The 72,089-nt window shown below is 39.5% G+C and overlaps 1 protein-coding gene across 1 annotated transcript; it reads left to right on the forward strand.

Annotated features, from left to right (window-relative positions):
• Positions 1 to 1,278: 1,278 nt before the first annotated feature.
• On the forward strand, positions 1,279 to 23,929 carry LOC126188890 (epidermal growth factor receptor). Its single transcript, XM_049930573.1, has 17 exons — positions 1,279 to 1,610; positions 3,365 to 3,690; positions 6,524 to 6,721; positions 6,870 to 7,171; positions 7,328 to 7,563; positions 8,243 to 8,375; positions 9,430 to 9,706; positions 10,026 to 10,190; positions 11,382 to 11,558; positions 11,898 to 12,031; positions 12,117 to 12,390; positions 12,681 to 12,966; positions 14,323 to 14,553; positions 15,404 to 15,690; positions 17,990 to 18,275; positions 20,382 to 20,552; positions 22,154 to 23,929. Exons 1-17 carry the CDS (start codon positions 1,409 to 1,411, stop codon positions 22,453 to 22,455), a joined length of 3,987 nt encoding a protein of 1,328 aa, XP_049786530.1. The 5' UTR covers positions 1,279 to 1,408; the 3' UTR covers positions 22,456 to 23,929.
• The last annotated feature ends 48,160 nt before the right edge of the window (positions 23,930 to 72,089 follow it).

Raw genomic sequence — 72,089 nt, forward strand, 5'->3', positions numbered from 1 at the left:
CGTTCTAACGCACGGCTTTCAGGAGCGGGAAGGAGCGCCTGGTCCACGGCACGAATCCGCCCGGCGGACTTGCGTCGGGGTCCGGTGAGCCGGCCAGTCTGTGGATGGTTTTTAGGCGGTTTTCCATCTGCCTCGGCGAATGCGGGCTGGTTCCCCTTATTCCGCCTCAGATACACTATGTCGGTGATTGCTGCGTAAACAAGTTCTCCACGTACCGGTATGCGTACACCACCGTTATTCTACCACGCAAACATAGGGGTTACACTCGTCTGGTGTGAGACTTTCGCTGGGAGGGTCCACTGGGGGCCGAACCGCACAATAACCCTGGGTTCGGTGTGGGGGCCGCGCGGGATTAGCCGAACGGTCTTGGGTGCTGCAGTCGTGGACTGTGCAGGTAGTCCCGGCGGAGGTTCGAGTCCTCCCTCGGGCATGGGTGTGTGTGTTTGTCCTCAGAATAATTTAGGTTAAGTAGTGTGTAAGCTTAGGGACTGATGTCCTTAGCAGTTAAGTCCCGTAAGATTTCACACACATTCGGTGTGGGGCGGCGGAGGGGTGAAGTGGACTGGCCGGCCCGAGTGGCCGAGCGGTTCTAGGCGCTACAGTCTGGAACCGCGCGACCGCTACGGTCGCAGGTTCGAATCCTGCCTCGGGCATGGATGTGTGTGATGTCCTTAGGTTAGTTAGGTTTAAGTAGTTCTAAGTTCTAGGGGACTTATGACCTCAGCAGTTGAGTCCCATAGTGCTCAGAGCCATTTGAATCATTTTGAAGTGGACTGCGGCAGTCGTGGTGTTGTGGACCACTGCGGCTGAGGCGGGGACGGAGCCTCTCCATCGTTTCTAGGTCCCCGGTTAACATACAACATACATACAACCCTCTGCCATGCACGCACAGTGGTTATCAGAGTACGTATGGAGACGCAGATTGGTTTGGATGAAAAAACGGTACATGACTTTCAGTATTATCTGTACCTCGTTTGCTTTTCCGTAGACATCGAAATGTCGCCCTGTATAAGACAGCCAGATTCCTTCATTTACCTTCGGGCTGATGGAATTTGATTCCTACGTACCTAGAAAGACGAGAACCTTTTGATACACTCCTATATGGGAGGATCTTCCATAAATCCTGCCGTTAATTAATGACGATGTATCCATTGTAGCTTTACAGGCTCGAAGGAATGCTGCTCCCCCAAGCTACGGGGCTATTGCCGCTGACTGCTACGTCGCTGTCGTTCGCCGGAGAATAACACGGCGTTTTGTTTGTGTGTGCCCCGCAGTCTGCATCGGCACCAACGGGCGTCTGTCGGTGCCGTCGAACCGCGAGCACCACTACCGCAACCTTCGCGAGCGGTACACCAACTGCACGTACGTGGACGGCAACCTGGAACTGACGTGGGTGCAGGACGAGGGCATGGACCTGAGCTTCCTCAGCAGCATCCGCGAGGTCACCGGCTACGTGCTCATCTCGCACGTCGACGTGCGCCGCATCGTCCTGCCCGAGCTGCAGATCATCCGCGGCCGCTCGCTCTTCCAGGTCAATGTGCACCAGGAGCAGTTCGCCCTCATGGTCGTCCTCTCCAAGATGCACTCGCTCGAGATGCCTGCGCTCAGAGGTAAGCCTGCCCTCTCTGGCAGACATTTTCTGTACATCTTCTTTCTCACTAGGGAGCGTAAGACACGAGACGCGCCTACGGAACGACTTTTGAAATCCCCGTGCGGTCACCCGGATTTACATCATCCACGGTTTCCCCAAATCGCTATGGCAAATGTCAGGTTCCCTGGCAACGGCCTTGCCGCAGTGGATACACCGGTTCCTGTGAGATCACCATGCGCTGTTGCCATTTTTCGGGGTGCACTCAGCCTCGTGATGCCAATTGAGCAGCTACTCGACCGAATAGTAGCGGCTTCGGTCAAGAATACCACCATATCGCCCGGGAGAGCGTTGTGCTGACCACACGCCCCTCCTATCCGCAACCTCCTTGAGGATGACACGGCGGTCGGATGGTCCCGGTAGGCTGCTCGTGCCCTGAAGACGGAATGCTTTTAAATGTCAGGGTGACTCCTTTGAGAAAGGTGCTGTACATTTCCTCCCCCAATCTGAGCTTGCTGTCTGTCTCTAATTACCCTGTCCTCTTCCTTCCACTTTGCCTTTTGCTTTCCCAACCACCCCTCCCCCTTTTCTTCTTTTAAGAGGTAAACCTCTCACAAAAATTTTCTTTAGCCTTTTGCTGTCTTCAAGTCGAACAATGTGCCCAACTGTTGTTAAGTCGAGGGATTTTATTTCCTCTGCACTTGTGTTCTCCATCACCACTATTTTTTTGTCTCCTTGTTTGTGATTTTCGAAAGTGACAACCCAGCACGTTCCCTCATCAAAAACAAGAGGACTACCGAACATTATTTGTTAACCGTACATTTTTTCCACGTTTCTGATGCCTGTGTTATTATACATTGTTCAGTATTCCGTCGATGCTTTTCTTTCTCTGTTCGTATGTTAGCTTTCACTTATTACTCTATTAGAATCTGCACTCATCAGCATTACTCCTAAGTAAAGGTGTTCTAATATCAACATTAAAAAGGGAACCTCCCCCTGATGCTTCACTGAAAAAAACACTGCCGATTACTTCTATTTTTTCGGGCACAGATTGTGTCCTGATGATTTCTCTATAATCCAGGAAATTAGCATAAGAGTGGCCGCGCGGGATTAGCCGAGCGGTCTCAGGCACTGCAGTCATGGACTGTGCGGGTCGTCCCGGCGGAGGTTCGAGTCCTCCCTCGGGCATGGGTGTGTGTGTTTGTCCTTAGGATAATTTAGATTAAGCAGTGTGTAAGCTTAGGGACTGATGACCTTAGCAGTTAAGTCACATAAGATTTCACACATATTAACATAAGAGAAGTAGTTGAAATTAAAAGGAATTTAATTTTTCAGTGTGAAAAATGGTCTTATTGAAATATATACACGTAAAGAATATTTTAACTTAGCAACTGTATGTTCACTGGCGTAGATTTTTCTGTTTTCATAATGAATTGCCTGTTGCGACATTGTAATTCTATCAGACACAGCAAAGAACTTGGAAGAGCAGTTGAACGGAATGTACAGTGTCTTGAAAGGAGGATATAAGATGAACATCAACAAAAGCAAAACGAGGATAATGGAATGTAGTCGAGTTAACTCGGGTGATGCTGAGGGAATTGGATTAGGAAATTAGACACTTAAAGTAGTAAATGAGTTTTGCTATTTGGGGAGCAAAATAACCGATGATGGTCGAAGTAGAGAGGGCCTCGGTCTTTCAGCGCCCTGTATAATTGGCCTATATATTTGATGTTATAAGAGAGTGTAGTGAGAATAATTTATGTGCGCGTCCCGCAGACATCCTGGCCGGTAGCGTGGGCATCATCAACAACTACAACCTGTGCCACATCCGCACGATCGTGTGGGACGAGATCATCACGGGCACCAACTGCACGCTGGTGTACGAGTACAACTTCACGTCGCCGGCGCGCGAGTGCACGCCGTGCGACGCGAGCTGCGAGCGCGGCTGCTGGGGCGAAGGCCCGCACAACTGCCAGCGCTTCTCCAAGGTCAACTGCAGCCCGCAGTGCTTCCAGGGGCGCTGCTTCGGCACCAACCCTCGCGAGTGCTGCCACCTCTTCTGCGCCGGCGGCTGCACCGGGCCCAAGCAGAGCGACTGCCTCGTAAGTACTCGGCCCAGCCGCCGTCTTGGGATTACTAAACAACGCGATACCACTTCTGTAGAGGGCGGACTAACCGACGACATCAATAACAGCATAAAAAAACATTATCTATTAAAATTATATGCCCAGACTCTTCAGTGTATGATCTTGGAAATATTCAATAAGCTAAAACAGGGGTCTCCAAACTACGGCCCGCGTTAGCTGGCCGGACATCCCCGGTAACCGGTCCCCCCAAATATTTGAGGTGGTACCTATATTGTTATGTAGAAGGGAAAAGGAAGCGAGGAAGGGAAAGATTCCAGATACTGGATGACATGATGGATGGTACAACATACAGCAGCCTTAAGAAGGAAGCAATGGATCGCAGAAAGTGGAGAGGAAAAGGACCTGCTAATATAGCAGGTAACTGATGATGATGACCTATACTGCCAACAATTGAGTTTCGATGCCTATCGCGACCAATACACCGCGGAGCTCTATCTTTACAAAGCGGAAGGTCATGGTTAAACTTGTGGCTATCCACAATAAACAGATGGATCATTCTCCGTGCGATAGTGAAAAAAAAAAATCGGTTAACAGACTAGTTTGGCGAAAACATTTTAAGTAAAAAAATTCTTTGCATTTTATTCTACTCACGAGTCTGGTGCAAGTCTTTCAAATGGACGCCACTTCGGCGACTAGCCTTAGTAATCAATCGTTATGGTAGATGCTTCTTAAGCGAGATTTCACTTTCTTTTGATTACGTTGTAAAATACATACAGAATGTGCAGTGACATACTTGTTTGTCGGTGAAATTCGCCAGGATACAATACGCCAGAATATCGGTCAGGTACGTCCACCAATCAAAATAATGTAATTAAATAAGAAACGTAGTTCGTTTCAGTGATAGCTATTTCCACAACCTTAGATTTTTGCGATTTCATCTTTCCTTTAGCCTTACATTACGGCAATCATGGAGTGCTTGGGTGCTTTAATCCCACTAGGTAGATCTTGGTCCTTATGACTTCGTGGAGGGGTCAATGTGGCCCGCGGACTAAAAAGTTTGGAGACTCCTGAGCTAAAACATGATGACCTTCTGATCAAAAAGCTAGGTCTACTGAGAAAGAAATTAGATGAAACGCTGATACAGAAATGTTACTACTCAATGGGGTGGGGGGTCGTGAATGATAATCTGATAATTTAAGCAGGGTGTCACGAACATATGACTTTATTCTCAAATGATAGAAAAAAATCCTAGACCAAGAAGCAGGTGTAAGAGATCAATGGAAGTTAGTAGGTTTATTTCTACATGTGAAACATGATGTCTGTTCAAATTTCACACTGGTCTCTGAGAAATCAAGTTTCCTCTAAATGTGCACTGAAACGGTAGTGAGATTGGGCATAGTGAGTTGATGTTTGGCAAGAAAACCTTTAAGATGACAAAGACGTCACTATCGACACCTATTTGAGTTCGAACGAGGTCACGTAATAGGGCTACAAGAATCTGGATATTCGTTCTGCGATACTGTGGAAAGACTCGGCAGGAATATAGTCCCTGCACACTGTTGCTGGCAGCAGTGGTCACGGGAAGGTACAGTCACAAAAAGATCGAGCTCTGGGTGGCCATGTGGCACTATTGAGAGGGAAGACTGTCGTGTTCAGAGTACGGTTCTGCAGCACCGTACTGCATCAGCTGCAGCGATTCGAACAGCAGTAGGAACCACACTGACACCACAAACTGTTACAAATAGGTTACTTGAAGCACAGGTCTGCTATAGAAACCATATACTGTGAGTTCCACTGACCCCAAATCACCACCATTTGCGACTTCAGTGGTGTCAAGTGAGAGCTTATTGGAGGGCAGGAGGAGGTCTGCTGTGTTTCTTGACGGAAGCTGGTTCTTCATCAGTGCCAGTGATGGCCATGTGCTGGTTATGAGGAGGCCTGCAACCGACCTGTCTGCATGCTAGACACATGGGAGCTGCAGTTGTTATCTAGGGTGCGATTTCGTTTTACAACAAGAGCACTGTCACAGTTACCTCATGCACCCTGACTGCAAATCTGTGTGGTGATTCGACCTTTTGTGCTGCCATCCGTGAACAGCATTCCACAAGGTGTTTTCCAACAGGATAATGTTCTCTCACGTACCACTACTGTAGCCCACTCTACAGTGTGTTTACATGTTGCCCTGGCCTTCTCGATCACCTGAGCTGTCTCCAATCCAGCATGTATTGGACATGATCGGTTGACAACTACATTATCACCCGTGACCAGCATTAATCATCCCTATATTGTCGAAGCATCTCCGACAGGAATGGTATTCTAACTGGTACCTGAATGACACAATGCATGCATGTCTGCATGCTAGCATTCAACATGCTGGCGATTATACTGGTTATTAATGGACCAGTATTTCACATTTGCAATGGCTTTTCTCAAGCCTACATTAACCTTTGAGCTTGCGACATTAAACACTTACATATGTTACTCGGACAAATGTATTCCTAAAATTTCATTACTCTACATTAATTATTTCTCGTACTTCTTGATCTCCATTAGCTGTAAGTTTATCGAACTTAATTGTATTGCTGATTTTTGACATACCTCCTGTATCATAATCTTGTTATAAGTGTATGAGGTGAATAAATCGTTATTCACTAAAGACTATTTTTGGTGATGTGGACTCAGAGAGAAAATTAACTGTGAAGTAATGTTATTTGATGCTTAGTGTAATAACTAATCATGGGTTTGCAAACATGTTACAAAAACTCTTATAGTCCTGTACCATTTGAGACATATCTTAAATCAATTATAGCATTTCTCATAACGCTATTATATCTTTCCTCTCGTACAGGCATGCAAGAATTTTTATGACGATGGTGTGTGCACAGAAGAATGCCCGCCAATGCAAAAGTACAATCCCAGTACTTACTCGTGGGAAAAAAACCCAAATGGAAAATACGCTTATGGTGCCACTTGTGTGAAGAAATGCCCTGATCATCTCCTGAAAGATAATGGTGCTTGTGTTAGAAGCTGTCCCCCAAATAAAAAGGTGAGTTGTTATTCAGTCACTACTACGCAATAAAGAATGAGTATGATGTGATTTCAAGCTATAAGATTGTGAAGCAATTTGCTGGTGGATCTTCATTGAGAGGCATGAATTTTAGGACTTTTTTGATGTGTGGCTCTTCTTCTTACAGGCAGAGAATGGTGAATGTGTTTTGTGTGAAGGTCCCTGTCCAAAGAAATGTGAAGGTGAACAATCAATACATTCTGGAAACATTAGGAAATTTCAGAATTGTACTATTATTGAAGGATCAGTATCTATTCTGGATGGTACCTTCACTGGTTTTCAACAAATATTTCCAAATTACACCTTCGGTGATCGTTACAAACCTATGCACCCAAGTGAATTGGAAGTCTTTAGTACACTGCGAGAAATTACAGGATTTCTGAACATACAAGGCAGTCATCCTGATTTTGTGGATCTCTCTTACTTTAGGTATGTTATCCTAACTTTTTCATAAATTTGATTCAGAACTGAACATTGTTATCCTTTAGTTTAAGTTAAATGTTAAACCACAACTGTTGGAGTAACTCGAGTACTGCTGAACAATATTGTCTTCTAACCATATAATTATATTTTTACTTTTAACAGGAATCTGGAAGTTATTGGTGGACGAACACTGACTGAGTATTTTTCATCACTGTATATAGTAAAGTCCTCTCTTAAATCACTTGGCTTGAAGTCACTGAAGAAGGTCAATTCCGGTGCCATCTTCATCTTGGAAAATAAAGATTTGTGTTTTGCAAATGGGATTGATTGGTCAAGAGTGAAAAAATCAAGAGAACATTCTGTGGAAGTCAAGAATAACAAAAATGAGAGTGACTGTGGTAAGTAGAAAACATATAATTTGATGCAAACAATTTTCAAGTAAAAGAGTACTTGATGAAGATGTACATTGTTTCATCATATTTTGGAAAGATAAGTGTGAAAGAAGAAAAATTTAATGAATGAATTTGCTCTGTTCACTGAATGTCTTGTTATAAGAAAAGAGTATTTACCTAAAATCAGAAATAACCTTTTAGTGTTTGAGGCAAATGAGAATATACTGTGTGTCAATGCAATGCAATGTAGTGTGCTAAAAATCAAACACCTGTGTATTAATGTAGGAGCCAAAAACCTGATCATTGAAAATGCTTTAAATAAAACCAAACTCACTTCTACAAATAAGGCTTTATACAGTCATAAAGAGAGAAACTTTCATTTTACTTTAAAAAAATCGTTATGTGACTTACAAACATAAATATGAAGTGAATATGTAATAATTTGTACATTTCACACACACACACACACACACACACACACACACACACACACACACAGAGAGAGAGAGAGAGAGAGAGAGAGAGAGAGAGAGAGAGTCCCAGTTCAAAGTTCTAACCTTCAAATACTGGTAATTGTTCTCCCACGTAATAATGAAATATAAATGTTGAAGATTGAATATTATTTTTATCTTACAACAATTGTTGCTACACACAGCTAATAATGTATATTTACTGTTATTTTTAGCACGAGAGAAGCAAGTGTGTGATGCTGAGTGTACAAGTGAAGGATGCTGGGGTCCTGGTCCAAACCAGTGTTTGTCTTGTGCACATTTTCAGCTTGACGATCTATGCCTTGAGAATTGCAGTGTGAAACCAATGTAAGTGGCGTGTTGGATTAATTCTGACTTATTTCTTTCCAGTATATAACCAAGAGAAACAACTGCAATTTTGTTAAGATTATTCTGCATGTGAAGTTCATTGTGCCACTGTGTATCTAAGACATAGATTTTTGGAAAACCTGGAGAAAGTTTTAAAAAATTCAAATAAAATTTAGAATATTATGTTTTGACAAAGGAAGCAAAATGTACTTGCTCTTTGCTACTATAGGTGTTTAAAGTAAAAGAAATGAACTATCAAACTAATTTCTTCCTGACAGTAAAAGAAGTTAATTTTTCTACTTACTGTATGCATTCTTTCTACATTGGCATATTATATGGAATAGTTTATCATTTACAAACAGATTTGTTTTTAATGTATTACTTGTTGGGTTTCATCTCAGGATCTGTGGTCAACAGTTGTTTAATGATTTTTCTGGCAATTCACCAGGATGGATGGGTAGAATTGTCAAAGATTTACCATTCACATCTGCTAGTAAACTTGTTCCCCCCTTTTTCTTCCTTTACTCTACACACTTCTGTTTTTGAGGAAAGAGTTTGTTTTGTGGCAACAGCATTTTCCTTTACTGAATCTGAAAGAAAGCAGAGTATGAACATAGATTGCTATCCATAATTAGCTGCTTTACTTACTTTTTTCAAGTAGTGTGATTGGGAGGAGGGATAATGGAATGCACAGAAAAATCTTAAACAAGTGACAAGATATTTAGTCTCTTATAGATTATTACATTTGTTCCCACACAAAAATTAGAAAATGGTTTTCTTTTATATGTACTAGTTTTTAAGGAAATCTTGCATTTTTACTTCAGCAGTTTATAAGTTCAACAGCTGACAGAGGCTTAATTTTTAGAAATGTGATACTATTACAATGGAATTGGTTACAGCTGTTCTTACTATGATATTTGAATAGCGTGACAGCTCTGAATCGACACCCGCCGCCCCCCGCCCCCTCTCCCTCCCCACCCAAACACACTAAAATATGGCACCTCGTTTTTCAAAAAGCTTAGTAACAATTTGAACAACAAAACTTGTTTTACAGGATCTATGAAGCAGGCCCAAAACTGTGCAAACGCTGCCATGATGAATGTAGGTTTACATGCCACGGGCCAGGGCCTGATCACTGTCAAGCATGCAAGAACGTACGTGATGGGCCATTCTGTGTACAGAGTTGTCCAAAGAGCAAGTACGCTGCAGATGGGGAATGCAAACCATGTCATTCAAATTGTGTTGAAGGCTGCACTGGTCCTGGGAACTATGTTGGAAAGCTTGGCTGCAATTCCTGTGAAAAAGCAGTAGTCACAGCTGACTTCACTGTGGTGAGTATAAAGCTATGTTACAAACAAATTTTACCTAGTTCTCCTTGGGCTTAGTCGTAAATCATTCTTCATTATCACTCAATAAATACAAAGTTCATAAATGTAATTCAGTGTTTAGTTATTCTGATATTAATGAATTCATAACTTTTCTAAAAAAAAAATGTTCATGGGAAACACTTTAGAACATGATAAGAGAGGGGAGTATACTTAGATCAATCCAAGGAATGCATATGGACACACAAATTTTTTTCCCAGTGTTTAACAAAGTCCTCTAAGGATACTATGAGCACAATTTTGACTGTTAACATTTTCATTGTAGGGTAAATGTCTTTCAAGCAATGAGTCCTGCCCAGAAGGCTTTTACCATGAATGGGTTATCTCAAACATACAGGGTAGCTCACTGGCTACTCTGGCAGGCAAAGCCATTTGCCGACACTGTCATCCACGGTGCAAGAAGTGTACGAGTTATGGCTTCCATGAACAGGTAAGGTGTGTGTGTGTGTGTGTGTGTGTGTGTGTTTCCTTTAAAAAAAGTAGTGATAAATAGATTATGATATTGGTTTTTAAATGGTGATGCATGTTTGCATTTATGCTTTTAATGTCCCAAGTATCCATACAGTCTCCCAATACCATAGTATGTCTCCTACTACTAATTACTTGGCAACAGCCAACAAATCTTGGGGGTATTTTATGTTCGTATCAAATAATGGTATGAGTTAAAGCTTTGTGGCACAATCAAAAGGCATTTTAAAAGTACCAGAAGAAATACATTGCCTACACTAGATAAAGTAATGGAAGCACAGACATGGGTGCATGTATGTATATGAATGTTGGATGTTTACTAAAAGACAGACTGAATGGATAGAAAGTGCAGAGATGAGATTTCTGAGACCAGACTGCATATTACTGCATAAGAAGACAAATTAAAATACAAAGACAGAATGACACATATTTAATGTGAATTAAGATACACTGAAGTACAGGAACGAATGGAAAATAATGTAAGGCAGTTACGAAAGATACAAGAACTTCTAAGTGATTGCAGTAGTATAAGGCAATACAAAGGAGGAAGAAGACTGGTCAGCCAAAAAAAAGGGAAGACAGGGCAAAATACTTGAAGATAGAACAAACATGACTTGGTTTAATCATTGTTGTTGTTGTTGTTGTTGTTGTCGTCATAGTTCGTGGTGGTGGTGGTGAATTCTTTGTATTTGAAACATTATGTCACTGAAAGAGTCTCTTTCCTCACATGTAACAACAACAACAATAACAACAACAACATTGTCAATGCATTACTCTTTAAAGCTATGAACAAAGTTTCTGATGTGACACAAATTGTGCCCTTTGGTTTCCAATTTTTAACTAGTTTTGGAAGCGCAACCCTTTATCCTCTTACGGGTATTTCCTGAAGTATGATTTTCGAAACAAGAAAATTTGTGATGCTGTACATATGAAATCAGGCATCCAATTTATTGGATGAAGTATATTTGTACATTTTTAATACAGGTTTTCAACCATATGACATTAGTTGTTTTCTAGGAAAATATTAACATCTCAGTGCTGTGATAAACAGTAAAAATATATTTTTCAGAGATTAAATATACTGTGTCTGTTGGTGGGAACACAGCTGTAGCCTTTAACATTTTTGTAACTGCCAATTAATTTTTGTTCACAGGTGTGTCAGGAGTGCAAAGAATACAAACGTGGTGAACAATGTGAGGAAGAATGCCCTCCAGACCACTATCCGGATGATACACGGCATGTGTGTGAGCCATGTGCAAAGGAGTGCCGGGGATGCACTGGTCCCACTGCTGCTGACTGCATCCGTTGCAATGGCTACAAGCTGTACATTGTGAGTGCTGACACATTAATACTTTCTTATGATTTATTATCCATTCAGGAAATTTTCTAAATAAATTATGGAGGTCTCCTGTTTACAATAGAATGTAACTTTTGTGAAAGTTAATAATTAGACTTATCTGATGCAAGATAGCTTATTTTCACAACACTTAATACGTGTGTTATGGACTGACAGTGATAATCAAACCTGAAAATACAGTAATTGTCCTCTGAAACAATATTTTAAAAAGTGAAAAAAATTAGAAGTGATGATTCTAAAGAGTAACATAATTATGCAGTTCTGAATTTTGTATTTTGCCTCACTGAAAATCTGCCTTCTTTCCTGTTCCAGGATGAAAGTTCCACAGATAATACAACACAATTCAACTGCACAGAAACATGCCCTCCAGAACGTTCTCATAAAGTCTTTCCTGATGGACAAGATCCTTACTGTTCTTCAAACCCAGGGATCTTGTCACCTTACAAGTATGTATGATGATTTAAGAATGTTATTTTGCACTAGCATAAAATTTAAATATAGCTAACTCAATTTTTTTTTCTGTTTTCACAGAACTCAAGCTGTGCCATGGACAACAATCATTACTGCATTTACCATTTTTGTCATTATTGTCCTAGTATTTGTGACAGTTATAGTATATGTGTGGCGAAAAAAGACAAAAGCAAAAGAAGATACAGTGAAAATGACGAGAGTTATGTTGGAGGACAATGAACCTCTCAGTCCCACAAGTGTCAAACCAAACCTTGCAAAGCTTAGAATAATAAAAGAGGCAGAGATGAGGAGAGGGGGCGTTCTTGGATATGGAGCATTTGGAACAGTTTATAAGGTACTAAATGTGCTCAGGAATTTAATATCACTTTTATTGTGATCTATAAAAATAGTGAAAATCAAACCCACACTTCCAACATATTGTTTTATGAAAAACAATATATTTTGCTTCTTTGTATTTTAAAGATGTTTTAGATCTGTCCTATAGATTAAACCTGTGATTATGTCAAAATGATGCCCCAGTGATTATCAATGTGCCTGATGCTCAAGTAAAGTGGACGAATTACAAGTTGAGAATGGTTAAGAAAGTAATTAATTAAATTGTCTATAAAACTGTTTTGCTTGCAGGGAGTATGGGTACCAGAAGGTGAAAACACAAAAATTCCTGTAGCAATAAAAGTATTGCGTGAAGGGACAGGTGCAAATACAAACAAGGATTTTCTGGAAGAAGCATACATCATGGCATCAGTTGAGCATCCAAACTTGTTGCAACTGCTTGCAGTTTGTTTAGCTCAACAAATGATGCTTGTGACACAACTGATGCCATTAGGTTGTTTGCTTGATTATGTGCGCAACAACAGAGATCGTATTGGCTCTAAACCTCTGCTGACGTGGTGCACACAGATTGCCAGAGGTTTGTATGAAAATTTTATAGAATTATGTTATTCTTTCTTTCTTTACCAATTAAGATAAAGACCCAACATTTTCTACATGTTCTTTCATTAGATCTGTACTTGCACATTATCGCTTTTGTGAGGGATCACTATGAAAGATTTGAGAAAGTTTAAGGATCCACATATTCTCCAACTGTTTGATTTCACCAGTGAATCCTCTCAAACTACATTGAGAATTACTTGTAACATCTCTCATTGGCAATATAAGTGTTGTGGTTGACTGCATAAATGATAAGTAACTGATAAAGTTTGATGATAGAAGTGGAATTTACCTTCTAATTATTTTGATTACTTGCTTCAGAGGAACCACAAGGAACTTAATTTAGGGAAAGACTGTGCTAATCAGGATTACAATTAAAGACATCAAATGCTAATGTCACAAGGATGTGCTGACACAAAAAATTCATCAGGTGTCTTGTGTAGTCATTAAGAGGTGCCATGTGCTATGGTTACACCATTTCTGTCAGAGCATGTTCTGTTCCACTTGAAGCTTCACACAAGTAGTTTCTGCATTTGTGAAGCCACTCGTATTTGAAAGTAACCTTAAAACAGTGCACAGTGTAAGAAAAACCCATTTTATTTTTACAGCATAAAATGAAAGTTATGTCAGTTTTGAAATGAGTTCCTTTTTCACTAAAATGTCATTAACATTTCAAAATTAAATAATTATCAGGAATTGAAATTGGAATAGTTTTTTTTTTTTGTGAAAAGTTTCTACATTTTTTCCTGTCTTCTGCATTTCCTTTCCATTTTCAGTTGTCCTCATATTTTGCAGTGGTTAAATTTACACTGTTCTACACTTTCACATTTATTATTAGTTCTGACACTCGAGATAAGGGCCAATGATCTGACAAATAGAATATCGTCTTTCATGATCATGTTATAATTGATAGTTTAGAGATTTAAAGCACTGTACTTAACATGTGTGTTTTTTTATATGAATAGTACTACATAACATCTCCTTAATGGCTCTTGTCAGTAGTGGAACGTGATGGTTCTACTGAAGTCAGTGTTAAGGATATGGTGACAGACACGGGCTACAGAAATTACTGACAAACCCCCACCAAAATACAATTTACATTTAAGGATAGTACCCTGGGAATAGAAATTAATTCAGTGATATATGCTTTATTTAAATGCACTTATAAGTGCAGATACTGGCATCTTCTCCCAATTTTTATGTAGGATTTCATTTTATTAGTATTTGTGACAACAGCATTTATAAAACAGAGGAGACAATAAGGACATATGTTAGTATATGTTATGATGTGAAATACCATTTTTATATAATTAACTGTCACAAATTCAAATTACAGGTATGGCTTACTTAGAAGAGAAACGTCTTGTTCATCGTGATTTGGCAGCAAGGAATGTTCTGGTACAGAATCCAAACTGTGTAAAGATTACAGATTTTGGTCTTGCTAAGCTGCTGAGGATCAATGAAGATGAATACAAAGCAGCTGGAGGAAAGATGCCCATTAAATGGTTGGCACTTGAATGCATCCAACACAGAATATTCACGCATAAGAGTGATGTTTGGGCATTTGGTAGGTACTCAGCATGTACGCACATACAACAATTTAGCAATAATAATAATAATGATGATGATGATGATGATGATGATGATAAATTTGATATTAATAATACTGTTTCTATTGATACATTGCCCTGAAAACAGGCGAATCATTCTTATTTCCATTTCTCACATTTTCTTACCAACACTTGTCAAAAAATGAACACTGATTAATATTTAAAAAGATCATGTGCTGCTTGTAGTTCCAATCTGTATCTCATCACAGGTCACTGTTTCAACTTTTGACAAGATTTCATACCTTCATGAAGAATCATATTGCTTTAAAAAATATTTGGTACTGACACTTGTCTTATGTTGATCTTTTGCAGTAATCATGTACTAACAAAATTTCAAATATAGCTTCTGTCATTGTATATCTACTTTGTAGAAAGTCATTAGTACAATTATTATTATTATTATTATTATTATTATTATTATTATTATCATCATCATCATCTTTAAATGCCAAGGAGTACCTAAAAGGAATACATAAAAGTGAAATCTTATTGTAAACATGATAAAGACTACTAGAAATTAAGAACTGGACACTCAATAACAGTGTTGGTATTCTGTTATTTACATATGCTGGTCTATGCACGTAGTAGTACTTATGTAACATCACTGCTAATGCACTAATTATAATATTGCTGGAAATGACTATTATTATTATTATTATTATTATTATTATTATTATTATTATAACAACTTGAATGCCATCGTTGTAGACAGAGAACTTCACAATGAACCCAGATCCAAAAAATGTAATGTACTGTTTATAATGTTAGAAGGAACCAGAGACTTCTAACACCCCATGTGATTTGCAGGTGTGACTGTGTGGGAGCTGTTAACATATGGTGGGCGTCCTTACGAAAATATAGCCGCACGTGATGTGCCGGAGTTACTGGAAAAGGGTGAGCGACTTCCTCAGCCGCCCATATGCACCATTGAGGTGTACATGAGCATGATCCGTTGCTGGCTTCTGGATGCTGACAGCAGGCCATCATTCAAGGAGTTAGCAGAAGAATTTGCCAACATGGCAAGAGATCCTGGTCGTTTTCTTGTCATTCCTGGTGACAGATTTATGAAACTGCCATCATATTCAGTTCAGCAGGTGAGCTATGATAACTGAACATGCTTTTAATGAAGTGAAAGGGTGGGAGTAGTAAACTATTGCTTACTGGTATAATAAACTATGGTACCATCATAGCTTTCTTAAGGTTCAATATGCAGTTTTCTCAGTCATTCTTAGTATTATATTTCTTCTTCATCTCACAAACAATTTTCTGGATGCATCAGCTTATCCATAATCAATAGATAGACAATAATGTACCAAATTTACCCAATTATAAGAGAAGGTTTTTGCACAAATGTATGAATGAAGTGTACATAATCATCTTCCATTCATAGATTGATCTGTTGCTGAATTCAATGATTTTTTGTGCATGTAATAGATTAATATAGGGGTTGTCTTACATTTACGGATGCAGCTAAGGCAATTGAGGTCATATGCAGATTTATTTTGAAGAGTTCAGAAGGGTTGGATGGGAAACAGTAACACCAGGCTGAGAACTAGGATGAACATGGAGATGGGAGTGATGAGTGGGAAGCAGATTTTGCATTGTTGCTAACCACTGGAATATACATCATGTACCTTGGATTTTTATGAACGTCTACCATATTTAAATTGCAAATTGCCACAATGCACTTGTAGTTGGAATTGAAATGACTTTAAAATTGGACAAGCATTCAACAATAGTATAAATTTCTGCAGGAGATTGTAAAAGCCTACATAGGGCCAGTGACGTACTTACACCTTCTGTGCAGCAATATTGACAACACTCACCGTGAGAGATGATGGGAATGAAACGGGGTGCGTCAACTGCCAGTTCTAAACAGCCAGTGAGAGAGCCACGGACAGACAACATGGTTGTAAGAAAAAACTAAGGAATACTGTCACATTCTCATGTCAATACATATCTGAAATCTGCTTTGTATTCGGGGATGGGGGACCTATGTTCCTGTGTCCCACCATAACCACAGCCTGGAAATTGCAACATACTCTGAAGAAACACTCAAACAAAGATATAAATTTTATTGAGGACATTGAGAACTCACACCAAATTAAGCTTTCCTATTAGGTCTGACCCTGACCTTCACCTCAGAAATAAAAAAAAAAAAAATTCAAAGAAACGCTCAAATATTTGTGATAACCAAGATGATAAATTTCACTGTTGCTCACATATACAGGGTTATTACAAATGATTGAAGCGATTTCACAGCTCTACAATAACTTTATTATTTGAGATATTTTTACAATGCTTTGCACATACAAAAACTCAAAAAGCTTTTTTAGGCATTCACAAATGTTCGATATGTGCCCCTTTAGTGATTCGGCAGACATCAAGCCGATAATCAAGTTCCTCTCACACTCGGCGCAGCATGTCCCCATCAATGAGTTCGAAAGCATTGTTGATGCGAGCTCGCAGTTCTGGCAAGTTTCTTGGTAGAGGAGGTTTAAACACTGAATCTTTCACATCACTATGCGTGAAACTTGCCCGCACACGTTCAACCGTTTCTTCGCTCACTGCAGGCCGACCCGTTGATTTCCCCTTACAGAGGCATCCTGAAGCTTTAAACTGCACATACCTTCGTCGAATGGAGTTAGCAGTTGGTGGATCTTTGTTGAACTTCGTCCTGAAGTGTCGTTGCACTGTTATTACTGATGTGAGTGCATTTCAAGCACGATATACGCTTTCTCGGCTCCTGTCGCCATTTTGTCTCACTGCGCTCTCGAGCGCTCTGGTGGCAGAAACCTGAAGTGCGGCTTCAGTCGAACAAAACTTTTGAGTTTTTCTACGTATTTGTAGTGTGTCGTGACCATATGTCAATGAATGGAGCTACAGTGAATTTATGAAATCGCTTCAATCATTTGTAATAGCCCTGTATAAACACATTGCCTCTTTTCTCACCTGTCATTAGGTGACATCATCATCTTAGATAATGATACCTGTGGCGGCGGTGGTGGTGGTGGTAATGTGGTTGTGGTGGTGGCAGTGATTAAAAATAGTGAAACCACAGAATGACTGGTTTAGAATGTAAGCAAAAAGAGAATGAAATGGTATAAGTTTAGAACAGGTATATTGTTAACTTTTTTAGGCAGCTACTTTACGCTAGCCTTAAAGAGGATTGGGCATAATCTGGAAGGATTATATAGTAGCTAATGCTATTTCTAAATAAATATCGAATTTTATGTGCTTAAAACATTTCTCATTCAAGAATTTGGAAATCCTTTTTCATTTATTCTAATTAGATGCAAGGTTTTTTCCTCAGTTATTCTAATCATAATTTTATAAAGTAATATCTTTCTGTTTCATCCCATATTAGAACTAATTTGTTTTGTATTCTGACAGGATGACAAGCACCTACCTGCCACTACAGAAAGCCCAGAGCTGGCATCATCAGTAGGTGATGCAGAAGAATATCCAGTTGCAGGGTCCATGGGCGTTTCCAATGTAGCTCCTCATGCTCACAGTCGCGGGCCTGGGGATGCGAAGTGCTGGACGCCAGAGTCTCCTACACCACAAAACAGACACAACTGGGATCGAGAGCTCGTGCGGTGCTACGGTCAAAATGTGGCAGGCGCTCACATTCCCACTGTACAGTGTCAGCCCAGCACTGCGAACAATGGAATCCCAGGTGGGAGCAGTGGCAGCAACTCGACATCTACCGACTCCTCTAGATACTGTAGTGACCCACTCAAGATGCTTGGTACACGGGGTAAGAACAACTGCGTACCACTAACAGTCTTGCGCAAACTATTTCCATGTTCTCCTTTTGTAGCAATGCAGTTTTGCTATATGTTTCACTAACACACACTCCACAAAGCTGAAAATAACATTCTCTCTCTTGTCTCAAGTGCAAGGAAATATGTGACTATTGTGGTCTATCAGTCTAATCTTCAGTTAGTAATGTGTACATTATGGAATGTACAGTAACATAGCATTGTGATACTATTACACAGTACAGCATCTCGCTTACCCACTTCACAAACAATTTTCAGAATGTGTTACTTCAAAAACAGAAAATCTGTAAATAAATAAATAAATAAACTGTAACAATGCATTGATACAACATTAGTATACTGAAGAATATACAGATCAGTGCTATAGCTTGTAAGTATTTATTAACTGTATGCTTCACTTTAGAGCACTGATACCTTATTTCCTCAATCGTCTACAATACAAACTGATCTACAACAGTATTAACATGATTACTACATGTAGCTTGCTTCTAACAACCGCACACACTCCGATGCTCATGCTGCGGTAGGTAGAGGCTGACTGGCCACTGGAGAGGGCAGTCTTCTGGCGTTGGTCGTTCGCGATATTGCTGACTGGTTAGTGTGGAGTGACCAGCGAGCTGGGGTCACTACAAGCTTCCATTAGACCTTGTCAGAAGAGTGAGAAATTTAGAATTACAATAGGACTCAGGCAAGTTGAGCGTATATTACGTAAACTCTTTGGAGCAGTCTTGAGGGAATCCTTCACATCCTTAAACAGGAGAAATGAAGAAATAAAATATATTTTCACGTATCACACTTGAACCACCACTTTTTTGTAGATGAAAATTGATGGAGCAAATTTGAATGTCGGCTTGAGAATAAACTACAGAAAGATAAAGCATAACCAACATGCTGACAGACAAAAATAGTTCAAATTAACATTTATGGAGTCATGGAAACAGCTCACGAGTATTTATGTGTAGAGAATATGATGACAAGAAATGGGTGGACAACAAAAGAAATAAACTAGAGAGTAAAAACTGGCCTAGAGTGCATTTGGCTTCAGTCAGTGATTTAGTTTCTATTCTTATACAGCTTTGTATGTTCAGTCCACATCAGCAAAAAAAATGAGGTTCTGTTGTGAACTATTGCTGCCAACCTTACTTTCGTAGCAGTAGCACAAAATTTTTCAACAATGAATGAAGAAAAAACCATGCATTACATTTACTCATGTGATGAAATACACTTTTGATAAGAAAGCAAATTACAGTTTCATCCTGAGCACATTTGCAATCAGATGTTCTCCGAAATTCATGATTTACTTCAAGGCTGGATGAAATCTTCAGGGTGTCTCCCCTAAGACTAGTCAGAACATTTTGTCTGGTGTTTTGGCAGATATTTGCAGTTTCATTTTTGCAGTGTGTAGCTGGAGCCAGCTCAAGCAAATAATGCTCATAACATCTTTCGTGCAACACCCAGTGTTGATGAAAAGCATGAGTTTGTTTCCTGATATGAGCAAAATCATTTTGGAAGTGGAATTTTACATTCCTATTTGATTGAGCAGTCTCAAATAAGTCTATTCATTTTATTGATCTGTTTTAAAAGGGAGAGTAAAGCAAAAAGAATAATTGGTACTCCAGCAGCAACTGAACAGCAACTGGTGGTGCTGTTGCTGCAGGAGTAGAGGTTGTTCTTTGTGTCTTACTGTTCCTGTTGATGCAGTTTGATGAAACAGATATTGCACTAGACTATTTTGGGTCCACTCAATTGAATGGGCACATAAAATTCCACTTTAAAAATCATTTCACTCATAATGGGAAACAAACCAACGCTTCCCATTGACAATGGGCATCACAGGAAGGACATGAGCAGTGTTTGTTGGGCTGTCTCCAGCTATACATTGCAAAACTAAATTTCAAATATCAGAGGCAGTGTTCCTCGTGGCTCATACTAGAGACTCCCTGTATAATTTTAATCTCTGATTTCAAATGTATCATGTGATCTATTTCATTCCTTTGCAGAGTGTGATGGGCTACAGGATGACTATGATCAGAACAAGAGGGAGGCACAAGTTGGCGGCATGAAGCTTGATCTACCTCTTGATGATGACGACTATCTGATGCCATCTCCACAACAGAATCAGGGTGCAACTAATTATGTTGACCTCATAAGTGATTCTAAAATGTCAACAGGTAGGGATCCACTGTTTTCAACATAAGTTAGTAAGCTATACAATATCTAACATCTTATCTGACAAGTAAAATAATGTTTCAGTTGTATTAAACATGTTACCTGTGACAATCTGTCATGTAACTGAAAAAACAGCATAAATGAAAATCATCATAATGATTTTACTGTAATATTAGGAGCTGAAAATACATAAAATATTTGAAATGTGAAATTCCTAATTAAAATTTGATCTACCCCTTATACTTAACCAGAAGCACATAATACTCAAAACTGGTACTTATTGTTATGCATTATAAAATGTACTGTTATATTAAAAGTTTAAACATTTATTTAGTCAAAACCAAAACATAGGGTGTATCTGATGACTGACTATTTCTTTTCCTCTGCTCTAATACAAAATACTGTACAACTTGAAGGTTCCTCCTGCTGGAGTATGAACCCATAAATAAAAGGATATGTCCTTTCCATAGGTGTTGAAAATTACTTTATCTCATGTCAGGGGATGGAACAATAATGCTATAGTAAAGTCAGTGGTTGCACCTGCTGTAACTTGTTGCTCGCACCCAGTCACACATGCTTATACTTACACTTATTACCTTGCTTCAATAGTGAGATTATGATATGTAAGGAGGCCACAACATTTCTCGTGCTGTTATTCTTAGCTGCTTCATATGCAATATATTTCCTTTAATTGACACGTGCCTTAGGACTCTGTAGGATTCTGTTGCCTTCCATGGTTGCATAGAATTAGAAAATGAACACTAAATATTTTGCATGATACGGAAATCTCAGAGTAGCCGTTTGTTGGACCTAACAATATTGTAACATATTTGCAATGCCTAAATAAAATATATCTTAGGAATAACAACAATGTTAGGAATAGGACAGATAGTTACTCACAATAATGAAGACCCACTGAGTTGCAGACAGACCCAATGAAAAGACTGTTGCGCATGTAGCTATGGGCCAAAGCCTTCCTCACCAAAGAAAACATACACACAGGCAAGCCCCCCCCCCCCCCCCTCCTACAATACCCCGCTGCCCTTCCCCCTTCCCCACCTCACTCCGGATTGCTATTAACATGACAGATACATTCCAGTCGGAGCTGTCAGTGGTGACGCCTGAGTGGTGCGGTCAGGTGTACTTGTCGGTGTGAATGTGTGTATTTTTTCTTTGCTGTGGAAGACTTTGGCTGATAGGTACATATGCTACAGTAGTTTCATTGTTCCTGTCTGTAACTCAACAGGTCATTTTTACAGTGTGTGACAATCTGTCCTAATCCTAATGCTGTTATTCCAACCTGGAGTCTCCTTTGTTTGACATATGTTGGAAAAAAGATAATTAATCTGTGGGGCAAATCTCCTTGTTCTCCAGATCTGTAGCTTTAAACAATGAAGGAAAAATTTCATAAGCAAAACTATAAGCCACACTTTAAAACACACATAAAAGTTTTTAAATGTACATAATTTGCAATAGCAAATCAGTGAATGATACAGTATTTATATTTTCTTTCATTCTCACAAAGAGCCTATTTTGGTTACTAGAAGAACTGTTTTATATGTACTATACACAATAAAATAACTGTTTGTCATCTTTGTTCTAGATTCGACTGATTTGTGCAATGGCGGATTTGGAACAACATACCCAAATTTCATTGCAAAAACAAGTGTTGACAACCCTGAATACCACATAGTGAATGATGCAGCAACAGGAGCACCAAACACACTAGGTATACCAGATACTGGAACTACAGGTCCTCGACCAAATCCTCAGCGACCTTTTGTCCTACAGCAAAAGTCATCTGAGGAAGAATCAGATCACGAATACTACAATGACTTTGACCGACTCCAGCAGTGTGAACTTCAACCTCTGAAGCCTGCACGACGCAATGAGACGACTGTCTGACGGTCACCGTCCCTCCCAGACCCTCAGGGAACACTGGTCTGAGGAGGGGCGGACAGTGTCATGAAGACCAGTTGTGTCACTCCTCCCGCAACACAGAGTGGCTCCCAGTTGCTGTGCCAATTTTCTGAAGAAAGATAGTGTGGACTGTGCGTGTTATGTGATGTGTGAATGAGTCTATTTTGAGAAGAAGAAACTTAAATATTCTGACAATTATAAAACATGTAAGTGGGTGCGAAGACAAATTCCAAATCTCAGATTGATTAATATAGAAAATGGAAACAATAACATATTACATTCCTTTGCAGTTGTACAAATCTTCACAGTCTAAGAATCACCGTTTTAGGAAGTGTGTTGAGTACAAAATGAAACAGTAAAGAAATTCCAGTGTTCTAGTGAACCAAAAAGTTTTGCAATCAAAAATTACCTTTACTATTTACTCCATTTTTGTGTGAACCTTTACTTTAGAAGAATGTGCAGTGAATTTTCTAAGAAATCTCATCTGTTGCATTAATGCAAAAGATCTGTAGATATTGGCTATGTTAGCTATTACTGAATTCCAAAGCTGTGGGAAAAGTGTCAAACAAGAACACACAAATGACATTTCATACACAGTGCAACAGAAATACAGGTCAACTTCTTGTAGTTGAAAGACTCTGAGCTCCCCTCCCGTCCCCACTTCATGTGGTACTCAATCTGTGATACCTCGTTTTTAAGAAGATTTTATATTTTATTTCTCTTTCATTTTATATTGTCAGCCTAATGCAAATGTGTATCTTACTATGGATACAGATTGGCAACGAATGGGAGAAAACATGTAAATTTTATGGTTTATTTTGTATATGTAAAATGAAATTTGTATAATACACAGAAATCTATAATTTGTATATTAATTAAAAAAGAAGTTAATATGGAATATATAGTTTTCGAGTATATATAGTATATGAAGTGAAGTGTGCCATTTAAGGTGTGTATGTGTACAATCGATGTTGTTGTATGTGAAAAATGTATTCTTGTAATAAGTTGTACAATATTTGTGTAAAATTGTTAAGGTTGCAGTGCCTTTTGAAACTGTAAAACACAAGTAAAATATTTAATAGGTGTAGTGTACTTCAGCAGGAGGATCTCAGTTTCGTTTTATCACAGATTAAGGAGGAAAAGGAAAAGGAAAAAAAAATAGCTTTTTCGGAACAAAAGCAATCAAAATGCAAAGAAAATAACTGCTGCTAGCAGACTATGCGGACCTGTAAATGTAAACGCAATAGTGTCTTCAGGTCATGTGAATGTAGTCCAACATTCTGTAATAGATAATTTCAGCTGTAAACATTTTGGTAATATGACATTTCTATGTGTTTTTTTATTTTTTACTGAAAATTATTTGTGTTGTAAATACAAAGTCTCCTGCCACAAATTTGGGATAAAATGAATATTGAAAGTTTTAAAGTGTATGGAGAAATAAAGTGTCCTATTTTTAAAATAGTATTTTTACTGCCCAAGTAGCTCACACATCCCTTTAAACTCCACAAGGCAAAATGTAAGCAGCATCGATAAACTAGCAAAATCATTCATTTGAGATGAGATATCCTGTATTCAAATTCAACCCTCACTGATAAAGTTAATTAAATCTTAGCAGGCTGTTTGATAGATTGAACATGTAAGTTAAATTGAAACTGTTATTTCAACCTGGACTGGAACTGCAACAGGCAGTTATTACAGAGTGGAATACAATTCTGTCAATTCCAATTTCATGCCTTTTCAGACGAAAGCTTCGTTGTATCCTATGATGAGAATCTTAAACAGCTAATTGTTCTGTGACACATTAGTAACTTAGTTCAAAATGCCTATTTCCAATTTTAGGAGATTTATGACCAGACAGCAAGAAAAGTTTTTGTACAATGATATTTACTTAGGGAACATTAGTGTTTATGATTAAGAGATTAATACTTGGAAATCACTGGCGACTGACAGTTTAGTGATAGTTACATTGTACCCACTATCTGTTGGAATAGTGCTTGCAGATAACAGTACTTAATGAATGAAACAGATACATTTTCATTTATCCACCTACCCTCCAAATCTTGAACGCAAAAGATTTTTGTACTGTAAGAGTTCAAAATAAAAGTAAAATGCTATGTTTGTGGCAGATATGACAGTGATAAGGGAACATTAATGGTAGCAACTGATACAGGAGCACCGACAGGTTAGTAGTGGAGGAGGGGGGGGGGGGGGGGGGGCGGAGTATGGGGCAGTGGGGGCAGCTGCCCCTAATGAGAATTCACTAAGGTGTCAGTGCATGAACCCTGCATTCGAACACTGAGCGCTCAGCATGCCGCATTTCTGACGTCATAGCATGGAAAAAAATACATCCGGAGTCTTTCCAAATGTTTAGAGCAATATCTAGCATATCAGATATTCTACACGGGTATTTGAACGTTGACCAGTGAGATGGAAGAATGCCACCTATGTCACATTTACACCATCTCTATTCAGTAGAGAGTCGTGGTACACCATACTGGTTTTCACTAGAAGCCCATATGTAAACATGCCATTCTTAAGCATCAGCAAATTCAGGAACTCTCAAAAAGCCATAATTAATTGTGTAGTATGCTATATTAGAATTATGTGAACTTCCATATTGGTGAGCAAATATTATTGTAATTTGCGTATTAAGAAAGTATGATGTTTCAAGGCAACGGTATGCTGAAGATTCATAAAAAATGGAATGTTCTTGATACAATTTGTTATAATTAAATTCCAGTTAATAAAAGATCTACAATTAAAGCTTTCAGTCAATAACAAATCTACAGTTAAGTTTTCAGGAGATGGTAATATGCAAAGCATGGTGCTAAACAGTCATGGTTGGTATAGCACAATGAGTACACTGTGGACTTGTAAGACATCAGCTGATCTGTTGTTGGTTCGTATATTGCTGCAACCAAAATTTTTTGTACTGACCTTCAGTTTTCTGATCATTTCTGATATTTTCTTATTGGTTTAATAAAAATATATTGTATAATATTTGGTGTTATGTAAATACAAGTGCACTCTTTCTGAAGAGTAAGTTTGTTTGATTAGCTTGATCTAGAAAGCAGCTTGCAGTACTTGCAGTAAGATATGCACTTTCTTGGTTTAAGGTTTGTATTTCAGAAGTTGTAAAGATTCTGCTGCTGAATTGGCACAGTGATAAGTAAGAACTGACCTTGGGATTTGACTAAAAAGTGAAAATGATCAAATAATTTCTATCTTGTGTGAAAACTATATAAATTTTTTTTCACTATTTGTCATGGAACTTTGATAACCTGATGTCCTTACCAGGTACTTTCCTTTTTGCCTCATAATAAGCCCATGGCTACTGAGGCTTTTTTTATGTGTACTACAGACAGAACAATATGACTAGCATGTGGATAATGGAAGAAATGTGCATTATAATAGAGCTAACATAGGCACTTTACATCGACGCATTTCATACACAGTGTGATTTGCAAGCCAGACACAGCCAAGAACTGTTGCTGGAACGCATCGTGATTGCATACACCATGTTAAGTCACACGCTCTGTATACAGAAGTAGCATCATTTCTTAATGTTCACCAGCACGTTGAATTCGGCACACTTGATGTTGACATTTGACAGCATGGTCTGTGTGCCAACGGCTTTAGTTTATGACTATGAAAAAGGACCTTTAATCGCAGGGCCCAGATTTTTATGACCTCAAATTACTGGAAAATTATTACTAAAAGACCTGAAATTACTAATAAAGCTAATACAAATAATATAAAACATATGTTAAATGAGTTAAAAATGAAACAGAGTAAAAAAATCTTTGTTGTAGGCTGGAACTGAAATTACAAAAAGGACAATTAATTTAAAATTGGTTTTTTTTTTGGTAAGAAATCTCATTCTTTGAAGATGTACGAAAACTGTTGTACAACCATCTCACTGCTAGAGCTATTACAGTATATGACAATCAGCATGCACCGTTTCTCAAAAGTGAGGGAACATCTATTGTTGGAGAATATGTGCTTGAAGTTAGAAAATATTTCAAACTTCACTGAAACAACTGGAGAGTACACCAATATTTTCCTATAACTTCAGAAACTGATCTCGAAATTTGATACAATATTGATATTTTTGTTTCAATACCTTTACCTAGTACAAGTTACTGACATTGGGTGACACAACAGTGATAGTAATAAGACAGAACATCAATTTATTAAAGTATATAAATACATTCTTGAGCAATGTGGTTGTGTTTTTCCTAGGCACAAGTGCATTGTTCATTATTGCCAGCACTAAAAGAATGAATTGTTGTGTTCTAAATAGACATTAGACACAAACATGTAAAGAAGGAAACAAACTCTTAATAGTGACATCATCCTTGGAAGAGTGAGTGTGTAAAGAAGAACCATGGAGTTTATATGCAGCTCTATGCTTATTGTGTCATTGGCTATTGTTATTAAAACAAGGACAGTTGAAAAAAGGTACTCTTGTAGACTCTGGACGCAATTTTGTTAGAGGCAAGACTCATTTTATGATTCATGTTAAGAAAGGTCATGATATCCAAGCCAACTTTCTTTTAACTGTAACTCTATTTGTTTCTAATGCCCGACTGTACGAGATACTTGCAGGAAGTTACATATTGATGTGGAAAGTGATATTTTTATTGTGAATGGAGGTCAAATACACCACTAGTTGACAAAAAGTAAAGTTTGTATGTCTACTTATTTCATAAGTAGAAAGAGTCTAAAATTCCTGTACCTAGCGTTATTCAATGGAGAAGAAGTAGAGAGGGTTTCCAGCAGCCGGCTATTCAAAGTAGAAAGAGTCTAAAATTCCTGTACCTAGCGTTATTCAATGGAGAAGAAGTCAAGAGGGTTTCCAGCAGCCAGCTATTCAGTAAAGAAGAGTGGCTGCAAATTCCAAATAAGTCATCTTGTAAAGAAGTGGAAGGTGGTTTGAGGGAATAAGCCGATATAACCCAGATGCACACTCACACTTTGAAGTCGTCAGAACGTTAGAGCAGGCAGCCAGGGTGAAACCTTCAGTATCACAGCCACTACTCAGTTGCTGCCTTTCTATCATCTGATGGTGATGAATATAAATTTAATAATGCTCATCCACAACACAGTTCTCACTGTTCAGATACAAGTGTTGCTAAAAGTTTCTTCGGACACATTGTGGATATACAGAATAGTGTAACTACTACTTCTACTTCTGCTGCCAATCCAGGATTTGTTCTCTCATTCTGTTCAGCCACAGCAGTGCTTCCTCAGCATTCATATCTGATGCTTCTTTTGAGGCTTGCATGTATGAAGATTTTTACATGGATAGGTTACTGATCTTATCACATGAATCCCAGCTCAGTCTTACGGACTTGTGCTCCTAGGAAGGTTGGCTTCACGATGCCTGAGGAGGTCCCACTGTTTTATATTATTTATGTCAAACAATATAAAGCTGTATTTAGGAAAGTTGTGGCGGCAGCTAAAAAAATGGCGAATAATAAATTCATACGAGAACACAGAAATAAGACAAAAGCAGTGTGGTCAGTTGTTCAGTCTGAACTAGGAGCCAAAGTAAAAATTCATGAGATTTTGAAAATTAGACATGAAAATGAAATTATAGTAAACCCTGTTCAGATGTCAAGTCGTTTCAATGAATTCTTCCTAAACGTAGTAAGATCGGATGTGGATATAACATTCTATCAGGGCATCACAAATTTGGAAAACAGCCAGAACACATCTTTTAAACAATTTGAAAAAATAACCCAAAGGGATGTGGAAAAGGAAATATTGTCTCTAAAAAACAAAACCTCACATGGGTGGGATGAAATAACAACATCTGTAATCAAGTATGTGTACGATATTATTTCCCAACCACTGTCAACTATTATAAATCAATCTTATGAACAGGGATGCTTTCCAGAGGTATTGAAATATGGTGAGATCAAACCTCTATTCAAGAAAGGATCGACAGAAGATATGGGGAATTACCACCCTATCTCTCTCTTGCCGGTCTTCTCTAAAGTGTTTGAAAAGATTGCAGCAAAACAAATTAATAACTTTCTTACTGTAAATGATATAATTTTTAAAAACCAGTTCGGATTCCAACAGGGTAAAAGCACTGCGAATGCTATAAATGAGTTTATCCAAAAAATATGCTCTACATTAGATAAAGGTAGAAAGGTCACAGGTATATTCTGTGATCTGACTAAAGCTTTTGATTCAGTGAACCATGCATTACTCCTCCACAAATTACAGATGTATGGAATCAGAGACACTGCTTTAAAATGGTTTAGCTCTTACCTGTCAGGTAGGAAACAAAGAGTAATTTTAACTTCAAATGGAACCAATTATTCATCAGACTGGAAAACAGTTCCCCAAGGAGTCCCACAAGGTTCGATATTGGGTCCCTATCTGTTTCTTTTTTACGTAAATGACCTACCTCTTGCTATTGATGTTCATTCAGTCTTATTTGCTGATGATACATCAGTTCTAATTGAAAATGAGGCATCTGAAAATATTCCAGAAAAAGCCAAAAATACTTTAGAAAAACTTGAATCTTGGTTCTGTCAAAATGGACTAAAACTAAATGTAACTAAAACCAAAATGATGCAATTTGAAGCTAAATCAGTAGAAAGGAGTGAAATAAAGATAACTTGCAATGATCAGGATATAACAGAAGCAAACCACGTGAAGTTCTTAGGCCTAAATCTTGACAAAAATTTAAATTGGAAGGTACACATAGATTACTTAGCAAATAAACTGAACAACTTAGCATTTGCAATGTGTATTTTGTCAGGTGCCACAAACATGGATACCAGAAAGATAGTTTATCACTGCTACTTTGAGTCAGTTATTCGTTATGGCATAATCTTCTGGGGAAATTCAGCAAATGTCACTAGGCTCCTAGTATTACAAAAGAAAGTAATTAGAAACATGTGTTTTGCAAAAAAACGGGAATCCTGTCGACCATTGTTAAAAAATTTAAAAGTACTATCTATCCCCTCACTTTACATATATGAGATGGTGGTGTTCCTATATAGAAATCAACATACACTAGACAATTTCCGTTTTGACCACAACTACAGCACTCGCCACAGAGATAACTTCAAACTTCCAACACATCGTTTAAAACTTTATGCCCAAACACCAGAGTATATGGGGTTAAAAATTTTCAATAAAATAAAAGGCAGTAATATATTTAAAATGGAGATTGGTTCACTGAAAAGATTGCTCTTTACTCTACTGGTGGAAAAGTGTTATTATTCTGTCAATGAATTCATTGAGGACAGCTTCACAATCTGAACACAGGGATTGTAATACATTTATTATTTTATGTACATGTGTAGCTGAAACTTAGAAATGTAAAATATAATGTAAACTTTTGTATTTCTCTTAAAAAAGTGAAAAAAGTTTCTTTTGTAAACCTTGACATGTCTCCTGTACATCAAATCAAATGATTTGAAAATTGTATGTAATGAGATGAATAAACCACATAACATAACACATAACATGAGAGAGAAGATTAGATAAAGAAAATGAAAGACACCCACCGGCCTAACAGCCTAATACCAGCAGGGTCTAAGAAATCAAATTGGCCAAGAGAGACTGACAGAAAAGGACACAGAATACATTTGACACAAGTAAGTGGAAGCAATGTCAGGCATTTCTAGTAAGCTGTTAGTGAGACATTTATGACTCTTTTCAAATACAGTTGAATACTATTTGACATAAAAAGAACATAGATCATGTCAAATGTAACACTGTGTGACTTACAAGTTTATGCTGAGCTAACATGTTGATACAATACCATGTTCTGGAAGTATATTCTTTGTGCCCATTATTGAATTGCATCATGACCATACACCAAGTGCAACATTACAAAATTGAATATCTGTAAGCTACCAGTCCCTTGCAAGGAATATCTAACCGCATATGTCAGTGCATAAACTGCTGTTACATTTATTGAATTGCTTAAACAGTAATTTTTACAACACAGAGACCCATTAATAGAATGTAAGATCTAACAAGTCACTGTAGACACTACAGGTTACACTGCAGCTAAAAGTAAATGCTAGAGTTAACACGTTCCAACAGTAACAGACATCAAGGAAACTAACTATGCAGGTTGTTTGACCTGATCGTAATACACAACTAATCAAATCTACTAATGACACCAACACACAGAATGAAGGATTAATCAGCTGTTCCAATTTATGCCAAAGACACGCTAAAAGACAACATGCAAGTCTTCCAATACTGTATGCCAAGGCACATTACATATTTTATTGGCATGCCAATTAGTACTAGTTGAATCTTACATTCTAAAATACACCAAAATGGTTTAAATCTGGTTACTGGAATGTGAGCAGTATTTATATGCAGTGAGAAGACTGATAATATCAAGACCCCTCATGATTCCCACCTTATCCCCAGCTATACTACTACGATGTGTATTTTATTACACTGAAGTTCTGTGCCATTCTTGGAACGACTGCTGCTTAATAGAAAGGAACGAGCAGTTAGCAGTCTTTGTACAAGTTATAATGCATGTAACAGTGTAACACACAACTAACAATTAGAGTATTAAGGCAGTGGCACTGATACATTTCAGCAAAAACATGTATCAGTTACTTGTCTATGAAGTACAGCCATAAGAGTAACCTATAAATGAAAATAAAATAACATACATCAGAAAAGATTACAAAGTAGTATTAGATGTATAATACATCTGGGGAAGAGAAGTTCAGACATGAGTTATGAGCAACATCATCATAAAAATATTCTCAAATTATGATGCACTTTCCACATAAATTGTCTACAGTATATTCAGGGACAAACATTAATGCATAAAACAGCTTCAAACTTCTGACTGCTTTGCAAATGTGTTACTGTGGAAAATCTGACGTTAAGCATTTAGAAAAGGTTTGAAATTATGTTTAAAGTTTTTTGAAGATAGCAAAGTGCTCTCATTATGAAACAGTGGATGAATAATTTATGCAACTTGAGCTCCACTCTCTCTACATGTGTACACACAGTTACTGACTAATACCAGTTCACCTGTGTTAAACTTATGTCGTACGATTATACCTCTGAAGTACTAAATTGTGACAGGAGTCTAAATTCACTCAATATTTATACAATATACTGAAAATCAAAGAAAGCGGTTACATAGGCTAATGCAACAGGTATTGTGTGTCAGGAACTGGACTTGTCATTCAGTAATACATAAGGAATAGTGTTTTGGTACAAAAACACGTTTTGTCCTTCCGAGTCTTTCAGCATGTCTGATTTATGCTAAGAATTGCCTGTAGTTGTGAATGGTTTTTCGTGGAAATTTACCATGTTTGCAGATGACTTTTATGCCATTTATATCAAGTCACGAAAAGCCAGACACTCAGTGACACTGAATAACCAGTAGATGAAGAGTTAATACCATCAACTTCTTGGGCATTCACGCTGGGAACATCGCATTTATCAGTCTGGAGGGACAGTCAGCTCAGCAGCTTTTTCTCCCTCATTCTGGAGATGAAGAGATCAGAAAGGCAGCTCATTCCACTTCTGCACATTCCACAGTGTCATATAGAACTATGCTTTGGGCGAACTCTACTCTTACTCTACACATGACTCTAATCTCCACACCAACCACAAAATATTTTCATTGAGTCTACAAAGCTCCTATTAAAAATAATTTAGCCATCTCAAAATATTTACTATTGCCAGCAATTTGCATGTGTGGCACTTAACAAAAAAATTATTTGAACTGTTTTTGCTGTGGACAGATGCTATATATGTTGCTGTGAAAATTGTCAATCTTCCCATTGAGCTGAAAATCTTAAGGAATAGTAAATATCTATTCAAAACTAAACTACATATCCTTCTCTTCAATCACTATGTTGTATGCTATTTTTATAGACAACTTACCTAGGGTAAGACATACCTAAGGAGTTTCACAACTGACGAAGGTTAATAAAGCTTCACAACTGCAGGTGGTACCCTTCAAGGGCCCTACATGTGACCACTGGGAGCTACTACGAATCCAACACAACTGACCAATCTCCTGACTACATGAGAAGTATATATCACTCAGAGAATGAATGACTCAATACCACATCAAAAGCTCTTTACTGGGGACAAACATCTACAGAAGTGGGAAACAGTATTGAAGTATGTCAACTGAACGTTGAAGGCATTAGTCAAACCAAACGCCAAATTCTAGGAAAGATACTGTTTAAGCACATTATCAACATGGTCGTTCTACAGCAAAGTCATACAAATAATGTAGATCAATAATGTGCAAGAGGAAAGAGGTTAGGATGCGACATCGTCGATACACTGTACCTCTGTACCTACTGTAAGGGAAAAGTACCTGTACATGTTTGAATATGATATCGCTGACAGCAACAATATGCACTAGCATGCACTGCAAAAAAGTGCAGTAGCAGTTGCGGGTGAGTGGTAGTGGGTACTGAAGTAGACAAAATCGGCTGGCAAGTCACAGACTGTAACGAAGGGTCGAAAAGAGTAAGTAAAGAGCTTCTACTGCATGATGTTAATGCAGCATTAAACAATGTAAACATTGATGATGCACCTCAAATAATTGTAGATAATGGAATTAGTGCACAAAATTTGCAGAATAGTGGTTCTAAGAAAGGTATACATTCGATGTCCTTTATCCAACGTTTCAAACTTGAATTTTAAAGACATTAAACCAAGCAAAGCTAAAATAGACGCATACATTAGCCACACAATATGTAAATCACGTATCTGGGACATTTGTGTATCCAAAAATTGTTCCAAATGTGAAGAATTTGAGACCGGATTGTCAAACGAATTTTGATCTTGAGAAAAACAATGTGACGTAAAATTAAAAATTATACCCTGTGCCGGAGACAGAGCGCAAAATCAATGGCCAGAATGTGCCACAAGCCCAAGTCATTATCTGAGAAGTTGTGATTCAGTGAACTAAATAAATTTTTGGAAACGGCCCACTGGGAAATGACAGTTGTGGGAAATGGGTCAGGAGTCATGACAAATGTTATCAACTGCAAACATGTCACTGACGTGAAAGAAGTTTTATAGACAGGAAAGAAAGAATCAGAAATACATTTCAATTCCACATATTTGGACGTTTACACAAGGCATTATTAAGTATAAAATTCAGAAGGATGAATATGAGCAGAATGTATTAATTATTGGACCATGTAACATCAGTGTGGTTCTCGGAATTGACTGATTCTGAACAGGTTTGTGAATGCATTCTCTTACACTTTATTTTTGTCAAACTAGAGTTGACTAGTGGAAGGAAGAGGACAGGAGAGAGTTGAAAGAATTCGTCGAGGGAGGTGATTAGGGTGCTGCATCGTAAATATGAGTTTATTCGTTTCTGAAAAATGAGGAACTGCAACCCCAAATAATTCTGAAGGAGATGCTGGGCTGTAGGAGAATTATGATTCATTTCACAGACTGCATTAACCAGATAATGTGAGTCATCAACAACTATGGAATTTTATCATTCTTTACTTGCAAGGGAGTGCCGCAGGGTACGAGGGGTCTTCTAGCGGTCACGTTCCTCCAACCACTTCCCGCCTGTGCAGAATTCTGGTGTTAGTGCTAACAGAGGGTGCTGATTATGTGCAGCACTATGTTTTCTTTCATTTGTGGCTCCTTTAGCGATTTATTTTATGGTTATTTAATATTACCCGATGCACTATTAACGGTGTTTAATATTTATGCCATTATCTAGAATATTGGCACTAATTTAACTCTTCCTCTTTTTAATGGTCTTACTTTTGTTGTGTTCTTCTTTTTATTGCTTTTTATTATAAGCTTATTACAGACTTCAACTATTGTATTCCCCTTTATTTTTGCTGTTTCAATTAATTATTGAAAACTAATGTATGCTGACATTAGCGAGCTCTGGTGAACTTACTACACAAATATTTTGTGGCTACTGTACGGCAGCTTGTATTAAACAGTAGTGCTACTGACAACATGACTCGTGCTTATGATGTTATTTATATGTATTTGACAATGCTGGTGCTGATTCTGCATTTAACATTTGAAGATGCCATTATGGCTGCAGTACATTAGGACTTTGTTTTCATGAAACAGGTATGCCTCTTCATACTTACAGCACACAAATGTGTATACTGTCAGTACTACTTTTCATTATGGTCTATGTATTGTTTTTAAGCTGTAGACAATCTGCGAGTGTATTTATGTTTTTCCCATTTCTGCTGCAGATCTGATGACGGTCATTAAAGACTGAAACTGGTAATCTGTTAACAAAAAGTTTGTGACCATAGATGTAAATTAAAGGAAACTTAATAATGATTAAGATCCTCCAACTAGTATTCAAAAGAAGATTCAAACATCAGTGGCCATGTCTGAAGCCAACCGGTACTGATACAAGTAATGAGATGTTACATCGATCTGTTTTCGGAAACACCTGGTCGGATCAAATGATGCATTTATAAAACTGAAGTAAAGAATGACAAGCCATTGTGTAGCAAATTGCACCCAGTACCTTTGTCCTAGAAAGCAGTAGTAAATAATACAGTTAAAGGGACGTTGGACAATCAGGTAATTTAACACTCAGATAGTGACTGTTCTAATCCAATCCACATTAACAAAAAGGGATGGCAATATGCATTTATTTACTGATGCACATGGTGAAATGACGTGGTTTAGTGCACATGTGACCAAGCAGAAAATGTAGATAGCAGAAAGTATACAACCATTATATGGAACAGAAGATGTTACCAGATTAAAAGAATGCATTTCCATTTGTCAGTATCCTCAGAGGCCTTCATGAGTGCACTTAATTAAGATTTAAGGGAATTACTGACATTCTTAGTTCACATTCGAGGTGCATAAATAAGAATTCACAAAATTGCAAATTCCATTCCTCAGACATATAATTTCTTTGTGCGGAATAGGACCTGATCTGACAAAAATGGAAGCAGTGAGAAAGTTTCCCAACCAAAGTGCTGTAGACAACTAAAGACTTCTTGGTTTCTGCAATTTCTAACATCGTTTTTTTTTTTTTTTTTTTTTAATCTACACCTGTCTATCTACATCTGGAAATGGAATAAGGAGCATCAAGAAGCATTTCAGTTAGGTGAAAACCAGCTGTGGGAGGCACCACTACTTCATCACCCTGACTGACGCAAAAAATTTTACATTGGTACTGATACCATTTATTTTTCCCTTGGCGTAGAAATGTGTCAGTTAAATGAGGATAACTGAATCACAGAAAATTCTTCTGTTGCATTCACAAGTTGTGCATGTGCTCACTCTGAGAGGAAGTACATAGTTTCTGGAAGAGACATACTTTCCATGCCAAAGTTTCGCTGTTACTTATTGGGAAGACATTATCATTGTTACAGATGTCAGCACTCCAAGAGTGTGATTTTGAAATTCAGTAAATATGAGTACACCAAACATAATGTACTAGATGCCCATTAAAGATTGTCAGATGGCAACATGTGCATTAAAGTTGTGCATCTCAGGAAAAACAAGTAATAAATCTTTTTCTGACAGGTGTAGAGGGTGAACATTTTACAGACAAATTTCTACATAACTTCAGATGATGGTTGAAATTCTAGAGACGATTAAAAATACTTGGTGTTACTGATGCGGACGGTGATTTAAATGCCAGCACAGTATTCTTATTGTACAAAAAAAACAAATTAGTGGAGAATGATACTAGAAGAGTACAAGCTTTCATGAAGCGGCTGAACACTGCATTGACAGTCACTCCCCCCCCCCCCCATCCCATCCCCCACCCCAATTAAAGTGTGAAAATTACTGAGTCCTCAGCTTAATTGTGCATGCATTGAAAATAATAACTAACACTGTCTTCAACACAATGCAATAGGAAACTGACTCCCCATTATCAAAAGATGAATTTGGTTTAAATAAAAAACTGGGGAAACAGAGAAAGATTGTTAGCTTTAAAATAAGTTACAGAGAAATGGACTGAAATGAATTTCACAATCTTTTAATGTTATACAGACACAATATCAGAAGTAACTCCAACCAAGTTTTATTATGCTGCCAGATGAAGAGATTCACAATAACACTGAATGAAGTACAGAGTGGTACACAGTCCCATAACTATAAAGCATATCAGTTACAGTCTCTTAGGTGAGCCTACAATAAGTAAGTAAACATAACTGAGGCCGAGGGCCCAGCGGGCCGTACTTATATAGGGCTGTCGTGCACACAGTACAGTGCTTGCTGCGCCGACTGTTCAGGTTGTGACTGACCTCTCTAGACGGGCTGCGGAGGCACTTGTATCACACACTATTTGATTATGGGTGCTCGCACTAAAGGCTTACAATACTCCTTCCCTCTAGGGGAAAAGTGTTCACTGTGGAGATGTCCATTTCTACTTCAGTAGGTGATGACTGCTGGTCCAAAGGTCATTCAGCTCCTTGAACAAGAGGCCATACGAAAGCACTGGTGATGATTGTGCTGTATCCGTGTCCACATCTGGGCAGGCATTTGGCAATGGAGGCAGCAGAGACGACAGCAGTGGCAGCCAGAGCAAAGACAGCACAGGAGCCAGAGGAGGCATGGACCACACCACGGACACCAGTGCAGACAGTGGAGGTGTCTGCGAGGAAAGTATTCTCCAGTGCATGCGTGGACTGAGCTGGTCGTAGTGTCTCGATTCCGAGCTGTCAGAAGAATGCACAATGCAGAGGTGGCAGCCTCGGTCAATGGATGACTGCCGGTATCTACTTACGGTGGCAGTCAGACCCGTGGGCTCAGACAGCGAAGCTCAGATGGAACCACTGCGAGGCTGGTGCTCGTGGATGGTTGGGTTTCAGCTGGAGTAGATGAAGCAGTACATGGGGTTGGCAGCCACAAAGCAGCTCTGCCAGGCTGTGGTTGCCATCTGCAGTGAACCTATCTGACCTCGAGAACCTATCAAAGGCTTCCTCAGGTCTTCATCTGGATTTTGAATGAACCTATCAGCTGCTCTGCATCTCCTTTGGACTGGAGATGAAGTGGAGTGGCTGTAAGATGCCGAATGCTACTTTCTGTACAAAAATCTTCAAAATTTTAAGAAAGAAGTTGTGTCGTCACCATCACAAGCCTATACTGCAGTTCTAAAGAAAAACATCTTTGCAGAATCCTTGAGATCCTGTGGATCTGAGATTAATGTTAAATACAATGATGGGAATTTAGCAAGAGTGGAGTCAACAAAGTTCCTGGGTCTACTTGTTAATAGCAATCTAAACAGGTCCTTACACATTCCTTACCTATACAAAAAACTAAGCTCAGCAATTTACACTATTCGTGCAATTGCTTCCTTCAGTGACTTAAATACTTTGAAAGCTGACTATTTTGGTTACTTTCATGCCCTGATGGCCTATGGAATTATATTCTGGGGAAACCAGCCAAAGGCAAACAAAATTCTCATAGCCCAGAAAAGAGTCATTAGGATTCTGTGTGGTGTCAACTACAGACATTCCTTCAGGAAACTCTTCCAAGAACTGAGAATAATCACAACAGTATCTCAGGACATTTTCTCTCTCATGTGTTTCTTGTGTAAAAACCATTCCCTTTTTGAAATGAACAGCAAGTATCATAACTATGACACTAGGGTAAAAAATGATCTACATCTTGAACAATAGAATCTAAGTATGGTACAAAAAGGAGTACACTACTCTTGCATAAAAATATTTAATGCTCTCCCTCAGGCAATAAAAATGTCAGTTACTGATCCACCTACTTTTAAAGATCAACTTAAACAATATCTTCTAAGTAAAACCATTTAGTCGCTGCACGAATTTATGTATGAGAATATGTCAATTGATTTTGATCTATTGTATGTCTGTTCAATGTAATTTGTAACTTTTTACATAAAACAATTCTTGTTAACATTTTTTTCTATATAATATAGCTATTATTCATTGTACACCCTATTATCATAAACAAATGTCTCAAATCTATGTAAATGACACGTTCTACACCCAAGCGATTTATCGCTAAAGGGTCTACAGAACACGAATGAAATAAATAAAAATAAATAAATAAATAAATAAATGAATGAACAAGCAACAAACCACACAATGAAAAGCATCTAATACAACCCACAAGGAGTTAAGGAACGGATTTGTAAAATCCACAGGAATACACTCCCAGAAACACTGCAGAGGTGGGCCACAGGGAAAGTGAGGCCCATGGTGCTGCTTGATGAGTGGCACAATGCGGACAGGCTGTCACAATGCGCATTAACTCACTGTCAATACCGACCAAAACACGTGGTTTTAGACCAGAAATTTTGTACAAAACACACTCCAATGGTCTGGTGGAGAAGGCACATGATATTCTGCTGCAGTGCAGATGGGCTGACAACCTAGCATACCATCTCTTCAGTAGCCAGCAGTAAAACATCACCAAGAACTGAGAGGCAGTAGCAGAGAGCATAATAATTATGCAAAGCATCTGATGCTCGGCCCAGTGGTTTATCCGGTCAGTCGTGGTAGACAAACTGAACAACCTGATGTAAGACAGGCTTGGTCTTGGCTAGCCACACTAAGTGGCATGTGCTGATAGTGATATAAACCAAAGGTAGTATTCATTGCAATGACAAATTTGGAATCATCACCCAGAAGTAGCTGTAAGTCGGCTTCTAACAAGCCTATTTTGGAAAACCATCGGCACCCTGAATGCTGTGCTAAGTGTTTGTCCAGACGAGGTAAGTGATAGGTGTCAGAGTGATGGGCATTAATAATGGACTGAATTTACAGACACTTTAAAACCACTACAGTGCTGAAGGTTGCCATTAGGTTTTTTGACAATTAATAATGGAGTAGACTGTTTACTCGAGGAGACTGGTGTGTTGACACCCTTAGACATAATTCTGTCTAGTTCCAATTTGACTTGATCCCTATTGGGGCTGGGCAGGCACAAAAGCAAATGGGGCATGCCATTGGTTTCGCTGCGATGTGATCCTTGAAATTGGTAGCACACCCTCAAACCTTCCTGAAACAGGAACATTCCAAGTAGATCAAGTCCATTTGTTTGTATGGAATTTTATCTGGTACCAGTGGCACTTCATCAGAAATAGAGAACCCAAAAATTTTGAAGGCGTCTAACCGAAGTAAGTTTTCAGTGTTGGCATCATCCACTACTAGAAAGGTCGAAGGTTGAATAACTGTATGGACACTAAGGAAATAAAAAGTCCCAAGATAGGTGTTTTTTGTTGGTTGTAACTCACCAGCTGACGAGGGACAAGGGACAACACTGGTTAGCCCAGATCCACACAGGTTTAAGAATTTAACAAAGTCACTGCTCTATCTGAGCCCACTTGCATTTTTAACATATTGTCCATCATACACACTTCAAAGTACATTTTATTTTTCGCTACCATCACTTGGAAAACTCTGTTCATATCCACTTTCATGTCTGATGAAAGAGATTGAGCGATGCAACAGACGTAATATGTCCCCTTTTGTCTTACAATGCTTGCATGTTCAGAACATATAACAGAGAGGGATTTTCACATGGTAAAGCACGTCCAAGAACTTCCCTGTTGGGGGCAAGTCATATTATAGCACCAGAAAGCGTCGAATCAGCATATGAGTCCCTGTGGCCCTCAGTAACAAAGCAGAAATGACAGCTAAGCCCACGATGTTTCACTGTCCAAGCTCCCTGCAGCTGTTGCAGCCACTTTTGACAATGGTGGAACTCAATGCGAGCAGCTATTTGCTGGTTGGTGAGAGCTTGCCGTAGTTCAACAAGAAATTGAAGAATTACATCAAATGAAATGTCGGCTATATACTGATCCAAGAAATGAAACATGCAGAGCAGAATACTGCACTCATCGTCAAATATCTTGTAACTGTACAGACACAATATCAGAAGTAACACCAACTAAGTTTTATTCTGCTTCAACCATGAAGAGATTCACAATAGTACTAGATGAAGTATAGAATGGTATAAAGTCTCATAACTATAGATCATGCCACTATACAGTCTCGTAGGCAAGTGTATAGCAAGCAAGTAAACACTGGGGTCATTCCATGCCAAGTGTCCCAGTTTAGAAGATGATCCCAGCTCGACCATCTTCAATTTTGATTAAATTTGTACACGATGTACCTGAGGGCCCTACATGAACTTATGCAAGGTTCCAGGCTCAACTGTAACTTGGTTTAGGTGCTAGAGACATTTTCGTGAAGACCACTTTTACAGAGGCTGAGCAGTCGTGAAGAAATCGTCAAGTTTGGCATTCCATTGTTCCTAATGTAAAAGAGCTTCTGGGTATAGGCCAACTCTCTGTGCTCTACATACAAATGTTTCAAGTAGAGTTGAGAAAGCAACGCATTTGGCATAATTTCAGTTTAAAGTGGGCAACAAATCATTTTGCGAGAAATGTGGCCCATAATTTAACGAGGCAAAAGTAGGGGAGAAAATGCGCTATTGACCTGGTCTTTTACCAAACTACTGTCTGTCTGGGTGTTTAGTATACACACATTTTGGCCTGGCTTGTGTGTTTAATTACTGTGGTACCATCCTGTAAATTTGCTAAAAAACATGATTGTATCAAAATATACCCATGTTCAAAGTCATGTATCTCAAAATGGATACCTACCACATTACACTCATTAACACCATTCAATAGAGCACATTTCATTGTATTAGAAAAAACTTATTTTAATTTTGGTGTCTCTATGGGTAAGGTGCAAAAAATTTGCCTAAACTATTGACTTTTTTGGTAATTCAGAAAATTCTTGCATTGGTCCATGGTGGCTACACACTACCAATCTCAAGACTGGTAACCCCACTGCCAAGGGGGCACACCCGATAGCCATGCAAGGTCAGCCACGGGTGGGTCTCTTTACTGCAGGTTTCCAAACCTGTAAGTGGCTCCCAAGCCGGAATGCGAATATCTAGCAGGTTCCCAAGTCAGAATGTGGGTATCTCGCATGTTCCCAAGTCGTTTTTGGGTCTCTCTGTGGTTCCCAAGCCGTAATACAGAATTCTTCAATTGTTAAATGTTTTAAATTTTTTGATGATGTCCAAAAACTATTGCTTCTGGCAAACTGTATTGCTGCCCCTCATTAAAGCAGCTGGGACTGGTATGTCTGCAATTATATGTTGTTCTGGGATCCAGCATATGTCTCTTCTAGTAGGCCAATGAAATGATTGAGCAGTTCCATGAGGATGCATGGAATCAATCAAGGCATTTTTTTCTTCACTTGAAACTTCACAGATATTTCCTATCCACTATTTTCCATCATAAACACAAGCAACATACTGGCCAGGCTGTAGTTCATTAATGGCGACATGTATAGTAGCAACTTTAGCATGGTGGTTAACATTCACCATAAAGGACAATATATCATTTGATACTCTGTGAATCTTAAGTCGCTTTTCATCAATTGGCACAAAATGGTGATGGTCTCTTGTACCAGACACTGTACATCCATCCTCAAAACATTTCTCTTGAGCAATTTTTGCATCTTCAATAATTTCTTTTTTAATATAAATTCAATGCCATGAACATTTTTTTTTTTGCAATATCCAAAGAGATCAGTTGGTGTTAAGATTTGGTTGTCAATTGGGCGTTGAAGGCTAGCTCTTGTTTCTAAGCGCTTAACTGCGCCCCCAATTCCGTCACATGGTGATTTCCCATGGCTTGTTCCGAAAAAATTCCAATCTGCAGTAATTCGAAAATCTTTTTGATGATGGCAAAAATTTAGGAAGCTCTTAAAATTTTTGTACTGTGCTGCAGAACCATCCTTAAAATAATGAATATGCTTAATTTTTTTAAAAATGCACTTAAGGGATTTGATGAAGTACGTTAAAAACACATGCACTGCAACTGTGTCATGTCGGAGGCAATCACTGATCATGCTGTAGCTGACACTCTTTAGGTCTTCATAACCTTTGTAGTAAATGACAAATGGATGTATTGTAGCTTTACTATTTTCCCAATGGAATCCCTGCACTGCATCTTGGACAATAAAGGAGTAATTTTCTGCAAAATCCATCAATATAATCAAATCTCCTGGTTCGAGACCTTCTTTACTGAACTTCAAATGCTTGCTCTGATGCTTTGCAATGTAGTGGTGAGTAGAGAGGGCCAACAGTTTTGTAACTAATAGTTCAATGAATTCTTCAAATGTCATTTCTCTGGTTTCAAGTGTATCTCTATCAGTGTGAGTCGATTGTTTGAACTGTATTGGATCCTCAGGATCAATATCTGCAAAAGCGCTTTCCAAATATTCATTTAGAGCTTCTGTTCCTGGACATACTTCACAGTGATGAAGCATACAGTCCTTTGTTTCCAAATTACAGACAATTTTGCTCAGTAAAATTTTGTAATCTTCTTTTATTGGGCTATGTACCAACAATAGTTTCACATTCTGATGTATTGTGCAGACACAAACTGAATGTGAACCAGCTGTGCCTACAGTCACACACCACTTTGGCCTTAATTCACAAAATTTGGAAAATCCAATTTCCGGTCCATTTTTATTGCGGTACGCAACAAACATTTCTTTTAAGTTGCTCAGTAATAAGTATTTGTTTTTTAACCTTTTCTCCATCTATCCGAACAGTAATAAATTCCTTTTTTCCTGGACAAATCCGACTAAACTTTTCATCATAAAAATTGTCTATGATTCTTGCCTTCATATCCTCAGAAAACTTTCTCCCACATTTACCTTTAGGCTGTGCTTATATTCCCTGTTCAGCTTTTAACTTTCTTGCCTTCCATACCATTCTTTCTGAAACACAAAATCCTTCCATAGTCTTTTTGATAGACCAGCTTTGGGGAACTAAGGTCAAAATTTGAATTTTCTCGTTATTATCTGATATATGTAATTTTTCTTTCAATTCTTGGATCAGCTCAATGTAATCTGAACAAGTCAAGGATTGCTTGATTGTAGATGGTTGCTCCAATTCACTGGGATCAAGTCCTGCCACTTCTGCACCTTCAACTTGATGTATTTTGCACTTTGCATATCCTTTCGTATCCCTTGCACCAATTCATTGAAATTTTAATGCTGATATTCCAACAGGTGTTATGCTTGTATTCAAATTGTGAGCTACATTAGTCTCATCATCTTCATCTGACTGATATGTAACATACATTTGTGAATATTTCAGTGTATCAAATTCTTTTCTACAGGAAGGGCATATTATTTGGCCTGGTTTAATATCATACATGGTTATCCTTTTTAGTAGGTCAGCTATTTCTATGTGATTGAGTGCAGTGTGGTTTTTCTTGCCAAATGGGTTGCAGCATGATCTTTGCACAAATTCTAATATTTTTAGGAGTAAAACTTCATAGTGGAAGCATAGTTGAGTATTTTCAGTAGAGTGTAAAACAATCCGTCAAGTAAGTAATTCTTGTTGTTCTAAGGAAAGTTGCTTTACAGCTTTCAGTCCTTTTAAGGTACTGTATGTCATTAAATGGCATGGGGAATCAGTATTTCCTAAACAGTGTACATTAACTTGATCTTTTTCTTCCATTTTAGCAGGAACTTGATATGCTTCAGACACTAAAATCAAATTGTCGAGTCCTAAATAAAGAAAAGAAATAAAATTACAGCTTCCCAAAAATTATTTAGCAGTCTCAGGATCATTGCTAAATTTAGCCATTTAACTGTACTAGTCACAAACAGGTTTAAAATCACCGAATAAACAGCAAAATGAGTATTTAAACAATGAAGACATAATCAACAAAATTCCAAATTTTAGGCGACATTTTTGCACCTTACCCAAAGAGACACCAAAATTAAAATAAGTTTTTCTAATAGAATGAAATGTGCTCTGTTGAATGGCGTTAATGAATGTAATGTGGTAGGTGTCCATTTTGAGATACATGACTTTGAACACGGGTATATTTTGATACATTCATGTTTTTTAGCAAATTTACAGAATGGTAGCACAGTAATTAAACACACAAGCCAGGCCAAAATTTGTGATATACTTAACACCCAGACAGATAGTAGTTTGGCATAAGACCAGGTCAATAGCGCATTTTCTCCACTACTTATGCCTCGTTAAACTATGGGGCAAATTCCTCGCGTCATGATTTGTTGCCCACTTTGAACTGAGATTATGTATGCCAAAGGCATCGCTTTCTAAACATTTGAACTTTGAACTGAGATTATGTATGCCAAATGCATTGCTTTCTGAACATTTGTGTGTAGAGCACACAAAGTTGTACCACTATACCCAGCAGCAAGAGTCTAGCTCTTTTACATTAGGAACAGTGGAATGGCAAACTTGACAATTTCTTCACGACTTTTCAGTCTCTGTAAAAGTGGTCTTCACGAAAATGGCCCTAGCACCTCAACCAAGTTACAAGTGGGCCTGAATGTTTGCATAAGTTCATGTAGAGCCCTCAGGTACATCCTGTACAAATTTCATCAAAATTGAAGATGGTCGAGCTGGGAACCCTAGGACACTTCACCCATTGGTGAGGCCGAGGGTCCGGCATGCAGGTCTTATTAGATTAGATTAGTACTTGTTCATAGATCATGAATACGATACTTCGTAATGATGTGGAATGTGTCAGGTTAATAAAAGGTGTCTATACAAGATATTACATTACACAGAAAATTACATGACACTTAATTTTTTTTTTTTTTTTTTTTTTTTTTTTAAGGGGTTGAGGAAATTACCCACTTACTATACCCAAGAATTCATCTAATGAGTAGAAGGAGTTGCCATTAAGAAATTCTTTAAATTTATATTGGGCTGTTGTGCACACAGCAAAATGCTCGCTGTGCTGTCTGTCCAGGTTGCAAGACAACCTCTCTGGCCTGGCCTAGGAGGCACTTGTATTGCACATTGTCTAATTACACGCTCTCGCACTGTAGGGTTATAACAGACAACATATACGAGTATAGCATTTGCACATATACAGGAAATGTTTGATAATGTAAAATGGAAAAAATATGTTTGAGGTACTACAGAAACAGGAATTTTTTCAATACAGGGACTGGTAACTGATATGAAACCATTACAAAAATGCTACAGTTACAATTGGCGGGAACACAATAGAAGGTGAACTAATTTAGAAAGGAGACCAGTAAAGATGTGTACTAACACCACTGCCAGCATTAGATTGGTTATTAATAATCATAGATTTTTAATAACTGGAGTTTTATTTTGTAAGAAACTGCATTTCATTTCCTGTACTGATACATCTTTCCAAAAGCATGTAATAAGATACAAGATATTATGACAAAACACCAGAACACATAGAGAGGGCAAACAAAACCCTAAAGGATGTTTGTCACTGGTCACCATGAAATAAAATTTCATTGAAGATGAGGAAAACAAACAGCATGAATATTAGCACAAAGAGGTAAAATAGGCTAATTCTGTAAACCTAAATGTGGATGAAAACTTCATAAATTGCAAAACAAATATTTTTACCAATTAAAAGTGACTATCACCTGAAATGGGATGAACACGCAAACATAGTCTCACTAGCAAAGAAACTATCAGCATCGTGCAATGCTATCGTCATGTTATCTGTGTGTCACGACAATGTCTTATAGCTACATACTATTTCTATATGGACTACATCCTTAGCTATGGAATAATTTGTTTGGGATGGAGACAGCGGGTGGGGTGGCATACACAAAACATGGACACATTCTTCAAACTACAGAGAAGGGTTATTAAAATACTATCTAGGTGAAGTAACTGAGCTAGCCGGCCGGAGTGGCCGAGCGGTTCTAGGCACTACAGTCTGGAACTGCGTGACTGCTACGGTTGCATGTTCGAATCCTGCCTCGGGCATGGATGTGTGTGATGTCCTTAGGTTAGTTAGGTTTAAGTAGTTCTAAGTTCCAGGGGACTGAAGACCTCAGAAGTTAATTCCCATAGTGCTCAGAGCCATTTGAAAGTAACTGAGCTCAATACAAATACCTGTTTAAGGATCTGGGTGTCATAGATACATCATGTGAGTACATCCACTAATCCATTACACACATCACCAATAACATCAGCAATTATCTCACAAACAGTAGTAACCATGTAACAAAAACATACTAAACATACATTTGGCAAGAGTAAACAAACAACAAAGATCCAAATATTTAAAAAGTATCTATTGTATTAAATAATTCATACTAAAAAATCAAGGACTACGGCACAGATTAGAGAATGGTAAAAAAACTGACATTATTTATTATTAAACAACGCCATTCTGCAGTAATGTATAGGTTACTGATTCTTGCTGTAAAAAACCTATGCACATGACACATGATGGAAAATTCTGACCTCTACCAACTTTTTGAGCTCAATATCTCATTGAATGTGTAAAGAGAGAGAGAGAGAGAGAGGGAGAGAGAGAGAGAGAGAGAGAGAAGTGACCACTGACGTATTAAAAATGAGTATTGTCAAAGTCCTTTTTAATAAGATAATATAACTGAATGTGTGAATCGGTTAATTTTAAAAAATACTGGCCTGATATCATTTGCAAATAACCTAAGCATGAATAGACAAATAAGGCACTCTCTGCCATGTACTTGACGGTGGTTTACAGAGTATGGATGTGGATCAAGTTGTAGCTGCGAGTAAAAGTGGCCTACTGGTATGGTAAGAAAAATCTTGAATGCCTTGTGGTGCACTGCTTTCTGGTATTTATTATAGGACATCTTCTTGGTGTATAGAAAATGTCGTTTAATATATTTGGTAAGTTTTTCTGTAAACTGTCATACTTAATCCCGGTAATTACTGATCATCTCGTACCGTAATTATGTCTATTTCAGTTGTATTCGGCTTACTTACCTCACAGACGTGGCATTTTTACATTCATTCATTCATTCTTTACTGATCCAATGAATCATTTTGTGTACAGAGAGTACTACAATGATATGCGACACAATTGTATGATAGTTATACATTACAGAATATAGTATTAGTATGCTCATAAGTTGTTCAAACGATCGAAACATTAACGATCGTTTCCACGATAAGCAACTGAAAGTTAAAATGAAAACTAATTCGTTGTAGATCATGTTGCATAAAAAAAAGTGTGTCATTGCTTTGTATATTATTTCCTGCACGGTAATCTCCATCTTCAAGTAGTTTACATTTAAAAAACCGGTACCGGTGTACATGGGGTTCCCAAAACCGGATTTCGTGAACCGATTTCACAATACCGTTTCTGTTTCGTCATGGAAACAGTCCACAATCGATTCCGGAAATCTGTTTCTAGCTGCCGGTTTTCCACTTCCACGATTTTCGCTCCCATTAAACGCACAACCGTTTTTGAAACGTGCTTGGATTGTCTGGTTACTTGTTATCAAAATATTCGTCTGTCGACTGGGCGACTTCGTGTGCAGTGAAGGAGAAACAGAAATATTAGCTTGAGTATGAAACTCTCTTCACTTAAATATTAGACGTAGACAAAGAGCAACTGTGCTGACTAAATCACAAATTGGAACAAATGTTTTCCAGACGCCACATTTAATTGCGCTAGAAAATCCGCTTCAGACCTTAACATGTAGACACGTCAGCGAAAAAGTTATCCAAACTTCAGTTTTCGTCTTTCAGAAGATATGTCGCATGTAAACGTAGTGTATATTATGAAGCGGTACCGTACTATTGAACGTGGTGAATAATATGCCCACCCGTGCCTTGCCCGGCATATGCATTCCCCACAAGCAACTAAATGAGTAGGGGAGACCGGGGACAAAAGTAACAGGGTATGAAAGTAACATCCCTTCCCTATCTTCGCATGTAGCTCCGAAAATCACGTGCTTCAAACAATGTATTCCCTTCATGTTTCCCAACTGCCTATGTATTGTTGGCCATTATTGCAGAGTCTGTTGAGTGTGGCGCAGTGAAACGTTTTTTCAGCGTCTCACGTAAGTTTTCCAAATTTTCTTCGTTTTGTGCTAAAGGTGGCATTACGATGTAAACGTAACTACGTGAAACTTTCAGTTTTATGCCACCATTATCAACTTTTCATTACTTGTACAGGTTGTGTCTAAAACTTCAATTAAACACAAAAGCGTGGTCGGGGACAAAAGAGACATTAATGCTGGGAACGAAAGTAACATTGTTTTTTTCGCCCCTGTTACTGAAAAAGTATTATTAGCCGTAAATCTCTTGGTTTTTTTTCCGTTAGCGAACAGTAAATTAGTTATGATAGTGTTCGGAGTAGCAGTGTCTTGTTGAACAAACTCGTTATTACTGAACGGACTCGTTATTTACTTAGCTATTTCGTTACAGGGAATTATGCCACGAACACGGGGTAGGACGACTACAAGAGGACTAACTCCTACTACTGTATATCAAACTGCGGCAGATGATTTTAAGATTTAATTGTGTATGTTAATCCTGGCTTCAATTATTATAGCATTACGACAGTGTATATAGATTTTGGACGAAAGTGTGTGTGCGTGTGGGGGTTCGGGTGGGGGACGGTGGGGGAAGGTATGCAGGGTGCAACCAACGGGGACGAATAGAAGCAGCCCAGTGAAAAAATCTTTAGGAACGAATGAACTGTAGGATGTGCTATCATCATATGCCCCCTCCACTCTCCATAAATCCCTCCCCATCGTCCCGTAACGGAAATTGGTTTCACTACTGAGTACCACCCGAGTGACCAGATTGGGCTAGATTTTACCATTTGGGCTACTAATGATAAAATTTTCAGCAGTTTTTTTAAAGAAATGCAACCTTAGCCGTCTGGGCGAAATTTTTGTTGATCAACGCAATTTTTGGGGCACAGACAGATATTTAATTTTATTTGAATAACGTTTACCTCTCCGCTGCTATCCGAAACAGTGAAATATTGCAGCTACGAAGTTCTACCAGTCTCCCAATAATGACTCCATTGCTAACATTAAACTGCTATCGATAAGTAATTAGGCTATTATAGAAGTGCGTACAGATTTTTAGCTTACCTTAATGCTAATAGACGAATCAAAATCTGTTTTACTCTTCTTTCTTGTTATAAACTTACATAATTAGAAACTATGACAGCAGCACACCGCACAGAAACAATAAACAGCAACACTTAAACAAAATTCAACTGGAAGTAAGAACTGAACTGATTATCGAAACGACAACCGAACTCAAATAAGGTCAACAGCTTTTGGCTAAAGCAGGGGTGCTATCAATATATCGATAGTTTAAAGCTATCAGCGTTCTGTTTTCGTCGTACGATTGTAAATTAAAATATCTTTCAATTTCACTACACTGCAACTAGGTCGTGCGTAATTTCATTTCGGGGATGGTGATAGCGTGGGGAAGGGGGGGGTGGGTTCGGACCACTCGGCCCCTTCCCCCATCCCTTTGGCTACATCCTTGATAGTAATAGTCACAGTATACTGTTCCAGCTGATCTTGAGTTTTTCATTAAATAACAGGGTGCGGTGTTAAACTTTTTAACTTCTTATTTGAATGAAGTATTATCAGGTTGCTATTTTAATTTAAATGTTTAGGACATAGGCTACCTATCCTAGAAGTACTGAAGTCCCTTGTCATTTCATATTGCCTAACTTGCCTAGCACAGTTCACAACAAAAAGTATGGGACCCAGAAGTGCTGCTCCTGATATCATTTCTATAGAGTCATCGTAGTCATCAAGATACATGGATGGTGACAACGTTAAATCACATTACAAAATTGTATTTTAAAATCTTAAACGACATCAAAATGAAAGTATTTTAGAGAAAAAATAATTCCCACCAGCAGCAGGATGAGAGTAACACGAGAAATCGTAACACAGTAACATAATGCATTGCATGTATATAAAAACAAACATATATTACAGGCCACTGTGGATGTTTCATAAACAAAAGAAGCGAAACACATATAGCGAAAGCCAAGCCGCATTTTATTTAGTTGCAAAGACAGAACATACATCCATGAAAGATAAAAATACCGTGTGTTTTAGAAATACGACAGAATATTTTTGGGATGATAGGTTGGATATAAGCAATAATTTTAAGTACGCGAACATGAGATAGCTGTCGGTTATTCACGACCTCAAAAAATAAACTGCTCTATGTAATCGTAAGTTTGGATGTCTAGTGTCATTTATTTTCATTGGTGCCCACACACTAACGAGCAAACTCTGTATTAGTTCCCATTGTCCTCATTCGGTGCTGTATACAACACTTGCGCTTATTGTCAAGTCAGATCGTATGGGGCATAAGTTGCATAAAGGGTGATGTTAATCGAGAAGGAGGGCCATCAACATCGGCATCGATTGCAGGCGATAGTGTCCAGACAATCGGGGAACTGATTCACCGCAATCGTTTTCCAACTGTAAGGACGTCCACACAGCGGTTCTCAAATGGCTTCGTGACCAACAAACGGATTTCTATCTTCGATGAACTGGACAATTGCTAGAACGTTCCGACCGTTGTCTGTAGAGACTTGCTGGTTGTGTTGGAAAATAGTGCCGCGCGAGATTAGCCGAGCGGTCACAGGCGCTGCAGTCATGGACTGTGCGGCTGGTCCCGACGGAAGTTCGAGTCCTCCCTCGGGCATGGGTGTGTATGTGTTTGTCCTTAGGATACTTTAGGTGAAGTAGTGTGTAAGCTTAGGGAGTTATGACCTTAGCAGTTAAGTCCCATAAGATTTCACACACAATTGAACAAATGGAAAATAGTGTCCCGTGTAGCGTAGCATCGAATAAAAGTTACCTGAACTGCTGTAACGATGTGTAACTTAATTTGTGAAGGCCCCTTGTATGTTTTGTCCACTGCTGTGAAGTGGGGACACAACCATACAAGGATACCGCATTTTATAATCAATATCTTTGCTGTGCCATAGCACCAGTTATTTGCAAATTCTTGATAATGGCGAGCTATAAAAAATGCATACCGGTGTTGCCATCCCGATCCAAATTGCAACCACACGTACTACAATCTTGCAGGCCACTATTGCTCAGCAGTGTTTGCGGCAGTACATTTCCGGGCCAAAAGTTTTTACAAGGGACCACACTGATGCCACAAATTGGACGAACGCGAGCTAGTGGAAATGAGTGCTGCTCTACTGCTTTTATATTACACTGGGGATCAAGTTAAAAAGAATAGGAGAAATCGGATTTTGTTAATGGATATTTTTTGAATAGGCGGAATATTTCGGAAAATTTAACTAGTGAACTGGTGCTGGATACATACCGGCACCTGTTACAGAACTTCACCAGAATGTTGGAACAGGACACCTCGTACAAGCAATTTGTCAGGAAACTGCTAATTCTGATACAAATACAAGTCAGTGTATACCAGTTACAAACCGACTGGCGTTCATCCTTCGCGTTTAAGCTTCTCATGATTTGCGTAGAAATTCAATGTACCTGTTTAAACAAATGAAACTACATGGTTCTAGAGACATTTTCAAGCGTCAAACTTTTATGATGTATGTACATAGAGTGAAGTGGCGAACGAAAATTTGTACCAAGGATAGGATTTGTGCAGTTGCGCAAAGCAGCTGTGACAGTGTAGAGCAATGTTTGCGTATCTGCCTAGTGAGCAAGAAAACTGGCTTCAGACTGCCCGCCGGCCGAAGTGGCCGTGCGGTTCTGGCGCTGCAGTCTGGAACCGCGAGACCGCTACGGTCGCAGGTTCGAATCCTGCCTCGGGCATGGATGTGTGTGATGTCCTTAGGTTAGTTAGGTTTAACTAGTTCTAAGTTCTAGGGGACTAATGACCTCAGCAGTTGAGTCCCATAGTGCTCAGAGCCATTTGAACCATCAGACTGCCCGTCCCTCTTCAGTCCAGATTCCTATTCACGCGTCAGCCCACTTGGTATTCTCTCTAACACGAACAGCATTGCAGAGGTTCTGCAACTGTATTGAAATTGCAACTCAGTATCGAACAAAACGGGAGATCCTGACTGACAACCACGCATAGGTAGGTCTACTTTGATCAAATGTAACTATATGGTATGTCTCAAACATACATGCTGTACATATGAGGTGTGACGTGGAAGTAACGGGAATTTCTTAATTTCGCGGGCTTTATTTATCTGATTTTCAATTTTTTTTTCTTGTTGGCACACATATTCCTGATGTATGTCTGCATTTTCAGCTGTTTTGAAAATTAAGTTTATTGTTGCCAGTCAACAAGGTTATACGTGTTTTCGAGTGCTCGGCGAATTTTTACTTTCGAAAATGATAGATCAAAGAATCTGCATTAAAATTTTGCGAGTGCGGGCTTTCTCGGCGAATTTCATATACAGGGTGTTACAAACAGGTACGGCCAAACTTTCAGGAAACATTCCTCACACACAAAGAAAGAAAATATGTTATGTGGACAGTGTCCGGAAACGCTTACTTTCCATTTTAGAGCTCATTTTATTACTTCTCTTCAAATCACATTAATCATGGAATGGAAACACACAGCAACAGAACGTACCAGCGTGACTTCAAACACTTTGTTACAGGAAATGTTCAAAATGTCCTCCGTTAGCGAGGATACATGCATCCACCCTCCGTCGCATGGAATCCCTGATGCGCTGGTGCAGTCCTGGAGAATGGCGTATTGTATCACAGCCGTCCACAATACGAGCACGAAGAGTCTCTACATTTGGTACCGGGGTTGCGTAGACAAGAGCTTTCAAATGCCTCCATAAATGAAAGTCAAGAGGGTTGAGGTCAGGAGAGCGTGGAGGCCATGGAATTGGTCCGCCTCTACCAATTCATCGGTCACCGAATCTGTTGTTGAGAAGCACACGAACACTTCGACTGAAATGTTCAGGAGCTCCATCGTGCATGAACCACATGTTGTATCGTACTTGTAAAGGCACATGTTCTGGCAGGACAGGTAGAGTATCCCGTATGAAATCATGATAACGTGCTCCATTGAGCGTAGGTGGAAGAACATGGGGCCCAAATAGACATCACCAACAATGCCTGCCCAAACGTTCACAGAAAATCTGTGTTGATGACGTGATTGCACAATTGCGTGCGGATTCTCGTCAGCCCACACATGTTGATTGTGAAAATTTACAATTTGATCACGTTGGAAGGAAGTCTCATCCGTAAAGAGAACATTCGCACTGAAATGAGGATTGACACATGACATGAATGAACCATTCGCAGAAGTGTACCCGTGGAGGCCAATCAGCTGCTGATAGTGCCTGCACACGCTGTACATGGTACGGAAACAACTGGTTCTCCCGTAGCACTCTCCATACAGTGACGTGGTCAACGTTACCTTGTACAGCAGCAACTTGTCTGACGCTGACATTAGGGTTATCGTCAACTGCACGAAGAATTGCCTCGTCCATTGCAGGTGTCCTCGTCGTTCTAGGTCTTCCCCAGTTGCGAGTCATAGGCTGGAATGTTCTGTGCTCCCTAAGACGCCGATCAATTGCTTCGAACGTCTTCATGTCGGGACACCTCCGTTCTGAAAATCTGTCTCGATACAAACTTACCGCGCCACGGCCATTGCCCCGTGCTAATCCATACATCAAATGGGCATCTGCCAACTCTGCATTTGTAAACATTGCACTGACTGCAAAACCACGTTCGTGATGAACACTAACCTGTTGATGCTAGGGACTGATGTGCTTGATGCTAGTACTGTAGAGCAATGAGTCGCATGTCAACACAAGCACCGAAGTCAACATTACCTTCCTTCAATTGGGCCAACTGGCGGTGAATCGAGGACGTACAGTACATACTGATGAAACTAAAATGAGCTCTAACGTGGAAATTAAGCGTTTCCGGACACATGTCCACATAACATCTTTTCTTTATTTGTGTGTGAGGAATGTTTCCTGAAAGTTTGGCCGCATCTTTTTGTAACACCCTGTATAAAGTCTTAACGGGTTGTCAGCCGAGTAGCATCGTCGTCTCGTAGCAACGTTTCGATGGAATGCGTCTCCATCATCTTCAGGCGAAGATGATGGAGACGCATTCCATCGAAACGTTGCCACGAGACGACGATGCCACTCGGCTGACAACCCGTGAAGACTTCATATATGCATTAAAATTTGCTTGATCAATGGAATAAAGCGCAGTACCGCATTCGAACTGTTGACTGTGGATTTTGTCGAATCTACTGTAGGTAGGAGGAGAGTTTACGAATTGTATAAACGTTTCACAGAGGGTAGAGAAGACGAAGACGACGACCATACTGCAGGCGCTAGCACATCAATTACTGTCGATAGTGTGGAAGAAGTAAATAAAATGGTTCTGACAAAACCGCCGAATCATGATCAGGCAGCTTGCTTATGATGTCCGCATATACTTTGGAATGGTTCAAATGGCTCTGAGCACTATGGGACTTAACATCTGTGGTCATCAGTCCCCTAGAACTTAGAACTACTTAAACCTAACTAACCTAAGGACAACACACAACACCCAGCCATCACGAGGCAGAGAAAATCCCTGACCCCGCGCATATACTTTGGCACATGCCGAGCAACTTTCTCCGGCGTTTTTTACATGAAACGTGTAGCAGCAAAGCTTATTCCGAAATTGTTGAGTTTCGACCAAAACCGACGTCATGTAGATATCGCTCAGAAACTGCTAAATGAAATCGACAATGGTCCATATCTTCTAAGGAAGGTTGTAACAGGTGACGAAAAGTGGTTACACGGGTATGACGTCGAAACTAAGCTCCAGTCTTTCCAGTGGAAACTGCCTCAAATGCTAAGACCGAAAAAAAATTCTATTAAGTTCGATCACATGTCGAGGTTCTTTTCACTGTTTTCTTCGATTACACTAGGATAGTGTATGATGCGTTCCTGCAATATGGTGGTACGGTCGATAAGTAAGTAATACTACATGAAAGTTGTGCGCCGTTTGTGTGAAGCAGTCCGAAGAAAACGACGAGAACTGTGGCAAAATCGCCGGCCGAAGTGGCCGTGCGGTTAAAGGCGCTGCAGTCTGGAACCGCAAGACCGCTACGGTCGCAGGTTCGAATCCTGCCTCGGGCATGGATGTTTGTGATGTCCTTAGGTTAGTTAGGTTTAACTAGTTCTAAGTTCTAGGGGACTAATGACCTCAGCAGTTGACTCCCATAGTGCTCAGAGCCATTTGAACCATTTTTTTTTTTTTTTTTTGTGGCAAAATCACTCGTGGAAATTGCATCACCATAATGTTCCCGCTCACACTTCAATGCCTGTTCGTGATTTTTTTGGCAAAAATACAGAAGCATTATGTTGTCTAAGCCACCATATTCGCCGCTCATGGCCCACTGCGAATTCTTTGTATTCCCAACGCTGAAGAGAACCATGAAAGGTCCTCGTTTCGCCATCATTCATGAGATAAAAACAGAATCGCTGCAGGACCTGAACACCGTAACGAAATGTGAGTTCCAAAAATGCTTACAAGATTGGAAAATCTGCTGGCACAAGTATATTATATCTGAGTGGGATGTTGTATAAATGAAGATTATTTAAGAAAAACAAAAAAATCCAGCTACTTTTCGATCACACCTCGTATGCTGAGTGAAGCGACGAATCCTGGACTTGGGTACAAATTTTCATTCGTCGCTTCACTCTGCATAAATACATAATTGATATTTGAGACTTGAAGGGGTCTTTGGAACCATAGTTTCATTTGATTAAGGGGCTCCGGAACGCCCTATACTTGCAATGTTAAAATAACGCTTATAAATTACATCTTTCCTCACAAAGTATTTGAGGTAGGAAGTTGAACTTTTTACAGATTATTTATTGTAATATGGGCTACAACTTAACACAGGGATTTTACAAAATTTTAGTTCAGTTATTAAAGATGATTTTTTTCAATTGTAATGAACATTCACAACATTTTTTTGCAATTTTTTATTTATATATTGAAAAATATACAGTTTTTTGGAAAAATGCTGTGTTAAATTATGCAGAAGGTACTGTGTAACATTTACTGAAAGTTTGAAACAAATATGTTTGGAAGATCCTTAGAAAACATGTAATTAGTATGAGAAAATAAAAGTTTTGGGAATCGAGTGACAAAGATTGGATTAACTTTTTAGAGCATTCCAGGTCCATAGGATGGATTATCTTCATCCTCTGCAAACTCCTCCTCCAGCTTCCTCTTGTTCCTCCTCCTGTTTACTCTTGCTTGTATTTCTAGACTCTTTACAGCCCTGTCTGCAGCCCGAAGGCGTTCCTTGTCTAAAGCAAGCATCGCTCGTACCATGTTAGAACCTATCTTCATTCCCATATTTCTAAATACCTTTGGCTTTCCAACATTTCTCCTTTTCTTAAAAGCCTTCAGAGGATTTCTAATAACTTTACTTTTACTCATTATTATACTTCAACAAAACAGAGACTCAAGAAACAGAATTACGAATATTTTCGAGATAACGACAGAGTAAATAAACATGAAACAATCGACAATCACACCAGCGATATATATTGAACCATCACAGGTTAGCCGCAACACATACTTTATCTCACATCACTAAAATGTACGTTAATAATAACACTATTTGACAGCAGTTTAACAGCACCACAGTGGGTCACGCCCATGTAGAACACATTTCAAAAAAAATTTTAAAATAGTTGTAGTCTTCGGAATTGAATAAATTATATATCTATTAGAAGGTAATAGTCTGCAGATTCAGAAAACGCAAAAAAGTAAAAATTGAACTTTTAATGATTTTGAGCCTTTCCGGAGCCCCTTAAAGCACCTACTTCTGGGTTTCACGCAGGATCCCCCGTTTCGTTCGATGCTGAGGTGCTATTCCAATACAGATGGAGTGCCTCTGCAATGCTCCCAAGTAGGGTCGAAGCGTGAATGGGAGTTTGGAATGAGAAGGGGATATCCTAGGGGGAGTCCGTGCAGTTGTGGGAAGCAACTGCGCCAGGGTGGCAACTGCCTAGAGAGTAGAAGACCCGAGTTTGAATCTTGGCCTTGGACTAAATTTCCATTCATCACTTCAGCCTGCTTATACATATCCTTTTAAATGTCACCATTCATCATGGTATCAGAAGAAGGCAATGCTTTCTACGCCTCTCACTGTGAAGTGCTTGACGGAAGATACGTTCCATTATACCATTTATAACAGTTATCTTAGAAGAAAGATTAAGGAAAGGCAAACCTACGTTTCTAGCATTTGTAGACTTAGAGAAAGCTTCTGACAATGTTGACTGGAATACTCTCTTTCAAATTCTAAAGGTGGCAGGGGTAAAATACAGGGAGCGAAAGGCTATTTACAATTTGTACAGAAACCAGATGGCAGTTATAAGAGTCGAGGGACATGAAAGGGAAGCAGTGGTTAAGAAGGGAGTAAGACAGGGTTGTAGCCTCTCCCCGATGTTATTCAATCTGTATATTGAGCAAGCAGTAAAGGAAACAAAAGAAAAATTCGGAGTAGGTATTAAAATCCATGGAGAAGAAATAAAAACTTTGAGGTTCGCCGATGACATTGTAATTCTGTCAGAGACAGAAAAGGACTTGGAAGAGCAGTTGAACGGAATGGATGGTGTCTTGAAGGGAGGATATAAGATGAACATCAACAAAAGCAAAACGAGGATAATGGAATGTAGTCGAATTAAGTCGGGTGATGTTGAGGGTATTAGATTAGGAAATGAGACATTTAAAGTAGTAAAGGAGTTTTGCTATTTGGGGAGCAAAATAACTGATGATGGTCGAAGTAGAGAGGATATAAAATGTAGACTGGCAATGGCAAGGAAAGCGTTTCTGAAGAAGAGAAATTTGTTAACATCGAGTATAGATTTAAGTGTCAGGAAGTCATTTCTGAAAGTATTTCTATGGAGTGTAGCCATGTATGGAAGTGAAACATGGACGGTAAATAGTTTGGATAAGAAGAGAATAGAAGCTTTCGAAATGTGGTGCTACAGAAGAATGCTGAAGATTAGGTGGGTAGATCACATAACTAATGAGGAAGTATTGAATAGGATTGGGGAGAAGAGAAGTTTGTGGCACAACTTGACCAGAAGAAGGGATCGGTTGGTAGGACATGTTCTGAGGCATCAAGGGATCACCAATTTAATATTGGAGGGCAGCGTGGAGGGTAAAAATCGTAGGGGGAGACCAAGAGATGAATACACTAAGCAGATTCAGAAGGATGTAGGTTGCAGTAGGTACTGGGAGATGAAGAAGCTTGCACAGGATAGAGTAGCATGGAGAGCTGCATCAAACCAGTCTCAGGACTGAAGACCATAACAACAACAACAACAACAGTTATTAGGGTTTCTTCTCGTTTCATTCACGTATTGAGCGTGCGAAGAATTATCATTCAAATGCTTCTGTGCGGGCTGTAATCGATCTAGTTTTGTCCTCATTATCCCTGTGTGAGCGATAAGTAGGGTGTTGTAGTATATTCCTAGAATCACCATTTAAAGCCGACTTCTGAAACTTTGTAAGCAGTGGTACATAACTGATTGACCATTTACACAGGGTAACAGGTGTTTACACAAAGGTGTCAAATATTTTGAAAACAGGAAACTGAATGAAAAGTTCAATAGTCTGGAATAGCTGTATTTATTGAAGTCGATTACAGGCTCACATAATCGCTTTCGCAGCTTTTCAGTTGCATCTACCGGTGCGTATTTGTACAGAGATTTTTATAATTTAATACTTTGAAAGTATCTCAGATAACTTCATTTCCCCATTATCAAAGTACTGAGTGAATAGTTTTAAAGAAGGAAAAAAAATATTATGGATCAGGTTAGGGTACAGCAAAAGATGATTATCCCGAGAAAGCCTACTTACATCGCATTAATTTACGTCAATCTTCAAGAGCCTAACCAGTTCACTTCCTTCAGCATCTCTCTGACACTCTTCGACGGATCAAAAAAACGTGTGACCATTCGCGCTAACCTTCTCTATATAAATTCGATATCCCGAATTCGTCCTATTTGGTATGCGTCCCAAACGCTTGAGCAATATACCAGAATGAGTCGAGCGAGTGACTTGTAAGGAATCGTCTTTGTAGATTGATTCCATTTCCCCAGTATCCTACGAATAAACCTAGTCTCCATATACCTTACTCACGACTGAAGCCTCAGTTTGATCATTCATATCCCTACAAAGTGTTATACCCAAGTATCTGTAGGGGTTGGCCGATTCCAGTTGTGATTCACTGATATTATAGTCACAGGACTCTTACGTTTTTTCATTCTGTGAAGTGCACAATTTTACATTTCTGAACATTTAAAACGAGGTTCCAGTCTTTGCACCACTTCGAAATCTATTCTATCTATTTATCCAGTTCCTACCAGACTATACTTCACTACACATAACTGTAACTGCATCATTTGCAAAAATTCTGAGGTAACGATTAATGTTTTCCGCAAGGTAATTAATATACAACATGAACAGCAAGTGCCCAACACACTTCACTGGGGCACACCCGAAGTTACTTCTACATCTCAAATTGACTCTGACATACTGCGTCCTCCGTTGTTAGACAGACTGAAAGATTTCACTAAAGAAAGTTTAAAATAAGAATACAGTTTTCATTTAATTTTTGATCACCAGCACACACCACTGTAAATGCTGTAAATGTAAACCTGCGCTTCTATTCTTCCTATGCAACCTTTTTGCTTAGTATTTGGCATAGGTACGGAGACTTCGGAATGTTTTGTATGCTTGATCATGCGTCATTCGCAAAAACTCCGAGGTTGCTGTTAATATTGTTCGTAAGGTCATTAATCTACGACATGAACAGCAAGGGTTCCAACAAACTTCGCTGAGGCACATCCGAAGTTACGTGCTTCTACATCTCATGATGAGTCACCAACCGAGATAACATGCTGCTGCGTCTTCCCTTGTTAGAATAACTACAAGATTTTATTTAGGAAAGTTTGAAACGAGGATACAATTTTTATTTTATTTTTGGTCGCCAGCACACATCACTGTTTATAGTACCGACTCCAAGTGTCTTTTTTTTTTTTTTTTTTTTTTTTTTTTTTTGAGATTGCGATCTTTGTATACATTATTTTCTACGTTCCATAGCTCTGGAGTAAATAAATGAAATGTATAAAATTCAATGTTCTCGTGTTTGTCCAGAGGAGGTTAGTATACAGGGTGGTCCAATGATAGTGAGGCCAAATATCTCACGAAATAAGCATCAAACGAATAAACCACAAAGAACGAAACTCGTCTAGCTTGAAGGGGGAAACAAGATGGCGCTATGGTTGGCCCGCTAGATGGCGCTGCCATAGGTCAAACGGATATCAACTGCGTTTTTTTAAAAATAGGAATCCCCATTTTTATTACATATTCGTGTAGTACATAAAGAAATATGAATGTTTTAGTTGGACCACTTTTTTCGCTTTGTGATGGATGACGCTGTAATAGTCGCAAACGTATAAGTACGTGGTATCACGTAACATTCCGCCAGTGCAGATGGTATTTGCTTCGTGATACATTACCCGTGTTAAAATGGACCGTTCACCAATTGCGGAAAAGGTCGATATCGTGTCGATGTACGGCTATTGTGATCAAAATGCCCAACGGGCGTGTGCTATGTATGCTGCTCGGTATCCTGGACGAGATCATCCAAGTGTCCGGACCGTTCGCCGGATAGTTACGTTATTTAAGGAAACAGGAAGTGTTCAGGCACGTGTGAAACGCCAACCACGACCTGCAACAAATGATGATGCACAAGTAGGTGTGTTAGCTGCTGTCGCGGCTACTCCGCACATCAGTAGCAGACAAATTCCACGAGAGTCAGAAATCTCAAAAACGTCGGTGTTGAGAATGATACATCAATATCGATTGCACCCGTACGGTATTTCTATGCACCAGGAATTGCATGGCGACGACTTTGAACGTTGTGTACAGTTCTGCCACTGGGCACAAGAGAAATTACGGGACGATGACAGATTTTCTGCACGCGTTCTATTTAGCGACGAGGCGTCATTCACCAACAGCGGTAACGTAAACCAGCATAATATGCACTATTGGGCATCGGAAAATCCACGATGGCTGCGACAAGTGGAACATCAGCGACCTTGGCAGTTTAATGTATGGTGCGGCATTATGGGAGGAAGGATAATTGACCCCCATTTTATCGATGGCATTCTAAATGGTGCAATGTATGGTGATTTTCTACGTATGTTCTACCGATGTTACTACAAGACGTTTCACTGCATGACAGAATGGCGATGTACTTCCAACATGATGGATGTCCGGCACATAGCCCGCGTGCGGTTGAAGCGGTATTGAATAGCATATTTCATGACAGGTGGACTGGTCGGCACGTTCACCGGATCTGACGTCCCCGGATTTCTTTCTGTGGGGAAAGTTGAAGGATATTTGATATCGTGACCCATCGACAACGGCTGACAACATGCGTCAGCGCATTGTCAATGCATGTGCGAACATTACGGAAGGCGAGCTACTCGCAGTTGAGAGGAATGTCGTTACACGTATTGCCAAATGCACTGAGGTTGACGGACATCATTTTGAGCATTTATTGCATTAATGTGGTAATTACAGGTAATCACGCTGTAACAGCATGCGTTCTCAGAAACGATAAGTTCACAAAGATACATGTGTCACATTGGAACAACCGAAATAAAATGTTCAAACATACCTACGTTCTGTATTTTAATTTAAAAAACCTACCTGTTACCAACTGTTCGTCTAAAATTGTGAGCCATATGTTTGTGACTATTACAGCGCCACCTATCACAAAGCGAAAAAAGTGGTCCAACTGAAACATTCATATTTCTTTACGTACTACACGAATATGTAATAAAAATGGGGGTTCCTATTTAAAAAAAAAACGCAGTTGATATCCGTTTGACCTATGGCAGCGCCATCTAGCGGGCCAACCATAGCGCCATCTGATTTCCCCCTTCAAGCTAGACAAGTTTCGTTCTTTGTAGTTTTTTCGTTTGATGCTTATTACGTGAGATATTTGGCCCGGTCACGATCAATGGACCATCCTGTATATAACAAGCTCACGACAACGAACAGCTACAGCATATATGACTATGCGTACGCATGCAAACTTCCTAACAGTAGCGAGACGACATCGTTTTCGTTCAGACACAAACGTGACTGCAACGCTTTCGTTTAGAGCAGCAGGAGACGGACGACAGCGAGAGGGAAGAATCTACAGATGAGGACAGAGACAGATATTGCCCTGCAATACGAAACACTGTCCAACCTTGATGGGCAACAGCGGCAATCCATCGCCGATATGTCGGCAGCTACCTAAAATAGCCTGCACATCAGCCACACCAAGGAATTGCCATCTATTGCAGGCAAATTGCAGCAATGTTGACGGCATCACTATTGCCACCAAATATTGCCATAAAATATGGCTACTCTAAACGTACATTAACGCCGAAATTTCAATAACAGAATAAAACTGCCTGTAGCCATAAACGGAGTAGGTCGTCCGTTAAACAATTCATACGTGCTTTTTTCCTCGTTACATGAAGTTAATGGACATTTGCAAATTAATAGTGGTTTGATGTTTCATCTACTTCAGGACAGATTGTGAAGACGTTTGATAGTTTATTGGCTTCTCCTCGGTTAGACAGTATTTGCAATCAGTTTTAACGTGACAAAAAAAAAGCACTTACACGCTAGTAAACTTAAGATGGTGGTCTTTCTTCATTGTGTAGCGCCTCGTGGATCGTGTCCAAAGCAAACATAAAAGCATCATTAAATCTTTTTTGGATCGCTCAACTTGTTAAACAGCCTTTTGTAACTCACAGTCAAGGGAACTTCGCTCATCTGATCCCATGCCGGTAGTTAAAGATAGGAATGATTACACGGTTACAAAATGATTAGGAAATGATGACCTCAAATGATTTTGAAATACATGCTAATTACACTGAAGGGTTTCCGATGAGCTCAGTATTTTTCTGTTGAAACAGCAACAACATTCAATCCAGACTGAAATATCCGCTTTCCTTTGCTTTTCGTTCCTGTCACTATAACGAGTCACTCACAGTCAGTTTAATATCGTTAAGAAACAGGATTTCTATAGCGTCAACTGTATATCACACAGGATATACACTCCTGGAAATTGAAATAAGAACACCGTGAATTCATTGTCCCAGGAAAGGGAAAATTTATTGACACATTCCTGGGGTCAGATACATCACATGATCACACTGACAGAACCACAGGCACATAGACACAGGCAACAGAGCATGCACAATGTCGGCACTAGTACAGTGTATATCCACCTTTCGCAGCAATGCAGGCTGCTATTCTCCCATGGAGACGATCGTAGAGATGCTGGATGTAGTCCTGTGGAACGGCTTGCCATGCCATTTCCACCTGGCGCCTCAGTTGGACCAGCGTTCGTGCTGGGCGTGCAGACCGCGTGAGACGACGCTTCATCCAGTCCCAAACATGCTCAATGGGGGACAGATCCGGAGATCTTGCTGGCCAGGCTAGTTGACTAACACCTTCTAGAGCACGTTGGGTGGCACGGGATACATGCGGACGTGCATTGTCCTGTTGGAACAGCAAGTTCCCTTGCCGGTATAGGAATGGTAGAACGATGGGTTCGATGACGGTTTGGATGTACTGTGCACTATTCAGTGTCCCCTCGACGATCACCAGTGGTGTACGGCCAGTGTAGGAGATCGCTCCCCACACCATGATGCCGGGTGTTGGCCCTGTGTGCCTCGGTCGTATGCAGTCCTGATTGTGGCGCTCACCTGCACGGCGCTAAACACGCATACGACCATCATTGGCACCAAGGCAGAAGCGACTCTCATCGCTGAAGACGACACGTCTCCATTCGTCCCTCCATTCACGTCTGTCGCGACACCACTGGAGGCGGGCTACACGATGTTGGGGCGTGAGCGGAAGACGGCCTAACGGTGTGCGGGACCGTAGCCCAGCTTCATGGAGACGGTTGCGAATGGTCCTCTCCGATACCCCAGGGGCAACAGTGTCCGTAATTTGCTGGGAAGTGGCGGTGCGGTCCCCTACGGCACTGCGTAGGATCCTACGGTCTTGGCGTGCATCCGTGCGTCGCTGCGGTCCGGTCCCAGGTCGACGGGCACGTGCACCTTCCGCCGACCACTGGCGACAACATCGATGTACTGTGGAGACCTCACGCCCCACGTGTTGAGCAATTCGGCGGTACGTCCACCCGGCCTCCCGCATGCCCACTATACGCCCTCGCTCAAAGTCCGTCAACTGCACATACGGTTCACGTCCACGCTGTCGCGGCATGCTACCAGTGTTAAAGACTGCGATGGAGCTCCGTATGCCACGGCAAACTGGCTGACACTGACGGCGGTGGTGCACAAATGCTGCGCAGCTAGCGCCATTCGACGGCCAACACCGCGGTTCCTGGTGTGTCCGCTGTGCCGTGCGTGTGATCATTGCTTGTACAGCCCTCTCGCAGTGTCCGGAGCAAGTATGGTGGGTCTGACACACCGGTGTCAATGTGTTCTTTTTTCCATTTCCAGGAGTGTATTTTGCTTACCGGTATTTAAGATAACGAATACTAAAGATTTGTTCCCATATAACAAGCCCAGTCTTATCTGAAATATGTAATGCATCACTAACTCAAGGCAACTTTCCAGAGAGATTGAAATATGTCGTTGTTAAGCTCCTCTTTGAGAAAGATGATAAGAGAGATGCCGGTAACTGCCGACCTGTTTCACTTCTGACCCAAAATCTTTGAGAAGGTTTAACAACAATAATATCCTCAGCAAATGACAGTTTCTGTTCCAGAAGAGTTGTTCTATTGAGAATGCCATGTACATGTTCACTCACCAAATTTTACAAATATTTAGGGGCGAAACCACATTAGGAGGCTGTTTGAAACAGATTTTTTTGGGATTTCTTTGGGTGGGAAGACTTAATTAGAATTTAATCAAAGTTTGTCATCATTTCATTCATATTTCGAACAGTTTTTGTGAATGTCTTTGAATAATTTCAGCTAAAAATAACAAAGTTACGCCGTGATGTCCGCTGAAGGTTGTTCTCCTACTGCGTGCAGTGTACCCATTCCGATTTTCATCTGAAATCAAAAACGTTTTGATTTTACATTATTAAATTATATTCTAAGAATATGTACCTCAGTGCAGGTGAAAATAACGAAAATTAAAAATTTTGCAGGTGTTGGAACAATTTACTTCGATTTACACGATTTTTTCTCTAATTATGCAAAGAAAAATACCTTTAAAATCATGATATCTGCATATCTGTTCACAAGTTGGTTCATATAATTCGTAATTTTATAAAGAATCATACTATCAATTTTTATAATGGTCGGTTCTATACTTGTTTAGTTAGAGTCCACGCAAATGTGAGAAACGTCATTTCGAGATAAGCGCGTTTGAAAAATAAATCCTCGGAAAGTAGAAATTGAAGGAAGTTAACAATACTGTGAAATTCTTACCCATTAATCTGCGATTCCAGCACCAGATAGTAATCCTTCTTCTTCCTCATAGGCTTCGTTTTGCGCTTGCAGCAGTGCTTTCCGAGCCTTCCGACCTTCCTTCGATTCCAATGAACTACGTCGATTCTGCCGGCTCACCTGCTGGTTATCAATTTGAAGCTTTGCGTGCCTACTACAATTCCTGCCTCGTTCATGACCATCCGAAGCGATGAATTTACTTCATTGAATAAGCCCGCTGCTAAATACGATGTCAATTCAACGACCTTTAGTCCGGAGTGCAGGTGTTTGGGAGTTAATCGACAAATAATAGAATTAAAACTTTCATTCGATTTTGTGTGTGGCCATCTAAACGTCCGTTCAGTAATTCCGCCCTATCTGCGCTCGAGCCCGTACCCGATGTGCAATCCGTTCTATGCTCATAAAGTCAAAATGAATGCGAATTTCGCTTTGAAATTTTGACAGCTTATTCTTGAATAGTTAAGCTAACGATTTACGCAATAAAAAATCGGATTTCTTGAACCTCCTAATGTGGTTTCCCATCTTTAATAATAAAATAACGTCAGTTGGTATTTTCTGCCATCTGTCTAAGGCAAGAGACTGTGTGAATCAGTATTCTCATAGATGAATTGAAGCATCATGGGATTGACGGCATAGCCAACTAATGGATAATGTCATATCTAACAAAAGAATGCAGAAAACTGTACTTAGCAATTCAGCCAATATAATCCGAGGATATAATTCTGACTGGGGAGAAATTTCATTTGTGGTTCCCCAACGCTCTATTTTAGGTCCACTATGAGGGCTATGCCGAAAGTTTTTAGCAGAATGTGTGAAAAAAAAATTTATTTGCAAAAAAACGTTTACAAGTTTTCAAAATACTTTCCATTAGCATGTACACATTTTTCCAGTCTCTGAAACCACTTAGAAAATGTGTCAGTCCCAGCTTCTTTTGGGATGTCACTTAGTGAGTGCAATCTCGTACACTGCAATGGCCTCTTCTTTTTTCCTTAGTCTTAGGAAACAGAAAGAAGTCACAGGGGGCCAGGTAAGGTGAATAGGGGGGATGGGGTAGCACTCGCACTTCTTCCTTCTCCAGAAAGTCCATCGTTCTGGCAGCCCTGTGTACAGATGCATTGTCGTGATGCAGCAGAAGGTGCCCTCTCTTGGACTTTGGATGCTGTGACTCCATGTGACGATGACTTTTGGAAGACAATCGTTCACGTACCATTCAGCATTGACTCTACGACGTGTGTCCAAGGTCACAGAGGTGAGATGCTGAACTTCGTGAAAAAGTTGCCACCATCTTTTTTTCAGAGCTCCGACTTCGTCGAACTTTTGTGGATGGTTCCTCCCCTGGAAAGCACCACACAGAAGACTGTCTCTTCGTTTCAGGGTCATAATGGTAGACCCACGTTTCATCACCTGTGACTATATTGTAGGTGTCTCGGGACTTCCCTCCATTGAATTTTTCGAGCATGAAACGACACCAGTTCACTCTCGCCTCCTTTTGGCTTTCTGTCAGGGAATGTGGCACCCAATGGGCACATCTCTTAGTAAGGCCTAAGTGACTATGAACGATGGTATGTGCTGCTGTTGATCCAATATTTAGGGTCCCTTCAATGTCGCAAACTGTAAGATGTGGATCTTCTTTGGTCATTTTCCTTACAGCATCAATGTTTTCAGAAGTCACAGCTGTTGCTGGCCGACCGGGACGAAGTTCATCTTCAATTGACTGTCGATCCCTCGAAAACTCGCGAAATCAATTTCCAACTGTGGCCATAGAAGGGGAAGCTTCACCAAAAACAAGCAGCAAAGAAGAATGGCATTCTTCGGCACTTAAACCCTTTTTATAATCGTAAAAATCATGGCGCGAAAGTCGTGGCGCGACAGCTCCATCCTGCACCGTCTCTTGACTCAGCACTGCGGCACTGCCTGTGCTTTCTTACCGCGCTGTGGCGGGATCACCGCTAGCCAGGGGCTGCGCGCGCACGTCCCAAGGTCGAAAAACATCGCTCTTTCGAATGAAAACAACCCTATTGTCCTCCTCCTTACGGTTTACGGGTTGCTAAAAGCTTTCGGCATAGCCCTCGTATTGTTGCTCATCTATGTAAACGATATTCTGTCTAATACACAACAAGCAGAATTAGCTGCTTTGGAGATGACACTAGTGCTGCATATATACAGAACTGAAGAAATGGTAAACATGTTCGTAAAGATATCATTGATTGGTTTCCAGAGAAAGGTCGCACTCTTAGTTTTAAAAAGACACAACATATTCAGTTCTGAACATCTAAGGATACAACAACAATTATGAGTGTAACACATGGGTAGGAGACAATAAATAGGATGGAAACTTCAAAATTCTTAGATGTCTGTCCGTACTTATGAGCATTTAAAATGGAAAAAGCATGTTTTCGAACTTCTAAAGCAGTTTAGTTCATCCACAGTTGCATTTAGAATCATTGCAAATCTTGGGGAGATTCAAATCAGTAAGCTGACGTATTTTGCATGTTGTCACTGGATAATGTCATATGGAATAATATTCTGGGGTAACTCATCTGTCAGAAAGAAAGTCTTCATTGCTCAAAACAAGTGCTATAAGAATAATATGTGGTGCTTATCCACATCTGTTTGAGGAGTAGGGCTTGCTGACTACTGTTTTATAGTATATTTATTCCCTCGCGAAGTTTGTTGTAATAAATGATACGCTACAGTTCAAAAGGAACAATCAAATACGAGTACATAATTACAATAGCAGAAGGAATAATAAGATTTGTTACTCCACGTTACAGCTGTCTTTAGCACAAAAATGGTGCACATTGCTGCAACAAAATGTTTTGATCACTCACCCACTGATATAAAATGTTTGACAGATAGAAAACTAAAGTTCGAAATCAAATTGAAAAAGTGTCTCTTTGACAACTTCTATTCCTCAGCAGAAATTCTGTTATTGCAATGCGTAAAAGGTGATGGGTAGGAATTACTAACTCACATCTGTACATTAAAAAAAAAATTAAATTAAATTAAAATTAAAATACTTATAAATGTCAATCTTGTAGCCAAATTTACAAATTAATTTGCGATGTGAGTGTAAAATGGTTCCTTCCACATCACTACCGTTCATCATGCAAAACAATCCATGGAACATTAAACTAACTAACCAAGCTTTCATCCCGAAAAAGGCTAGCAAGAAAAATGAAGACATAACATTTCACAGCAAAATGACTCTCATAGTGTTAAAAAAGAGTTATACAGGCTGGTCAGAAAGAGTGTAAAAAGCTAGCAAGAGTGTTAGAGGATACGTTGTGCTGAGAAATAATTGTTAGGAAAAAATTTGATACGTTGCTCCGTTTCTGAATTGGTTCAAATGGTTCAAATGGCTCTGAGCACTATGGGACTTAACATCTGTGGTCATCAGTTCCCTAGAACTTAGAACTACTTAAACCCAACTAACCTAAGGACAGCACACACATCCATGCCCGAGGCAGGATTCGAACCTGCGACCGTAGCAGTCGCGCAGTTCCGGACTGAGCGCCTAGAACCGCTAGACCACCGCGGCCAGCTGTTTCTGAATTAACTAGCGTTGAAGTTAGCTAGTCAGGCTGTTGCACGCGCAAGTTTAAGCAGCCCGTCAGAGCTGGTGTCGTCAAATGTGTTCTCTGATTGCTTTCCTAATACCGAACAAGAGAGCGATACAAAAACTGGACATGGGACGGTAGTAAGGATCGAACCCGAGCCAAAGGCTGAGCTGTCTCGTTCGCTATCACCTACGCTTTGAGAACAACTGAAACTAATGCATCTGGCGAGGCGCTTGAATTTGCGCTCAGTGACGTTAATTAACACAGAAACGGCGCAACATATCCAATTTTTTTCTTAACAATTATCTCTCGGCTCTACCTACCCTGCAACACCCTTAGAAGCTTTTCAGGCTGTTTCTGACTACCGTGTATGTCTACATCTACATCTAGATACATACTCCGCAATCCACCATACGGTGCGTGGCGGAGGGTACCTCGTACCACAGCTTCTCTCCCTGTTCCACTCCCAAACAGAACGAGGGAAAAATGACTGCCTATATGCCTCTGTACGAGCCCTAATCTCTCTTATCTTATCTTTGTGGTCTTTCCGGGAAATATGAGTTGGCGGCAGTAAAATTGTTCTTCAGTCAGTCTCAAATGCTGGTTCTCTAAAAGAAAAGAGCGCCTCCTTTCCTCCAGAGACTCCCACCCTAGTTTCTGAAGCATTTCCGTAACAAATCTAGCAGCCCACCTCTGAATTGCTTCTATGTCCTCCCTCAATCCGACCTGATAGGGACCCCAAACGCTCGAGCAGTACTCAAGAATAGGTCGTATTAGTGTTTTATAAGCGGTCTCCTTTACAGATGAACCACATCTTCCCAAAATTCTACCAATGAACCGAAGACGACTATCCGCCTTCCCCACAACTGCCATTACATGCTTGTCCCACTTCATATCGCTCTGCAACGTTGCGCCCAAATATTTAATCGACGTGACTGTCTCAACCGCTCCACTACTAACGGAGTATTCAAACATTACAGGATTCTTTTTCCTATTCATCTGCATTAATTTACATTTATCTATATTTAGAGTTAGCTGTCATTCTTTACACCAATCACAAATCCTGTCCAAGTCATCTTGTATCCTCCTACAGTCACTCAACGACGACACCTTCCCGTACACCACAGCATCATCAGCAAATAGCCGCACATTGCTATCCACCCTATCCAAAAGATCATTTATGTAGATAGAAAAAAAGAGCAGACGTACCACACTTCCCTGGGGCACTCCAGATGATACCCTCACCTCCGATGAACACTCACCATCGAGGACAACGTACTGGGTTCTATTACTTAAGAAGTCACTAAATGTAAAACTGCTCAGTGTACAGTCGAAAACCGCAGGGAAAAGAAGTTGAGCTGTCTCAGTTATGCAGCAATAGATTTTAAAATAATGATCGCGCAGGAAGGCAGACTTTCTCCTATGTTACACGTGTCAGTTTACAAACGTTCCTAATCGTGTACCTGCTGATACATGTCCTATCGAATCTTTCTCTCCTTCTGCCCTTGAATTCACACAAAAAAATGACAAAATATGATGAGTGGGTGTTTCTGCAACAATATACAGTTTAAGTTATCACTGAAATTTATTCTTCTTTAAGCACAAGCAATGTGCCCCTACTTGGCCTAATGACATTCGTTCCACGATTACAGCCACTCGCTTAACAGAGCCATATTTCAGTTTGCTGTTGCTGTTCGGTACTTTACGGTCGCCTATTAATTATGTGTAAATTATATTATATTATATGTAAATCCTATCTTCAACTTATGTAATTTTGTACGCGACGTCGCATAGCGCACACATCCGCGACCCGCTCTGTGTGATGGCTCAGCCTAGACTCTAAATATTCACATATGTTACACCCTCGCGCCAGAACTTAGTGGGTGCAAACTCGCACGCTGCCTGTACAGTCAGCGACGCTACCCCGCTGGAGCAAATATGAGTAAGGGCAGATTCGATGTGTCAGGTGCAGGATCCGTATCTGTACTCTTAACAAACTTAATGAAAGATGGGTCCGGATGCAGCCAACCCGAGGATATGTGCGTGTGTGATATGTACTGCCTTGGATCTGTGCACACCACCGAAGAATGTATACCGACGATACATCTTTTACGGTTGGTGGTAGCAGTGAGAAAGAACTAGAGAAAAAACGTGCTCTGAATATACAAAATGCAATGCAGTATTTCATTAGTAAAATTTGCTAATAAATGGAACAAAAATAATGTAATTCAGGTCCATGCCTACAGACATGTCCACGCTGAACGTATCAGCCTTAAAGTTGGGGAAACAGACCTACACCAGACAAGCATTTACGGGGTTTTAGGTATGGTAGCAAACAAGTACTTGTCTTGGGAAAATCTCATAGACAATATGTGCCGAAAAATTAATGCAGATTTAGAAGTTGGGTACGATAGGACTTTATTTTTAATCGGTACAAATATTGTACGCGGCCTTTTCAAATGTACAGAAATGCGTTGAAATAACGTGTTAAGAAGTCTAAATTTTAGAAACAGCCTCTATCTCTTGACTAAGTAACTAGTACTCTTAATAAACACGAAACCAACTGGCTGGCTCCAGCTTCACATATTTCAAATTACACAAACAACAGTGCAACTAGACAACAAGCTGTATGTCCTTCTGAGTAAAAGTGTGTTTCTCTAACAGAAACTTAACCACAGAGTGCAAACTTACCTTACTCAGATTGTCCTCGGCAGAGGTAAGGATTTAAAGAAGGGAACTAGCTTTTCAACTTATCTGGCAGCTTCAAAGACATTTAAATCAAAACACCTTTAC

This window comes from Schistocerca cancellata, chromosome 5 (genome assembly GCF_023864275.1).
Source record: "Schistocerca cancellata isolate TAMUIC-IGC-003103 chromosome 5, iqSchCanc2.1, whole genome shotgun sequence".
In the NCBI taxonomy this organism is placed as follows: domain Eukaryota; kingdom Metazoa; phylum Arthropoda; class Insecta; order Orthoptera; family Acrididae; genus Schistocerca; species Schistocerca cancellata.

What these genes read in the sequence shown, in the direction of transcription:
- LOC126188890 (XM_049930573.1), top strand. Translation starts at nt 1,409, where the DNA reads ATGGACCTGAGCTTCCTCAGCAGCATCCGCGAGGTCACCGGCTACGTG. An exon ending in AATTGCAGTGTGAAACCAAT is followed by an intron (nt 8,376 to 9,429) that starts GTAAGTGGCGTG and finishes CTTGTTTTACAG; the next exon opens with GATCTATGAAGCAGGCCCAA. An exon ending in GTTATGGCTTCCATGAACAG is followed by an intron (nt 10,191 to 11,381) that starts GTAAGGTGTGTG and finishes TTTTGTTCACAG; the next exon opens with GTGTGTCAGGAGTGCAAAGA.